The following is a 72,089-nucleotide window of genomic DNA, read 5'->3' as shown; positions in this document are numbered from 1 at the left end:
CCCCCCTGAATTGCTATGCCAGCAAAATGGAAAAGTATTCTTTGGAGAATAACATAGCTTTCAATATTTTGCTTATTGTTTTTAATGCTCCTGAACATCCTCTTTGTATTGGTAATCTTCATCCAACCATCAAAATGATGTTTGGAGGGAGAAATCACTTTGATCCAACCAAAGAATTAATAAGCTATAGCAGCTTTTAAAGATCACTACCTGAGGAAGATTTTCAACCAGACTATTGCTGTAACTAAGGAAGACACTGAGAAGACACTAATGCAGTTGTGGAAGGACTTCTATAATGGAGAACCTTGCTTGGGTTTAGGATGATGTCACCAAAGATTGTATTAATGGCATGTGGAAGAAGACACACAAGAAGTTTGTTCATGACTTCAAAGGATTTGTCAAGGATGATGAGGTTGCAAAAAGAAATAAGGCTGTGGTTGAGATGGCAAACAAATTTAACCCGGGTGTGTATGAGGATGAATTGAGGATCTCCTAGAAACGGTTCTTGAGAAACCGACTAATGAGGAGTTGTTGGAACTGGAACAGGAATGGATAGCTGAAGAAGAGACAAAAGAAAAGAAAACTGCAAGAGAAGAAAAATAAAAAGAGCAGTCCCCCCAAATTCATAGTGAATGGTTTAGCAGAAGCTTTCTTAGACCTCAGCAAGCTCCTTGAAAAGTTTAAAAACATGGACTTCAACAGCAAAAGGTTGTTATTAATAGAGAAAAATGGTGCATTATGTGCCAAGAAGCAAATATATGATGAAACAAAGAAACAAACCAAGCAAACCACCATGGACGTGTTTTTGAAAAGTGTGACACCTCCTTAAGAAGAGCCTTAGGCAGGTTCTTCAGGAAGAAGAACCTTACAGAAGGCATTGTTATCATAGGAGATAACAGTGCCATACATGGTTTTGCCGCTACAAACCTTCAGTAGGACAAGATGTGGAGATGGAAGGCAGTACTGTTAATAACCCTGATCCTGTGTAGGTCCAGGCTAATGTGTATGTTTGTGTCTTAGTTTTCAACAAAAAATTTTACAAAGAATAAAATAACAAAAATCAAAAAAGCATATAGAATAACAACATAAAGGCCGGGCGCGGTGGCTCACGCCTGTAATCCCAGCGCTTTGGGAGGCCGAGGCGGGCGGATCACAAGGTCAGGAGATCGAGACCACGGTGAAACCCCGTCTCTACTAAAAATACAAAAAATTAGCCGGGCGCGGTTGTGGGCGCCTGTAGTCCCAGCTACTCGGGAGGCTGAGGCAGGAGAATGGCGTGAACCCGGGAGGCGGAGCTTGCAGTGAGCCGAGATCGCGCCACTGCACTCCAGCCTGGGCGACAGAGCGAGACTCCGTCTAAAAAAAAAAAAAAAAAAAAAGAATAACAACATAAAATATTTTCTACAACTACACAATGTATTTGTGTTTTAAGCTACGTGTTATTACCAAATAGTCAAAAAATTAAATAAAGAGTTTTTAATGTAAAAACATGACAGTAAGCTAAAGTTAACTCATTATAGGTGAAAGAAAATATTTTTAAATAAATTTAGTGTACCCTAAGTATACAATGTTTATAAAGTCTATGGTAGTGTCAATAACGTACAGTATGTCCTAGGCCTTCACATTCATTTCACCACTCACTGCCTTACTCAGAAGCAGCTCTGCAAGATAAGCTCTGCATGGTAAGTGCCCTATACAAGTGTACCATTTTAACTTTTATATTGTATTTTTATTGTACCTTTTCTATGTTTGTATCTGTTTAGATACACAAATACCTTTGTGTTACAATTGCTTACAATATTCAGTACAGTAACATGCTGTGTAGATTTGTAGCCTGGGAGCAGTGGGCTCTATCTATTGCTGTGTAGTATGCTATACCACCTAGGTTTATGTAAGCACATTTGGTAATGTTTCCACAATGATGAAATTCCCTAACAATGTATCCTTGCTGTTAAGCAATTCATGACTGTATTGGCTCATGTGATTGTGGAAGCTTGAGAATCCCCATGATATGCCATCTGCAAGCTGGAGACCCAGGAAAGCTAATGGTATAATTCAGTCTAAGTCTGAAGGTCTGAGAGTCACAGGAATCAGTGGGATAACTCCCAGTCTAAGGCTGAACTCCTGATAATCAAGAACGGCCCATGGGTGAGGGCAAGAGAAGATAAATGTTCCAGCTTAAGAAGAGACAATGAATTTGCTACAGGACAGGCAAGTCCGCAAATTGCAGCTAAGCCCAGAAGGATTCTTGCTTTAACCCAGGAAAGAATTCAAGGGCAAGCCAGTGGTATTAAAAAGCAACTTTTATTGAAGCAGCAGTGTACTGAAGCAGCAGTGTACAGCAGCAGCAGCACAAGTACTGCTCCCTGTGGAGCAGGCATACCCCGTAGGCAGTGTGCCCAGAGTAGCAGCTCAGAGGCAGTTCTGCAGTCATATTTATATCCAATTTTAATTATATGCAAATTTGGGGGCAGTTTATACAGAAATTTCTGGGAAAAGGGTGGTAACTTCCAGATTGTTGTCATTGTCATGGAAAGGGGTGGTAACTTCTGGGTGTTGCCACGGCAATGGTAAACTGACATGGCATACTGGTAGGCATGTGTTTAGGAAAGCTGCTTCCACTCCTGACCTGTTTCAGCTAGTCTTCAATTTGGTCCCGTGTTCAAGCCCCACCTTTGGAGTTGAGTCCCATCTCCTACTTCAAATTCACGCTTCCTCCAAATTTTGTTTCCTGTTTGAGTCTTCAACAGATTGGATGATGCCTACCTATATTGGTGAGGGAAGATATTCTGTACTCAGTCTCCTGATTGAAACATTAATCTTTTCCAGAAATATCCTCACAGACACACCCAGAAATAATGATTTACCAGTTCTTTCAGTATCACTTAACCTGGTAAAGTTGACAAAAAAAAAAAAAATAGCCATCACACTCATTTTCACTGCATTGCAGAGGGGTCAAATCTCGAGTTTAGGGAGATCTTTTAGGGATTAATAAATCAGAAAATAATGGACATGGGATGAACCAGGTGGCTACAATGGGTTATGATGGAGATGGAAAACAGTGAAATATCTGAAATTTAAGAAAAACAATTGAAAGAACTTATGATTGATTGGGTATAAGACTAAAGAAGAAAAATGAATGAAGATTTGTTTAATTCCAGTGTGCAAAGAATGCCACAAATATATTGACTGTGTTTAAGCAAAGTTAAGTATATTAATTATCTATACCAAGAGGAATTACATACAGAGGAGCATCTTGGTAAGAAAAAAATTACAATGTGTTAATTAGGTGATTGGAAGAGAGTTCAAGGATTTAGTGCTGACAGAAAGTGAGGGCAATTTGATGACTGGATCTCCAAATAATTTATATCTAAGAGATGGGTGTAAGTACTTACAGCTAGATTTCTCATTGATAATGAAAAAGAAGTAATTCATTTCAGCCAGAAGAAGAAATGGTTTGATCATTTTATGATGGTATAGAATCCTTCTTTTCTATAATATTTGGGCATGATTACAAAATGGTCTTTCATTTATCTTGTTCCACCACAGTCACAAAATGACCTTGTCTAATTTTCTTGACCATTTTTCAGTAGGGAACACTATAACCTAGTTAATAACTGCTCCCGGGGACATTTATTTTAATTAATATTTTCTCTTTTGCAATCAGCCCCATTTTATGGAAGGGCAGAGTATATCAATCTGGTGCTTCAGGTTTGCGTTATTGACGAATTCTGTTGATCAGAAAATGGAAAATGTTAACTGTGATTAGATTAGAGTTGTTCCCTCCTGTTCCTTTTGACATAGGATAAATTGTTGGATCAACATGTGATAATGGGTGTAAGGTAGGATTTAAGATTCTTATAAAAACCCATCACCCAGTGGTATTTAGGAAATTACCTGAAACAAAATGATTGTCAGTCACTGTAATAAGGTTTCAGTATCGAGGACCTAACACAGGCCACAAAGTTGTTGTTTCCAAAATCTATCTAGGTCTCTTCTAGAAAGCCACATGGCCTTTTCCTTTAGCCTAGGATAAAGTATGAAAGTACTTGACATGACTAAGAAACTGATACAATTCATTACATTTTGAACATAAAATGAAAGAGGCTAGTAGACCAGGCCAGAATGTTTTGCCTGTGGGTCTTACATCGTAGACTAGAAAATTTTGATCTTTTGTCTATATGCAGCAGGAAATTTTAGATAATTTTTTTCTTGGAATATGACTTCGGTTTTACATTTTAGAAAAAGAAAACACTCTTGTCCTAATGTGAAAAGTGAAAAAGAGATAAAAGTTGAAAAACAAGAGCTGGAGATAATCTGTGTTTAAAAAGTGTATCACTAAAGATAAATTATTGCAAATAAAGTCAAAAAGAAAACAATGTCAGTAGCAGTGGCTCACTCCTGTAATCCCAGAACTTTGGGAGACTGAGGTGGGTGGATCACTTGAGGTCAGGAGTTCAAGACTAGCCTGGCCAGCTTGGTGAAATCCTGTCTCTACTAAAAATACAAAAATTAGCTGGGTGTGGTGATGTGCACCTCTAATCCCAATTACTCGAAAGGCTGAGGCAGGAGAACAGCTTGAACCGAGGAGGCGGAGGTTGCAGTGAGCCAAGATTGCGCCACCGTACTCCAGTCTAGATGACACAGCTAGAATCCGTCTCAAAAAAATAAAAAATAGAATAAAAAAATTTAAAAAAAGGAAAAAAGAAATTGCATTAAGATTTAAAGGAGGACATTAGGAAAATAGATTCATATAATTTGATTCGCAGATGTTTGACATCACTAGTTAGGAAAAGAATATTGCCATGATATTGTGAATACTAAGTAAAAACATATTTGAGAGAGAACAATTTGATGAATATTATATAAATAATAATTGTGATGTCTAATTTTTTGTATCAATGTGACTGGGCTAAGGGATGCCAGACAGCTGGAAAAACATTTCTGGGTGTGTCTGAGTGTGGTTTTGGAATAAACTAGTATTTGAATCAGTACACTGAGTAAAGAAGATCTGCTGTCACCAATGTTGGTGGGCATCACCCAACCCATTAAGAATTTGTAGAGAACAAAAGGAGAAAGTGCTAGTGCTTTCTCTCTTTTCTTGAGCTGGGACATCCATCTTCTGCTCTTAGACATCAGAGCACCTGGTCCTTCAGCCTTCAGTCTCTGGGACAGCAGTGCCTGCTCCCACTTTCTGGCTCTCAGGCCTTTGGCCTTAAACTGGGAGTGGCATCATTGGCTTCCCTGGTTCTCAGGCTTTTGGACTCAGACTGAATTATACCATCAAGTTTCCTGAGTCTCCAGCTTGCAGAGAGCATGTTATGGGACTTCTCAGCCCCCATAATTGCATGACTCAATTCTCATAATAAATCTTCTCTTATCTACATTAAATTCTCATTTAATATCATTAATAAATTCTTGGAAAATATGAGCTTAAGCAAAAATATGTGTAACAAAGCCAATGTTTTTCTTCTCGTTGATGTTATAATGAAACAACCAACATTGAAGGAAGCAGGAAACAACCTTATTTGAAGACCTGCTGTACATTATTTTGCTTAAAGTTGAAGTTTCCAAGAACCTATCAACAAAGTTAAGTGAGGGCTTATTGTATAACTATATTTATCCTATTGGTTTGGCTTCTCTGGAAAATGGCTTCAGTAAGTTTGAGGTTCCTATTGAAGCCACAAGTGGTGATAATCTAGTTAGGAATAGAAGGAGACATATTTTTGACTAAATTCCATGTCTTTACAATCCAAACTAAATGTATATTGTGTTTTCATAAGAGCAAAAATGCTCACACATCTTATAGAAATTCTATTCACTATAAAAAAATACTCAGTATAATTATAGATGTCGTTCAAATTTACAAGTTGAAAATATTAGTGAATAATGTTAATATTTTTTATATTGCAAAGTATTTTTCTCAAATTTCTCTGCTTAGATAGAGGTAGTGGAATTCACATCAAAGAAGTTTTTGGAACCTGTAGTTTAAGACAGAAAAGCATCTTATATTACTTATTGTCAACTGGACAATTTCAAAAGTTTTAATATTGACTTCTCCATTAGATTAAATAAATAAATGGAAATTTAAAAGTAATTAACCATATAAGTGATCACCTCTTTATCATTCCTGGTAATTTTCTTTCAGGAAGAATCAGATAGGAGCAATCAGGGTACTGTAAGTCCTGATTACTCAGAGACGTTAATCGCATATCATGTGAACCCCAATCATGTCCTAATTTGTCCTTCAAAAGAAGGAACAGGTAAGGATTATGCCAGCTGATAATACCTGGTGATATTTTAGAAATATAATTTCCAGACTCTATATGATCACTTTCTATATTAAAGTAGGACTTAGAAATATTAATATCAATAGTAATAGTTTGTTTTATTTTATGTAAATAAAATAGCCCCTGATCTCCTTTCAGGAACCAATATATAAATTTACAAATATTAATACAAAGTGCATTCTAGGACAGGTTTATAAATGTCATTTTCCTTGTAGTTAATATTTCTTTGTTAGCACTATTTAACCTTTAGCAAATTTGGTTTTTGTAGTGTACTCTGAAAAATCACCACTTTTTGTCACTCTCTAGATATTTGATGTTGAAATGCACATAACATAAACAGAACACTACTGTCACTAGTTAGGGTATTTTACTATTCATTCACTATTGGAAAGATAAAACATAAAATGCAACAAAAATAAACATATAAAAATCTCACTTGAAGATGGCAGTTTTAATGGTATTGTCATTTTTAATTACCACTGGAATATAATATTTTATGCTATTTTATTAACATATTAAACTTGTTAGTATTTAAGAGCAAATTCAATGTTTCACTTTTCCCTTAAAGTCATTATCTAGTTTATTCCTCAAAATGACACTTAAGCAATCAGAAAAAAAAAAAACTGCTGACAAAACTATTCCTTAGAAAATATAAGAACAATTTTCTCTCTATTAATTTGGTCCAAAAACAATTAGTAATTCCCAGAATCTAGAATTGCATGAATTTATAAAAAATGAAAGTATATTTTAATATAAAATTAGTACCAACTTTAGAAAAATAATGTGCTCATTTAAATTTTATTCCACTCACAAATCAGTAAAATATATTAACTTAAATAATGACACAAATAGAAAAATACCTATTAGTCAAGTGATTAGGAGCAGAAACAATGAAGTAAGACTGTCTGAGTTGAGCTGTAAGTTCTAACACTTCCAAGCTCTGTAATATTGGGCAAGATTTTAAAAGCTCTTTGTGCCTCAGGTTTTGCATCTATAAAAGAAAAATACTTAATATAAGAATATTGAGAGAATTGAATAACAATACATCTTAAGGACTTGAACAGTGTATCATGTGTAATAAGTACAATATAAATGTTAGGTGACAGTGATGAAGTTGATGATTATTTTCTTTAATAATTTGTTTTAATGTGCATTGTGGTCAGTTTCTATGACAGTGTCCTTATATATAACAATAATATATTCATTTTTTCTCAATAATTGCAAACTATTGTAAGAAAAAATGTTTTAAAAAAAGTTGAAATAATACTTTTTTCATTCTGTCACGAGTTAACATATGAAGTATAATCATATAGTCACATGAATTAAAAGCATTTAGACAAATACTTAACTAGAATAAGATTCAGTATTCTGTGAAAAATAAAGAATATGTACTTATATGACAGTGACATCTAATAATAGATTATCTGCTTCTTAATGTGGAAGGAAATATAAGTCCTCTACATTTAACTTCATAGCAAAATTGAAAGAAAATATAATTATGACAACAACTGTCAATCTTCTTTAATGCATGTTTTTAAAATTGACCAACTAAAACATGAAAGGAGAGAAAAAGAAGAAAATTGATAATTATTTAGTGTCGATCATGTGGTAGGCGCTGTTCTAGTTGCTATGAGCATTTAAAGTTATTTAATACACTGACATACTGATAGTATTCTATGACATTTAAATTAATATCTTCATTATTCTTATATGTCACACAATTTTAACAGTTTTTTTGAGGTATTATTGACATACAAAGAACTGCTCAAATTTAATGTGTCCAGTTTCATGAACCTGCACATACATGAACATCCATGGTACCATCACCACAAACAAGATAATAGACATGTCCAATATCTCCTAAAGTTACCTTGTGTCCATTTTTTTGTAGAGAGCATATGGACACAACACAAGATATCCTTTTTAAACAAGTTTTGAAGTTTTGAAGTGCACAATACCATATTAAATATAGGTACTATATTGTACAGAAGATCTATTATTCATCCATCATAACTGGCAATTTCCCATATCTCCTATTTCCCAGCCCATGGCAATCAATATTCTCTGCTTCTATGAGTTTGACCATTATGACTATCTCATATAAGTGGAACTATGAAGTATTTGTCCGTTTATGATGAGTTTCTTTTACTAGCATAATGTCCTCCAACTTCATCCATGTTACAAATAGCAGGATCCTTCTCTTTTTCTAAGGCAAAAAGATCTGTTGTATCTATTTGTCACATTTTTATCTATTCATCTATTTTGATCTGATTTCTGACAAGAGTGGAAAGAATACACAACGTGGAAAGGAAATTGTCTTCAACAAATGCTATTGAGATCACTGGGTATCCCCAAGTAAAAGATTGAAGTTGGACTCCTTCCTTATACTATTTACAAAAATTAACTAATTAAATAACCTAAATGTAAGAGCTAATACTATAAAGTTTTAGAAGAAAATGATTACAACTTTATTACCTTGAGTTTGGCAATTGATTCTTAGATATGACACCAAAAATGCAAGTATCAAAATCTAAAACAAGCAGATAAATTAAACCCCATTAAACTGAAATACTTTTCTGCTTCAAAGGCATTATCAAGAAAATTAAAATACAACCTATAAAATGGGAGTGGATATTTGAAAATCACATGTAAGATAAAGGTGTTATATGCAGAATATATAAATAATTCTCACCACTCAGCAACAAAAAGTGAAATAATCCAATTTAAGTATGAGCAAAAGATATACAAATGCCCACAAAGTACATGAAAAGTTGCTCAACATCGTTAGTCACCGTAGTGACTAATGCAAATCGAAACCACAATAAGATACCATCTTATATCCATTAGAATGGCTATAACTACACACAAAGCAAAAATAAACAAAAAACAGAAAATAACAAATGCTAGTGAAGATATAGAGAAAGAGACACTCTTAAACCTTGCTAAAAGGAATGTAAATTTATTCAGCCACGTGGGAAAAAGTTTGTCAGTACCTCAAAAAATTGAATTTGGAAGTATTATATCACCCAGGATTCTACTCCTAGGTATTTACCAAAAAAAGTAAAAACAGATACTGAAGCAAAAACTTGTACATGGATGTTAACAGCAGCACTATTCACAATAGCCGAAAGATGGAAACAACCCAGGTTCATCAACCGACAAATGGGCAAACAAAATGTGGTATATCCATATGATACAATAATAATCAGCCATAAAATAATGAAGGTCTGAGGCTTGCTATAATATAGATAAACCTCAAAAACATGCTTTGTAAAATAAACCAAACATAAAATGTCATTTTTATGGTTATATGATTATTACCATTATGTGATTCCATTTATAGAAAGTATTTAAAATAAATGCATACAGAGAGAATGCAGTTTGTTTCCAGGGGCTGAAGGGACCGTGGGGGAGTGGAGGAGGGGAACGAATATTTGTATTATGAATTTGGGGGATTTGTGATAAAAACATTTTGGAACTAGACAGATATGGTGATTGTACAATATTGTAAATATACTAACCACCACCAAATTGTTTATATTAACATGATTAATTTTATGTTATGTGAATTGTACCTCAATAAAAAACAAATATACAACTTCTAAGGAAGGTGGGGTAGAGTTCAAAAGTCATCTTACAGAGTAACAAGCGTATAAAAGAGATAGAAGATGCAAATAAAAATGTTAAGTGAGGTAATTAGATTTGGACAGAACCGATGTTTATGCCTCAGAGAGAGGAGAAAAATAGATAAGATGGATGTTTCATCAACTGTAAGATAAATAATATTTAAGACATTTATTTTATCTTTCACTTCTTTTTTCAATAGTGTTCAGACATGAAACCCATTTAGGGGAGGGATACATTTAAGGCTTTCAGAAGTTTAAAATATTTTGATTAATTAGTATAGGGTCTCAATCTATTGCTCTAATATAAATAGTAAGATTTACAGAAAGAATACAAAGTTGTGAATAATAACCAAAGAAATAAAAATCTCTGGAATCGAAGGAAATTGATCTACAGGGTGATATTTTATGCCAACTTTAATGTCTATCATGAGACACGTTTTTGCACAATTATAGAATTCAAGGGTCCAAGAATCATGATGATATTGGATTTATCAAGAGCATCAACTGGAAAAAATAAATCAATGAAAAACGTATTCAATATTTTGGTTAAATTAATTTCATAGAATTTAATATCAACATCAACTACCAATAAAAACTGATGGTAGAATAAAATTGTTTTCAGATATACAAAAATTTCAAAAAATTGCTTGCTGTAAACATGTAAGTTGTCTACCAACATTAGATTCTCTTGTTTTTACTGGGAACCTAGATGGACTATACTTTTTACCTCCTTGCAGTTGCATAGATGCCATACAAATTCTGAACCTAGTTTTCTGAGCTGTGAGTGGAAATAACATGGACCACTTTGTGGACTAAGAATGGAAGAGTTGATGGGGAATTTCTGCACTTTCCACTTTACCTCCAAAGTGGCAAGGGAGGCCACAGTCACAAAAATAAATTAGCCCAATTCACTAAGTCACTGCTGCCCTGATGAGTCACCTAATCCATACCAGAATTAATATGAGTGAAAAGTAAACCTGTGTTGTGTTTTCTGCTGAAAATGTTTGCAGCCTAACTGAACTAACAGTGAATAATGAATGATATACTCTAATAAAACAGTGGGGTTACCTAAGAAAAGAAAATACAGGTGATAGAGGAAATGAGAAATCCAATAGAAAGGAAAGCAGCAAGTAAATCCAATAGAGAAGATAGAAAAAAAAAATCAATGGCAATAGTGTTTGCTCTCAGAATGAAAACTTTGCTGCTAGTCTTGTTGACAACTAGTGTTGATTTGAATAAGCTTTTAGAAGATTCTAGACAAGATAGCCTTAAGGAACAATGGAAATAAAAGGCTTTTAGTTGTTATTATGTTCATTCTTCTGTCCCTATTAAGTAATGTCATTACTGAAATAAATGGAAATAGCATTAAAAACTGTACAGATTATTCTATGCTGAGGGCAGAAACTAGCACTTGATTAAAAACTTTAATAGATTGGCTCAATTTTGAGATCTTTTCATCTCCCTAATTACCAGTTTTTCATAAAATTACAAAACGATCTTATTTTCACTTTAATCATGAATTTCATTCTTTTTTGTTCTAATGTATATATTTTATATGTAGTTTAACTCTATAAATTTTCTTATGAACAGCATTTGTATATGTTGTATTGCTTTTCCCATTCACTTAAAAATATTTTCTAATTTTTATTTATATATGGGTTATTTATAAGTGTATTTTCTTAAATTCCAAACAGTGGGGCTTTTCTAGTTATATTTATATTATTATTTTTTGTAATTGTGCTATACCTGATTTAAATACTTTGAAAGTTGTGCAGAATTGTTTTGTGTTCTAGTATTCCATCGATGAAGTAAAATTACCATGTGTTTTAAATGAATATGTACTTCTTAGTCCCCTGTTTATATATGCAATTTAAGTCAAGTTTGTTAATATTTTTCAGGTATTCTAAATAGTTACTGTGGAAGGAAAATATCTTGGGCCCCCAAAATCACTGAGCTAAAGAGAAAATTCAGGATGGGAACTGCTCAGGGAAAATCTGTTTCCCATCCTATTAAGTCATCCCTCTGCTCACTGACATAGTTGCATATTCTGATTGCCTCATTTAGAATGGTTTACCAGACACTCAAAAGAATGCAACTGTTTGTCTGTCACCTACCTATGTCCTGGAAGCCCCTTCTGTGCTTCAAGTTGTCCCTGACTTTCTGAATGGAACCAATGTACTTCTTCCATATATTGATTGATGTCTCGTGTCTCCCTAAAATGTATAAAACCAACCTGTGCCCCGACCACCTTGGGCACATGTCCTCAGGACTTCCTGAGGCTGTATCACAGGTGCATCCTCAACCCTGGCAAAATAAACTGTCTAAATTAACTGAGACCTGTCTCAAATTTTCAAGGTTCACATTACTGAATTTTTTGTCTGGCTGTTTGATGAGTTACTCCCACAATAATTGTAAAGTTGTCTATTCTCTATTCTATATTTTCATTGTTTTTAAATATATTGTTATATCTACTTTACGAGTTGACCTTTTGACTTTATCTGTTCCTCTTTATCTCTAGTAACACTCCTTGAATTTAGATACAATTGATCATATATTAGTATGACTTCCTTTGGCTTTTAAAAAAATTATGTATTATATAGAGAATGTTTCCTATTCTTTCTTCTTCAACCCTCTGTGTCCTTGTATTGAATGGATGTCCTTTGTATGCAGAATAGAAATGTGTTTTCTTTTTATTCATCATAAAATTGCCCTAGACCAAATTGCCCTAGAAATTGCCATATCCCTGGGCAACATGATGAAAATCTCTCCTACATGAGTAGCTTTACTGGTAAAGGATGGAGAAAAATAACTATTCCCTTCCTGCCCAAAAGAGAGAGCGAATGAAAAGGACAAGAAAGGAACTCATTTTTGTTTTTGTTTTTGTTTTTGTTTTGATATGGGATGGAAAGGATCATGAGTTATTAGCCTAATGTTAGGAATCTAAATGAGTCTTTACAAAGGGCAAGTGGATCCAATGGTTCTGGCTTTTTGACCTAGAGCCACCTCCAAGGTGTAGATTGCATACATTTTGAATTGAAAATATCTAGGATGCCAGTGATCTAATTAAATTATCATCTAGGGATTAAGCTAGGGACCTATTCTGGGCTATAACTGTTTGGTCTTCTTGAATGACAATAATTAAGTACACAAATAGCTAAATGCTATAAATCTAACTCTGAAGGTATGTGAAAAGTAGTCTAGAAGAAATGAAAGCAAACATCTAATATTTATATTGTGAATATTCCTTGTCTTGGGAGCCCAGGACTTTATACAGGAACACTGAGAAATCAAGAGTAGTTTTATTTTCTCACACTCATTTTTAAATCAGTATACTGTTTATTTATACGTAAAAAATGTAATGCTGTAGTGGGGTTTGTACCTACTATTTTTCTATTTGTTTTCCACTTGATACAACAGTTGTATGTTCTTGTTTTCTTTTCTCTTTTAGTCTTCTTTTTATTAATTAGTGTTTTTCAGTATTCTGTTTTGTCATTCTACTAGCTAGAGAGATACACATTTCATTACTGCTAGAAATTACAAGCACAGTTGAATCATTAGGGGTTAATATAACTGATTACTTTGCTTCCCAGGATAATAATACATTAGAACTCATTAAATCAATTTCTCTCTCCTATTTTTTGTTTTGTTTTCATGCATTTATGGTTCTACATTTTAAAAACCCATATGTATCAATGATATTGTTTATACAATAGATATTTATTAACATTTACTCACAAAATCACCCCTTTTGTCATTCTTCACTTCTTATTGCATATTGTTACTTTTGTCTGAGATTGTGTTTTCTCTGTCAGAAGAACTTTTGTAAAATAATTATTTTCGTAAAATCTTCTGGAAACAATTTTTGTTTGTTTGTATTTGTATGGAAATGCTTTTACTTTTAAATGATATTTTTGATGGAAGTATAATTTCTAGGTTTGCTAGTTATTTTCTTCATCACTTTAAAGGTATCATTTATTTTCTTCTCTTTTATGGAATTATTTGAGAAATAAACTGTCAATTTTATTATTTCATCTTTCAAAATGACATACAGTTGGTCTTCTGTATCTGTATCTGTGGGTTCTATATCTATGAATTCAATCAACTGCAAATGGAAAAACTACAAAAAATCTGCATCTGTACTGAACACCTACAGACTTTATTTTTTATTATTCCTTAAATGAATTAGTATAAAAACTATTTACATAGCATTGGCATTGTATTAGGTGTTATAAGCAATATAGAGGTGATTTAAAGTATACAGGAGGATGTGCAAAGGTGATATGCAAATACTACTTCATTTTATATTAGGAATTTGAGCATCCATAGATGTTGGTATATTTGGGAGGTCCTGGAACCAATCCCCCATGAATACCAGAGAGCAACTGTATCTCTTTTATTTGGTTACTTTTAAAATTCACTATATACCTTTTGATTTTCAGAAGCTTTTTGTACATTTTGACTAGTTTGTCTTTCTGTATGTTTATCTTCCTTGATTTTCATAAGATTTTATTTTGATGTTTGTCTTTATATTTAGAAGATTCTCATCCTTTCCTTCTTTAGAAGGTTGCTTCTCTATTCCATTCTCTTCCTCTTCTGGGACCCTAATAATATATATATTTAGATTTAAATCAAGTCCCATGTGTTTAATATCCTCTGTATTTTCCTTTCTAAAAATCTTTGTTTCTTGGGTGAATCATTTTCTACTGTTCTATTTAGTTAATGAGTCTTCTGCTATGTCCAATCTGTTATTGAATACATTCATTCTAAATTTTCCATTCTTTAAAAAAATGTCAGAATCTCCATTCAATTCTTGTAGTCTTTAGTTCCCTGGTAAAATTCTATATATTGCTTACTATTGTCTTCGTTGTTTTAATCTCAGTTTTAAAAATTTTATTACCAGTTAGTTCAAAATATGTGTCACCTCTGAGTTTGTTTCTATAAGCTAGTTTCCTTTTTTTGTTTTTGCTGTTTTTGTTAATATGAATGATAGTTTTAACAATATTTTAACATTTCTTCCAAGATTTGGACCTTCAAGCCTTAGATGTCTTAGCAATTCTCTGATTTCTTTAAATTGACTTAAAAATGTATGTATTACTATTGCATTTTGTCTGACCATTGGTCTATTGTATTGGTCTGCTCCGACTGCTATAGCGAAATACCCTTGACTGAGTGGCTTAAAAAAAAAGACATTTATTTCTCACAGTTCTTGAGTCTGGGAAGTCCAACACCAAGATGCATGTCAATTTAGCTCCTGATGAGGACCTACTTCCTATGAAGAGTTAGACAGCCACATTTTCACTGTCTTGCCATATGGTGAAGAGAGAGAGTTTCTTTTTATAAAGCTGCTAATCTTATCAAGAGAACCCTATTCCCATGATTTTACCTAACCCTGATTACCCCACTGCCCCCAAAGGCCCCATCTCCCAATACAGTCACAATGGGGGCTTAGGACTACAATATATTACAGTTAATCCATAAATTTTCAGTCTAAATGATTGTGTCAAGTGCCATGGTCTTAACTTTCCTACTGCTTCCCAAGGTCTCTTCATTTGAGGTAAATGTCTGAAAAAAGTGTAAAGATTGTTGTTGTTCCTTTATCTCTTCCACAACCCACGTCTTCTGACATATTAGAATGGCCCTAACACTTAATCGAGGTGTTACTTTGCAACTTTTGTCTGTAGGTATTGCAAATTGTTTGACTCAGTTGAAGCAAATATTAAATGTGATTATTTCCCCTTATTTTGAAAAATATGTTCTGGACTTGACACTTTTTGTGCTTATTTTGGCATTTCATGCCCAACCACCTTAAAATAAATAAATATTGGAAGCTGGTATTCTGCCCCTGTGTTTGTTCTTTATCACACAAAAACACCTCTGTAATACTTAAAGTACCTCATAATCTTAACTGCACTGAAACTCCAAACTTTAAGTCTTTATCAAGTTAGTGTCTTATTTCCTTTCTGCTTAACTGGCCAGGGATATTGAGAAGGTACATGTATACATACTTACAGGTAGTTCTGCTCTACAAGGTCACCTAAATACCCAAGTTAGTTCTACCTTCTGCTGGGTTATGTATCTGTTACATCATTTTCATAGTCAGTTTAGAATCTATGTCAATAGTGTATTCTATAATATTGCAGCTTTGGGAAGGTGTAAAGAGAGAGGGATTACCCTTTCAATTACTTAATGGTTAACACTTAGTCATTATATACATTGCTTGTGCTCCACTGGTAATAAATTAATTATATAACCAAATGGATTTGCAAGGGGGCTGGGAGATACAATCTTTAAGTCATGGGCTTGGCTAAAACTTGGAGAGTTCTATTGCTAAATATTAGAGGAAAACCTTTTATATTAGAAGGTAATTTTCAGTCTTTAACCCTGGGTTTGTCAGCTACTCACTATTTTCCTATGTTACTTTGGTGGTATAAAGACTTAAAGCACTGCCAGAATTTCTGCTTGATCTCTGTAACCTCGAAGTTTCTCTATTATAGCTTTTCCATCTCAAAGCAGTTTGGGATTTTTATTCTTATATTTTCAGTCATTTTAGATTCTTACTTGGTAGTAATAGAACAGGCTTAGAATCGTGGTTTTGTAGTAAATTATAAGATTTCTTTCTTATGTAAGTCCAAGACAAGCCTGATTAAACCAGTACTTAGACACCTATGTGAGGTCCTATTGCTGGGTCATAAAACAGAAAAAAATGGAAGAGGCTTAAACTATATGAATTATTGAAAGAGTGACATGGGAAGTTAGATTCTGCTGAGACCAGATTCAAATGCACAGATTTATTTGGCTACTACTCTGTGAACACTGGGTAGTGAATAAAATGATAGGTTAAAAGACACATGTGTATTTACTCATGAGTTTATTAGAGGAGAAAATATTAATTAAATTACCAATACTGGATTTTGCTATGGCTTGAATGTTTGTCCCCTCTGAAACTCATGTTAAAACTTAATCCCTATGTTAATAGTATTAAAAGAGGAGGAAATCCAACTATGGTATTTGAGAGCTTGGATCTTTGGGAGGTAACTAGGATTAGATGAGGTCATAGGGTAGGGCACTGGTGGCTTTATAAGAGGAGAGAGACCTGAGCCAGTCTGCTCAGCCCCCTTGTCTTGTGATGCCTTGTGCCACCTCAGGAATCTGTGGAGAATTTCACTAGCCCTTACCAGATGCAGCCCCTCAACCTTGGACTTAGTATGTGAATTTAGTATGCAAAATCATCTTAATTGCTTGTGACTTTGGTTCAACATCTTAAGTTTCAACTGGTTTTCATCTTACACATGATATTTCTGTATTTATAGTGATTTCCCCAGTAATTCTTGTGAGAATTCATTCTACCCATTTCCTGATGCCTTGGGCTCTCCCAAAACACTTATCAATTATTTAATTAAGATACATTTTCATAAGAAAGAGCAGAAAATTAAGGGTTCATGGAAATGTCATTTAAATGCCAAAATATGACCTCCTATGTTTTCCTAAATTTTATCAAAATAATCATTTATAACTCTAAATATAGTAAAATGCATAATAATTTGAATAAAAAATAGGATAAAATATAATAATAATAAAATACATTTTTTTAGGGTCAACTAAACACATTTATTGTTTTGAATGGAAATAATAAAGGTATTCTGAACCAATTCCACTTTATGGAACATTTTCATAGGCCATTTCTTGCTCAAAATTGTCAAGAATCAGACTTTGCCTCCTCAGTGTTGTTCATTTTATTTCTGCTTCTCTGATGACAAAGGGGTTTTTATGGCAACACTTTCAGATGCTGCTTTTGCACATGGTCAAAGATGGCCTGCTTTTGTATTTATATTTACTTATTTTATCATATTGAAGCCTCGAAAATCCTAATCAAAGCGAGGGCAAATCCATGCTTACTTTTTTTATTTTTTTATTTTTATTTTATTTTTTCCTGAGATGGAATCTTGCTCTGTCTCCCAGGCTGGAGTGCAGTGGCGCAGTCTTGGCTCACTACAACCTCCACTTCCCAGGTTCAAGTGATTCTCCTGCCTCAACCTCTCGAGTAGCTGAGATTATAGGCACCTGCCACCATGCCCAGCTAATTATTTTGTATTCTTACTAGAGATGGGGTTTCACCATGTTGGCCAGGCTGGTCTCGAACTCTCAACCTCGTGATCTGCCCGCCTCGACCTCCAAAAGTGCTGAGAGTACAGGCGTGAGCCACCGCACCGGTCCATGCTTAATTTTTTTAATGGAACATTCTTGATTTTAGATCTGCCTCAGTAGCACTCTGGCTTAGATTCAGTAAATCTCATCACCTTTCTGTCCTCTGTTCATGTTTTTCATTGATCATATTCTTAACATCAGTATAACTCTAAGCAAAGATCTAATGTGGGCTACTTACCTATTTATGAAATCATTAGTCTTTTCATTTCTCACTTTGCTGTAGCATTTTCGAGTCTGGCTGATACTCATTGATTAAACCAAAGACATTCCCACCTCAGAACCTTCCCACTTTTTCTGTTCCCTCTGTCTAGAATGCATTTTTTTGTTGCTGTTTTTTGTTCGTTTGTTTTTTCCACCTCTGTCACTTTAGGTGTGTGCTCAAATATTTTCCTATTGAAGATGCTTTTCCTAACTACCTTAACTAAAAAGATTTGTTTCTTCATTGCCACCTGAGCATGATATCTCTGTCTCCTGTATATTTTTCAGCAAAGTATTCATTACAGCTGATAGTACATTATATATTTGTTGTTCATTTTTTGTCTTTTCCCCTTAAGAGAGTGTAAGCTTCAAGAGAATAGGTACATTATCTGCCCCCCCACACACACTATTTAATTTCTAGTGGGTATGACAGTTCTTGTTACATAGTAAATGCTTAATAAAAATGTATTGAGTGAATGAATGAATGACCTTGATTGTTCCATGACATAAGAAATTGCTGAAAAGTTTAAAGGATGCCATCCTAACATGACTCAGGAAAACATTAAAACTGAAATAAAATAAAAACATGAATAAGACACAATGAAATGGTAAATGGGTAGAAATATGAAAACAATTGAATCCTCTTAGGAGAGATATAGTCTCTAAAACTAAATAGTATTCTACTTAAATATATCACAAAATCAATTTATTGAAATGTGCAGCCGATGAAAATACTTCAGCCTTAGCACTTGAAAATTTCCATATGTTTCCTCAAACTAAGGCTTGCGTATGTAAAACTGTTTTAAATAGAATGTGCACATTACTAAAAACAAACTGGAAATGATAAGGAAAGTATTAATAAAAGAATGAAAGAGGAGGAAAGAAATAGAGAGATGATTTTATTATTCTAAGTACACTACTCAACAAGTGGTCTTTGTGAAGCTATTTTTTTTTTCTTTGAACTGTACTTGATCACTGCAACAGATCCAAAGTCCAAGGTCTGTAATCTAGCCGTGTGGGTTACCTCTCAGTCTAACACAGACTGGAGAAATTGCCTCATTGTGCCACAGCACCCGTGACCTTGAAATGTAAAACAACCTATTTAGAATCTTGTCAAGATAAATGATTACCCTTTTCTTTGACTAGATCTAAATAATTTATTGCTTCTTTTACAAAGTAGGGAAGACTTAAGAACACCAAGTGGTGTTAACATACACACAAAAGGTTTTCTTTAGTCCCTTGATTTCTACACAAATTAGTTTTGAGTAAGAATCAGATGTAACCAGCACCAGTTTTCAAAACACTTTAAATATTTCATAATTTTTTTTCAAATAACGGCAGGATACAAAGCAAAAAATCGTCACAAGTAAAGGAAGAATAATTCTGCAGCAAACTTCCAAAATGCCTCACAGGCTGAAAATAGGATTCTCGGTTCTCTTAAATACCACCAGCAAATGGAAACACTGCAAAATATCCACAAGTAGGGTCATCTTTTGTATATGGAGAAAAACTTTCCTCAGTGTTCTTAATGTGTTTTGTTTGTTCATTTAATGACAACATTCTCTGAGCCTGTAGATCCCTAGATGACTTTGAAAGTGCTCAACTTTCAATATTATACAAAGCAGCTCACCTCTCCCCTTTTACAAGCAATTGGTATACACATTTTGTGCTGCAGCTGTTGTGTGTAAACAGCATTTGGCTTGTCATCCTGAGACTTGCATTCAAATGGCAACTGTCCACATTACTGCTAGCTGTATGACCTTGGTCAAACCATATTATGACTGTATCTCTGAGTTTCATTTTCTTCCTAGAGAAAATGGGCTAAGATTTCATAGAGTTAATGGGAAACCTGAAGGTGATAAAGTATTTGGAAGCATAAAATACATTTTCTGTCTCACTGAAGATACTCAATAATAGTTAGTTGAATTATTTAGCTGCCTTTTGTCAACATTAAAATGCTAGTTTACATTCTAAAATTCTTCATCTTTTTAAATTAAAGATTTCAGTGTAGTAATGAAATCTCTCTTCAACACAAACATCTCTTATTTCCTCAAAAGTGTTTCTCCTAACTTTATTCAAGGTCAACTCAGCATATAAACAATTTTAATATATCAAAATAAAAAGAAGTCTAGACTTACATAAGCTAAGACACCACATAAAAGACTATTACAAAGGGAGAATGCCGTAACCATAATATCCCAAAGTGTTTCCAAGTAAAGGAGAAAAGGACTTGCCTCTTTTATAGAGATAAGTAATAACAAGACAGGAAAGAACCACACATGGAGGAGTGGGGTAGCAGGTGGCATGACAAAGGAACTGAAGAGAAAATTTTTTTTCTAGTCAGCTGATTCTCAGCAGAGGCCGTTAATAGGACATTGTTCTAACTTTCAGTGCTCAAGCTCAAGGATGGGACAAAGTTCAGGGGTCTAGGAAAAGGAGAGAATCCTCATTAAGGTTCTGTCAAGTTATGTTAGCAGGTATTTGGTGAGCATTCGGCCAAACATAAAAGAAACAAGCATAACAATAATATTCTTTTTTGTAATACTGAATATCTAGAATATCATTGAACATGCAGTGTTTTCCTTGTGAAATAATAATGCATACAATGAAGCATAAACAAATGAACAATTATGAATAACCTAATTTCAATATATGCTAATAACAAACGCAGTCATGTAGATGTTGTAGTAAAAGTTAGATCTTTCAAAAGGTATAAGGATTCTGGAAACTGGCAATCTAAGTATGTCCTACCTGCCCTTCCTCCCCCAAATTCTCTTTCAGCCATCCTCCACTCTTGTCTCCAGTAGTCAGGTCAAATCTGGGGAATGTAACCAAGAGAGCTGCTGCAGGATACTTTCACCTCTGATCCTGATGAGAGACTGGGAACAGGGTAGAAGATTAACAGGACTAGGATAAGAAAGTACTAAATCCTCCTAGGACCAGAGATGTCTTGCACACTTTAAGAAAGGTCAGCTGTGGCTTCTTTAGATGTACTCATTCTCCCTGATTCCCAAAAGCTTGGGTATTTGCCAAAAAATGTGATGGGTTATCTCACTTCCTGCAGCTAGAAAGGTGGGAGGAGAGTATGGAGTAAAAATGTCTCTTGGTGATTGAGTAGGCACTGAGGAATTCCCCACAGCTATAATGCTATCCCAGGAGCAGAGTCCACTGAGCCTCAAATCACTCTGTGAACTTCTGCACCTTAAGAACAGTAGCCACTAAAATTAAACCCCAATGAGCAGATACAGAAAAGGCACTCACTAGTGACCTAGAGAACATTGAACACACCTATCAGAAAAGGTCTCTAATTAAACAGATATATTGGGAGCTGCTATTTTGGAAAAATAGCAAGAGTCCTTAAGGAGATTAATATACACAACTAGCCTAACAAAAACACCAAATCAACACGTTGTTTTAGAAAACTTCAAAAATTTTATAACTTTTCAAAATTTTAGAAGATGATCTAAAGAAAAGAAGAGTTATTACTGAGACATGAATAAATGTTGTGGAGGCAAATGGAATGAAATTCCCCAAATTGCTCATTGACAATGCAACTACATACTGTTATACAAAAACAAACTTTGTGAACAAAACCTCAAACAGAAATAACTTTAGCCATTAAAAGAGATTAAAAAAAAAAAAGGCATTGAGTTTGTCATCCTGCCACACTAGAAAACAGAACACAGTAGAATGACATGTAGAGATTACCCAGAGAATAAAACATCAATGTGAGGATTATTAACCGATATACATCATTATTCACTGGTTATAATGGAAGACATTTGCTTAAAGGGTTTCAGTAAATCTATTGCCCATTTACAACAACCAAAAAGGCTACTCTAAGAAAAGGTTTAACCAAACAACAAAAGACAAAGGCCTTTAAGATGAGCAATTGAATTGAAAGGAGAAATATTGAGCAGTGAACCTTGCAGATACAAATGTGTATATGTAACCGAGCAGATTCTGCGGAAGTTGAAGGCTAAGTATTCTTGAAATAAAAGGGATTCTTAAACAAAGAGATATTTTAAAGGATTAAGCCATTTCATCAAAAGTGAAGTAAGAGTAAGTGGATAATTAAAGTATTTCAAAGTTTACCCCCAGAGTCAGGGTAAGAGATAGCAGAAGTAAAAATATCGTGAAGATCTCACAGATGGAATATATAAGATGCTATGGATCAAATTGCATACCCCAAAGCACATAACTTAAAGTCATTATATGACTTTATTTGGAGATAGAAACTTTGAGGTAGCAATTAGGATTAAATGAGGTGATAAGGGTGGGGGTCCTAATCCAATAGGCCTGATGTCCTAAAAAGAAAAAGAGACACCAGGAGTGCACTTATACAGGGAAAAGGCTACAGGAGGACATGAAAAAGCAGCCCTCTTGAAGCCAAGGAGAAAGGCCTCAAGAGGAATCAACCGTGTTGACACCTCGATCATGGACTTCCAGCCTCCAGAAGTGCGAGAAAATGAATTTATATTGTTTAAGCCACCCAGTCTATGTAATTTTGTGTTAATATCTCTAGCAAACTAGTACAGGGAGATAGGTCTGTCCGGAATTGGTGGGTTCTTGTTCTCGCTGACTTCAAAAATGAAGCTTCAGACCTTCGCAGTGAGTGTTACAGTTCCTAAAGATGGTGTGCCCAGAGTTTGTTCCTTCAGATGTTCAGATGTGTCCAGAGTTTCTTCCTTCTGGTGTGTTCCTGGTATCACTGACTTCAGGAGTGAAGCTGCAGACCTTCACAGTGAATGTTATAGCTCATAAAGGTGGCACAGACCCAAAGAGTGCAGCAACAAGATTTATTATATAGAGCAAAAGAACAAAGCTTCCACAACTTGGAAGGGAACCTGAACGGGTTGCCACTGCTGTCTTCCCTTATCTGACCCCACCCACATCCTGCTGATTGGTCCATTTTACAGAGAGCTGATTGGTTCGTTTTGACAGGGTGCTGATTGGTGCATTTACAAACCTTTAGCTAGACACAGAGTGTTGATTGGTGTGTTTACAATCCTTTAGCTAGACAGAAAAGTTCTCCAAGTCCCCACCAGATTAGCTAGATACAGAGTTCTGATTGGTGCATCCACAAACCACGAGCTAGACACACAGTGCTGATTGGTGCATATACAATCCTCCAGCTAGACATGAAAGTTCTCCAAGTCCCCACCTAACTCAGGAGCCCAGCTGGCTTTGCCTTGTGGATCACGTGCTGGGTACCAGCCAGAGCTGCCCAGTCACCCCAGCGCCCACACTCCTCAGTCATTGGGTGGTTGATGGGACCGGGCACAGTGGAGTAGGGGACCGTGCCTGTAGGGGAGGCTCTGGCCATGTAGGAGCCCACAGGCTGGGGGAGGCAGCTTGGGCACTGCGGGCTAGAGGTTCCCAGCCCTGCGCCATGGGGAGGTGGCTGAGGTTGGGTGAGAATTCGAGCATGGCGTCTGGGCTGGCAGTGCTGGGGGACCTGGCACACTCTCCGCAGCTCCTGGCCCAGGTGCTAAACCCCTCACTGCCTGGGAGGCCAGCCTCGCTGGCCGGCCTGCTGTTCTGAGTGCCGGTGGACCAAATCTGCACCCACCTGGAACTTGCACTGGCCCATAAGCGTGCGTGCAGCACCACTTCCCGTCCGCACTTCTCCCTCCATACCTCCCGGCAGGCAGAGGGAGCTGGCTCGGGCCTCGGCCAACCCAGAGAGGGGCTCCCACAGTGCAGCCGCGGGCTGAAGGACTCCTCAAGCGTGGCCAGAGTGGATCCCTGAGGCCGAGGAGGCACCGAGAGTGAGTGAGGGCTGCCAGCACGTTGTCACCTCTCATAGGGATTGAAAAAAATATGAAGGAAGAGAAATGTATTAGATTATCAGCACTAGGAGAGGGAAAGACATTGGAAATAAAATTAAAATACATGAAACAGAAGTTCGTTTTAACAAAAGAGAAAAAGTTAATTAGCCCCTTAATTAACATAGGAAAATAAAGATGAGAAAAAGGAACAATTAACTAAAATTTAAAAAATGTGTGAAGAATTAAGAAGGGATTATAATAAGGTATATAAGTTAATCTATGTGAATAGACAATGTGCCAAATAAAAATGGGTACCAAATTTGGCTGTATATATACACACATAGTGTATGTAGACACTATGTATATATATTTTATCGTTTTCTGTCATACATGGACCGCTCTTATAAATTTGCTGTTTGTCTTCTTTTTTTGTGTGTTCTTAGAGAGACCTTACCAACTTATATAGTTTCAAGAGCTGTTACAAACGTTTCTATTGGTCTATTTGGCTATATATATATACAGCTTCTCAGAGCTTCTGTAATCTCCACATCTTCATCATCCACAATTATGCTCAAGAGTAAAGAGGTATAATAATGAATCAAGAATGTTATGCTTATATTGTCAATAATGTTCCTAATTTATTTTTCACATATATAAATGCCCTCTTTTTTCATTAATTGTTATGATTAGAGTCTTTATTACCTTTTTCATGCTTCAATTATAGGTAAGATACTTTTAAATCCTAAAAACTATAACAATTGAAATTGTATGCAGGAATAAAATTATTCCTTTTATTCAAGATAAAGGGGATTGTTTGTGTGCACTTGTCTTGTGAAAGCTATAGATCTACATGGAGTTCTTTTAAAAAATTATACTAGGCTGGTCGCAGTGGCTCAGGCCTGTAATCCCAGCACTGTGGGAGGACAAGGTGAGCAGACCACCTGAGGTCAGGTGTTCAAGACCAGCCTGACCAATATGGTGAAACCCTGTCTCTACTAAAAATACAAAAATTAGCTGGGCATTGTGGCATATGCCTGTAGTCCCAGCTACTCGGGAGGGTAAGGCTGGAGAATCCCTTTAACCCCAAGAGGTGGAGGTTGCAGTGAGCAAAGATGATGCCACTGCACTCCAGCCTGGGTGATAAATTGAGACTCAGTCTCAAATAATAATTATTAATAATAATAATGTGCTTAACCTAAGATATTATCCAAGCTCTGTTTTATTTTAACCTGAGTTTAAAACATACAAACAAACAAAAACCCTTTCCATTGTGAACAGTACTTATCTCTAGGATGAATCTATATAACAGTTTGTCAGCATTACATATGATATTGAAACTGTTTATGCTGAAGTCAGCAATAACTATACCTGCCACATTGCCAGAGGCAACATCCTGTTTTCCTTCTTGCCCTTCATCTCTCTAGCAGTTGACACTGTTTACTCAGTCTTCTTCCCTGAAAGTTTTTCTTTTTCTTTGCTTCTGTGAAACTCACCAATAAGCTCATTTTTATCCTTTTCTGTCATACATGGACCACTCTTATAAATTTGCTGTTTGTCTCTCTCTCTCTATATATATATATAGCTTATGTAGCTTCAAGAGCTATCATCAAAGTTTCTATTAGGGAGAAAGAGCTTGTGCTTAGGAGAATGTGATGGTATAATGTCCTACCTGAAGAGACACACACAAACACACTAAACTAGATTGTTGTATTTCTTTTCTTTTTCTCTTTCTTTCTTTTTCTCTTTCTTTCTTTCTTTCTTTCTTTCTTTCTTTCTTTCTTTCTTTCTTTCTTTCTTTCTTTCTTTCTTTCTTTCTTTCATTCATTCTTTTTCAGGAGTAGGGTCCTGCTCTGTCACCCAGGCTAGAGTGCAGTGGCAGGATATCAGCTCCTCACACCAGCCTTGAGTTCCTGGGCTCAAGCCATCCTCCCACTTCAGCTTCTTGAGCAGCTGGGACTACAGGCATGCACAATTTTGTCTGGCTAATATTTTTAAATTAATCTTGTAAAGATGAGGTCTCCCTATGTTGCCCAGGCCGCTCTCTAACTCCTGGGCTAAAGTGATCCTTCCACCTTGGCCTGCTCATGAGATTTCAAATTGGCAGGACAAATAGGAAAAAAGGGATGCTCGGGAAAAATTAAGGAAAGAAGAGAGGGAAAAAAGACAGAGTGGGGTATAGTAAGGACACAGTGAGCAGTGGTTGAAGAATCTTTAAGACCAAAAATGTGTAATACTTGATTAACATTGCTCATTTTGTTTTGAGTTAACTCTTCTCTTTAGTTAGTTATAATGTTACACATTCAGGATTAGGATGGCAGTTTTATTTTATTGTGTGTAGTTATATAAAGAAAAAAGCTGGGTTTTGTATTTTTGTTACTGAAAAAAATAATGTTGTCAAGGTGCTGAACAAAGAAACAGTCATGGCGTTGGAGCCAGAGATGACCATCTTGGAGTAGACTTTTTCCCTGGACATTGGCAGAAATCTGCAGAAAGAATTAGACTGTTCTTCCACAGCCTTCCCTGAATACCTTTACTTTCATAGTAATCACAGTCTCCAGAAGTTCTTCATCTATATGTTGCCCCTCTAGACTCCAAACTACTTTAGCACAGAAACCATGCCCTTTGATGCTAAAATAACACCCTGCTTATAGAAGCAGCTTAAAAATCAGCAACTACAGTACAGTAAAGTAGGTTTTAATGTTGGCTGACATAGGCCTTCTAGGTTTAAAGGAGGAGAGGCACAAGTAGGGCCAACAGTATTAACCTAGTTAAGAACTGGACCCAGGAGGTAAGCTACACTACAAATAATCACGTTCAAAAAATTGTGAAAAGCCCAGTTTCCTGGCAGGCAGTGTGATAAAGAGGCAAGAACACATATTTTGGAGTTATTCAGATTTATGTTTAAGCACTGGGTCTACCATTTACTGACTGTGCAATAGGTTACCACATACTTTTCTGAATTAAAATTTCTAGTTTAGCTAATCATATTTCATAAAGTTATGTAGAGAATTAAATTATTTAGCATATGCAAAATGAGTCACTGTTCAAGTAAAGTAAATTTAATGCCTGGAACATTTTTACAGAAGTGAAACAATATTATAACAGCTGTAGACAAGCTTTGCTTACTTTACAGTTTCACCTGGAGCCAGTTGTGTGATGATGCAGTCGATTTTTTATTTATGTCTGAAAAGTGTATTGCTGAAGAACGGAAAACAAGTTTTACTTTCATTTGAAGAGCCCAACTTTTGTTGCCAAGGGCATAAAGCCAAATCATGTGGGCAAGCGGGAACCATACATTTGTGCTTACTGGGCTGTGCTTGGTGGGAGTTGTAGATTCTAGGTGAGTACAACCTTGGATTCAGCAGAAATGCTCGAAAGTACTACTCCCCCAAGACTTCATGAAATGAACTATTCATGAGAGAAAATAGAATGGGGAAAACAACTAAATTCATTTTCTTTAAAACATTTACTTTATATTACCTTATCCTCTAACTTACAGGAGATGATGAAAAGAAGTCTAAAATGTGCTTGAACTAAAGTGTTTGATTGTTGTTGGTAAGAGAAGAAATATATCTATAATTCATTTTGTAAAGCGTATTTCCCGTTACTTGCTACAGAGATAGCTGCCACCTCTAATTGTGTTTGTGTAGTTCCTTAATTTGCATGAAAGAAGATAACATAAATGAAAACTCAGGAGAAAAACTAATTCAGATTACTAGTCCAGGCAAGCTAATTTGTTATTCATTAAATGCTAATGAACCCAGCACCCTTGTTTTATTTGTCTCTTTCTATTTGAGATTTGAAAGGTCTTGTAACACAGTTAAAGTCTACAATAAACGGATATGTGAAATTAATGCACTGTTTTTCCTCTTCTTTCTGTTTGGTAGATATACAATTATTCCTGGACTAGGCAAACTAAATAAATCACTATGGAAAAGTATATTTCCTTTCTGTTTAAAAAGCTAAATTTAATCAAAATGAAGCTCTTCTCATTGTATATTGTCTTCAGTTTCCATATGACCTAGACATTCCATATGTCTATGCTATAGTCCAGCCTATTTTTTAAAAATCCAAAAATGAGATTGAGTTTAGGTAAATTGAAACATGTTATATTTATTTGTTTTTCTTACCATTCAAATGTTATTTTTAACAGGCTTTTTCTAAACATATTTTCTATGACTGTTTACTATAAAATGCAGCAGATAGAAGGTGATAGCATATGTATTCAGGGTAGGTTGGTTTTTTTCATTGTTTATTTGCTTTCTTAACCTAGTTATTATTAGGTTAGATTATTTATTAGTGAACTTGGCCATCATATAGAACTACTGAATTTACTTACCTTATATGTCATTTATTTACTACAAATTCTATGTGCTGTTATAGCTGTTACATTGCAATATAACCATGGTGAATACAGGATCAGAATTATATTTCAGTCATCACTGCTCATCTACAATCAGTATCACTTATGTTCATACTTCTTGTTAGCAATGTTTTTCTCATTTTTATAAAATCTGACTCATAAAGAGGTTTAAGAAAAGGAAAGAAGTTAAACTTTCTTTTCTTTGTAAACTTCATAGAATAGAATCAGATATCCACTAATATTCCATAAAGTAGGTTATTAAAATCACTTACAATGCTTGGTGGAAGGAGATAGTTTTAGTTTTTACCAGGGACCATTCACTCTGGTAGTTGATCAAACTCTCATTCTAAGATGTGACGTAGTTTGATCATGGAGGTACACCTATTTAACTCCTTTGCTGAAACAAATGACGTTCCGGAGGCCAGTCTATTATTTTTTTAGCCTGTTTTCTTTCTGGCATCCAGATGAGAGTGTTATTTAGTAATAATGAAAGACCAAAAAGAGAAAGAAGTTTCATTTCTTGCAATTTATGGTATTTTTTAACAAAACATCTTGCACAGACAATTCTAATAGCTACTGAAAAATGCTAACCAGTTTTATTTGTTTTACAGGCCACTTACAAAGGCCTCAACCTAAAACAACACAGAAATAGCTGCCACATCCAATAGGCAGCTAGACTTTTTAAAGAAAATCATAATTTTGGAGCATAGAGTCATGAGGATCGTTTAAGAGAAGGAGCATGAGCCTTACAGAAAGAAAGAAGGTTTTAACCCTGACTCAGTTACATACAAACCTTGTAATATTTTTAATCTATTTGTACCTCAGTTTCTTCAATTGTCAATTTGGAATAATTATACTTTATATCATTATTGTGTATTGGTTGAGAGCTCCGATGATTTCAACCTGCCCATCGTAGGCAGTGTGATTCACATTAGCTTTAACTTGAAAGTTTAACATATCACTCTCTGATCAAATCATTGTCTGTCTAAACAACCGAGGGCAGAGCTTTATCTACTATATTTGCTGCAGTATTTTAGCACCAGAAAACAGAGCTTAATATGCAATATCATTCAATAAATATTTGTTAAATCAACAAATAGCTTACTAGCTAATCCTTAGTTATCATATTGTTGATTTTGCATAAATTTCAAAAGAGATTGGGAATTATAAATTATTGTGTTTCCAAAACCTCCTCTAATGGTATTTCTGTCTTAGGATATAATAAATATTGAGAATACCTTAAAAATGTAATATAAAAATGTATTTTTCCCATTCTACTTCCATTTTTTAGAAATAATTTAATATTAATAATTAAGCTTGGTGAAATTATTATAGTGTGAAGCAATTTTGAAAATGATTAGTAACCGATAGACTTTAGAAATATTTTCTCAAAGCTATAGGTATACTACCACTAACTAAATAAACCTACTCTTCTTTACTGCACTTTGATTACTGCTGTTACTTCATAGAAAATGTGCATTGCAAGATGAGCTCTATTTTAAAACATATAAATGCCAATGCACCATCTACAACTCAGAAAAAAAGTAACAACACTCTTGATATCTTTGGCCTTATGGTCAAATGACATCTTGAAATCCTTAAAAAACTACTACCAGGAAAGAAAAATTGAGAAATAAAACAATTGGTTCTGTTATGGATGTATTATGGACCCTGTGACCTACTGAAAGATTTTGACAAGTTCAATCTTCCAATGATGGAGAAATTTGTGATGGACTCTGATTTCATTGGGTTATTGGACAGTGCAGCATTGTCTTTGTTTATCAAATTAGAGCGAATACTTTCATTTCTCCATAAAGGTTTATGGAAAGGCTAAAAGGTCATTTGTTGTATGATTATGGTTACTGCAATGACACAACTGCCACAGGCCACAGGTCACACATGTCACAGGTTTTTCTAAAGTTGAAATTGGAATCCAACTTAAGAAATTGTGAGTCCCTGAAAATGAGCACTAGATGCTTTCTTTTTTTCTTTATTACTTTCTCTTTTCTTTCTTTTTCTCTGCCAGTTGACAATTCCTTCTCTACCCATCCTTCATCCTTGTACTAAAGAGAGCTCCCCTCAGATAATTTCACCCTCATTCCTCTCAGATCAAAACCTGGGAAGTGACAAAAACCTTCAAATAAATATTTACATATAAGAAGAGAGAACTTGTTCCTGCTTACTGTCTGCAACCTTGTGGCAACATTATGAACTTGATAGGAACAAAGGGCTAGGCAGTTCTCCAGATTTCTGCTGGCCCATAGGGCACAGAAAGGCAGCAACAACAGTGTCTCTATGTGGGCTGACAGACTTGGAGACAGCAGAACACAAAATGCATTGTCTAAATAACCTGAAGTCATGGAGAGCTGCGATGATGTTTAATGCATGAATGCAGAGGGACCATGACATGATGCTCAATCACCAGATACCATAAGTTATATCATAGCTAGGGACATCTAGGACAGATCCTGGAGTCCAAGGCCTCATAGGATGACCTACAGGATGACTCAATTGGAGATCGTTTTTTTTCTTTTAGTTTAGTCTGTAATTATCTCCAGATTCTTGCCATACCCTCATAACTGCCTTCTTTCATCTCTATTTCTCAAATTCTTCTTCTAAATCAATATGTAGTCTCCAAACTTAATTAATTACATACCTTCGTGTTCAATCTTCACCTCACTGGTAAAAATATATTGAGCTCTCTGACACTCTATATTTTTATATAGTGTATACATATTTTATTATGCTACTATATTATAGATCAGTAAAATAATGCACATTTTGTGAAGAGAGTGACATAAACAAATTCAATCTTTCTGTCTCTTATTATCATAACTTATATACTTTTCATCTCTTACAGAATAAATGATAAGATTCTAGCATATCCTGACTTGCCCTTCTATGGTTTGATTCTCCAAACTCATCTCATACTAATCCATCTTTCTCTCCTTATTTATGTTCAAGAAATACATAACTTGTTGAATTTTCTTCAAGGATAACTATGAGTACAAATACTAGTCGATATATGTTTTATACTGTATTAAATTAATTGTGTACTCCTTGTACCCTGACTAGACTGTAAGCTTCTTTTGGAATGGGTCCTGGTCATCTCTCTCTCTTTCTTCCTCAAAAGTTAGTTTGTCAAATATAGTGAGCACCCAATATACACTTTTATTTTCTACTTTTGGCAAAAAAAAAAAAAAAAAAAAAAAAAAAAAATCTGAGCACATGCATATTCAAAGTCCATGAATGAGCATAAATTTATGGTAATGCCTACGTGCTCATTTTATTAATACTTACATATGTCATCTTTTATTATTACAATAAATGGGGCTCTGCTGATACCTGAATAGGAGGAAAATAAATATACAGACTCACAAAAGAAATACTCTTTATTTGATCAAGAACCAATGAACAACTAAGCACTCATTAAATAACAAAATTATGCAACAATTTAAAATGTTTTTAGAAAAAGCCTAAATCTATGAAAAAAATAGCAAACATATCATACATGCACTCTGATTACACCTCTATAAAAAGATATATGCAAAAATAAAAATTACGAGATTTAATAATTAAGAATTAATATTTAGAACATTTATTTTTAAATATATATTTTGACATATCTTTCTCATTGTATCATAAATTATAAAATAAAAATATTTAATGAAGTATTTGTAATGGACAATTTTATTGCACAGCTTCCTTTGAGAGATTCTCTAAAACTGGAACCATAATAAATGTTATAAAAACTATATGAACCCATAAATCTCCTTAACAAAAAATAAGTTTATAAGAAACAAACATATGGACACATTACTCATATAATGTTTGCGATCCTAAGGGAAGTTAAGAAATTTGTGAACCCGAAAAATTAGACTACTGCAAATAATTTCTCTTGACGTTCATTCCTACTTGTAATTAATATATTTTAATTCTATTACTGTAAGTCACCCATGCTTCTTTGTTCTTTTTTAATTCTAAGTAGCTTGGCCAACACAGAAAGAAGACACAAGCAAAGTTTGGGGCTAGAAAAGCACTATTCACTTACATTGTTACTTTGTGGGCCTATAATACTAAAGGGAATAGAACAATGCACGATCCTGGCATCAAAGGAATAAGAGAAAATTGTTATTTATCTTTGTCTAATTAGAAATAAAGGATCAAAATCCAGATAACATAATTTATAAAGAAAGTATAACCTTACTCACTTCAACTTCCAGGATCAGGTTAGCAGCAGTTACAGTTCAAAGAATTCTGAAGATTGGAATTACAAAGGTGAGCCTTTTAGTGTACAAAGATCCTTTGGCAAAGACCCTTTTATCACATTACATATTTAATTTAAAAAAGAACATTGACCCTGTCTACACTTATACTATATTTTTAATCTAAATAAATAGCTTTCATTTATTGTTTTTTTAATGATCTAAATTGTTCTCTATTGTCTTATGGGCATTAGAAGTACTTTTCCATACAACACTTTTTACTTTTTCTAAAGGAGTTATTTTTTCTCCTGCTTTTGGTCATTAATTAGGAAGGAAAATTTTAATGACCAAACAATGATAACAGATTTTTCTTCTTCCATTGTTATTTGTGAGATGGGTAAAACTCTTATTTTTGCAGAGCTCAGGAGAAAGGAGAATGAGTTCTGGGTTCTTATTTGATTGACTAGCCCTGTGTGAATACAACTTAAATGTCAAGGGCTGTTTAACACCACTAGTGCATCATACAACATGATTTTGTACTATAATATGTAATCATTGTGACTTCTACAAAAAGAAGGGTATTTTTTTCCTTAAAATTTTGCTTATATTATTGTCACCTAGGGACATTTTTTGATTGTTTGTTTTTGAGACAGACTCTTGCTCTGTTGCCCAGGCTGGAGTGCAATGGCACAATCTAGGCTCACTGTACCCTCCACCTCCTGGGTTCAAGCAATTCTCCTGCCCTAGCCTCCCAAGTAGCTGGGATTACAGGTGTGTGCCACCACACCTGGCTAATTTTTTGTATTTTTAGTAGAGATTGGGGTTTCTCCATGTTGGTCAGACTAGTCTTGAACTCCCGATCTCAGGTGATCCGCCCGCCTCGACCTCCCAAAGTACTGGAATTACAGTCGTGACTCACTGCGCTTAGCCTCTGGGGACATTTTAGAACTAAAATAGGAAATAGTTTCACTTAAAATGAACAAAACATTCCAGCACATCAAGAATATAGAATCCGCTTGGCAACCACTGCCAAATGGTGCAATTTACTAACATTGTAGGATCATACAGAACTATAAGTCCTCTTTGACAAAAGAAAAAAAAATTGAAGAATAGTATGCTTTTTGGTAAATGGATGTTTGGTATACTAGGGAATTATATATGTTTGTGTATATATATTATATGAAATATATATATAGAGAGAAAGAGCAATTGCTCTATATTCAAAAAGAAGATAAAAACATATGAAAATTAATATGTTCCAATGATATAGAAAATAAAATTGGTAATAAAACTTTTTCTACCTTGGAAGTTAAATAGACTATAGACAAAAGTCATTTGCTTCATACAGTTAGTCAGGTTTGTCCTGCTTTATTTTGTTTGTTTTTACAGCTTTTAAATAACGATAAAACGTTCTAAAGTCTCTCACAACTGTTCTTCCCAACCGTATATATGTGTTGAGGCCCCATAGTGGTTACTGTGGTGGTCTTATTGCAATCATCCACAACTTAGAGCCTAAGAAGAATTCTTGTAATTTCACTCGTTGTTCTCAGGTTTACTTATCCAGATTCTCACAAAGTGTGGTGGCATGACTTTTATGGGTATTTGTTGTTGGTTTCTGGTTTCTGTGATTCATAAGATCCTGTGCCATTAACACTTTATGATTTCATATTAATCTTGATGCCGTGGCAATATATAGGCTAGTCTTGATGTACTCTAGAGTTGCCTGAATATATATAATAAGTTGAGTTGTCTTGTTACCAAGTTTCAATGAGGATGTTGCTGGTAGGATTTTCTGTGCTATGCTGATTGTCTCTGTCTCCATCCCTCTTTTCAGGGATTTGAGGTATATATATACTGTATTCTTGCTATCAGAAATGGTCCATAATGTTTTTTCTTGGCTTCTATGTTACTGATTTTTAGTTTTCTATTGGATAGACATTTTAAATTCTAGTGATCTAAAGCTACACATTTTTTCTCTTCTACTAAAGCTTGCTCTTAAATTTTCCTTATATATACTTAATTTTAAATTATAAAGATAATCAGGAGATATAGCCTCATCCCAAACAATATTAGAGCTGATAAACATTTTACAATATCAGAACATTGATAAACATTTTACATGTTGCTGCTATACAATGTTTTCATTGTGTTAATTTTTATGTTTTTATATTTATTATTGCTTTATACACTCCACACTCTAGGAATTTCTTTAGTCTCCTCCCTCTATATCTAATTCTCTACTTTTTAAAGTACATGTACATTTTTTAATTGGAAAGTTACCAGTGATAAACATATTTTGACAGAAAAAAATTTTATTTTTGTCTTTTTTTCCCCCTAGAGCTTTAAAGATATCCAGTTGGATTCTAGTTGCTCGTGGAAACTTTGTCATATACCTAATTTTTATTTCATACCTATGATTGTTTGTAAGATCTTTATTTTTAGTACTCTAAAATTTCACTAAGACATTGATACAGCCAGGGTCCCCAGGGAAACTCCAACCAGCCTGTGCACTAAGAGTGCAAACTGGGGTGATGCCGTGGAAGTTTGTTCCATTTGCAGTGGGGTGAAGCCTGGTCCCTCCTCTTCCTCGGTGGTATCTGGGATTCAAACTTTGAGGCAGGAAGCTCACCAGCAGTGACTCTGGCTTTATGAAGGATCCCTACTTCCCTTTTTTTCCCTTTCACCCAATAAAAACCTGCCTTACCTTTCAAATTGTCTGTGAGTCTAATTTTTTGTGGCCCTGTGATAAGGACCCCATCTTTAGCTGAACTAAGAAAATGTCCTGCAATATTTCAGAAAATGTTGCAACATAGGGTCGAGAAGCAGTGACTGAGCTGCAAACCAAGCAATATTTTTCCATCTTGCTTCTAAGTCTTTTCATCCTTGGACTTCTGAGGGTAGGGGAAACCATGCCTTCACCCCATCACTCCTGAGGGTCAGGAAGGTCGATGTTGGTCTCCATGGCTCGCTGATTCCCATCACCTGGGAGGATTTGCAGAATAATTGCTCAAAACTAGAATATTGATCCAGATTTCTACATTACCCATCCCTTTTGTTCTTTCTGAGCTGCAGCCGGAGACTGCTGGTTGGTTCACAGGAACCAGCAGGATTAGCCTAAATTGTAGGAGAAAACTTAAAAACAAGTAATCCATGTAGAATTTAATGACAAATGTATGATAAGGTTTGAAATATAATTTCTCTCTCTCCAGTCCTTATGTTTATTAAAATAACAAATCATAATAGGACCAAGTTGTTTGCAAAATAGACTTTAATTTTATACTTGGCTTGATTATTTGCATAAAGTGCAGCAAGAAATAGAGTAACTATTTCTATATAGGCCTTTTGGATTGGCTTTCATGGAATTCTGTTCTACAAGGCGAGCCCAGCCATGGGTTTGTAACCTCAAATACCTATGAGTTAGGTGATTCTCTCCTCTTAAGGTCCCAAGATAAACTTGGAGCTTGTTGAAAAGTGACATTCTTTACTGACCACAGATCAGAGCCCTGTATAGGGACTGTGTAGACAAAGGTATGAGGTCAGTCTCATTTTTCCTTTCTCTTCCTCTGTTCTCTCTTCACAGATAGGTAATTGTGTCTCTGTACTACAGGACACTCCCCTCGGATGCCTCCTCCAAACTGGAAAGAGCTAATTTCCCAAACGTTGAACTGGTTGGCTTAAGATTAGGGTCAGCGAAGGAAATCCAGAAGCCCAACATGCTGCCAAAAGGGTAAAGTTTTGTTTTGTTTTGTTTTGTTTTGTTTTTACCAGTCAGGCTTTTGGCCTCCCTCTCTCTCTGCAAACTGGTAAAAGGCCTCCAGATTTTTGAGCTGTCCTTACATGTTCCCTTGTTTCATTTTGATAACATGTTTTCTAATAACCTCGTTTGTCTTTTCTTGCCTTCAGGCCATCAAATGCCAAATGGTCATGCAACCAAAGCCTCTGATGATAGCCCCTTCTACTGTGTACCCTTAGAAAGATCTCTGAGGAAGCTCTGAATGTTATTTTCCCCAAAACAGCGCCCCCTGTCAGCAGGAAGCAGTTAAGATTTGCCTTTGTACTTATCCTTATTCTAAGGGCATTTAGATGTACTTCTTTAGAGAAGGGCAATGAGATAACCAGGTGAAAGGGGATCCCCAGAGAAACTCCAACTAGCCTGCGCACTGGGAGGAATGTGCACTGGGGTGGAGCCACAGAAATTTGCACCGTTTGCAGCGGGGAGGAGCCTGGACCCTCCTCTTTCTAGGTGCTACCTGGGATTCAAACTGTGAAGTGGGAAGCACACCAGCAGGGACCTGGCTTTTTGGACGGTCTCTGTTCCCCTTTCTTTCCCTTTTTACCCAATAAAAACCTGCCTTACTCACCCTTCACATTGTCTGCAAGCCTAATCTTTCGTGTCCCTCTGATAATAACCCCGTCTTTAGCTGAACTGAGGAAAAGTCCCACAACAGTACGTTCAGATGTTGACTTTTATTCATTCATTCTGCTTGTAGCTTGTTATGCTTTTTTACATTGCAAAGTCTTCAATTCTGGTAAATGCTATGTCATTATATCTGAAAGTTTTGTTCTTTTTTTTACTATAACTGTAAATACTTCGTTAAATAAATTTAATATACATAACTATATATTTTTTGAACTAAGACATATCAAATATATATATTTGGATTTGTCTTATTTCATTTTGTGTTGCTATAAAGGAACACCTGAGGCTGGGCAATTCATTTAAAAAAAAGGTTTATTTGGCAAATAATTTCAAATGGATGGGAAGTGCAAGTTTGTACATTTGCATCTGGTGAGAGCCTCAGGCTTCTTCCATTTGTGGCAGAAGGAAAAGGGTATTCAGTGTGTACAGAGATAACATAGTGAGAGAGGAAGCGAGACAGAGAGAGAAGATATGCTAGTTTCTTTTTAACAACCTGCTGTCATGGGAACTGACAGTGAGAACACACTGACCCTTTCCCCTATTTCAGGGAGGGCTTTATTCTATTAATGTGGGATGTCCCCTCAGGATCTAAACACCTTCCATTAAAACCCACTTTCAACACTAAGGAAGCCAAATTTCTACATGAGATTTGATGGAGACAAACAAACTATATTCCACCTATAGCAGAATTTTATCATTCTAACCACTATTTCTGTTAACCTGTATTTTTATATCTTCCATCACTTTATCTCACGGTTTTATTCTGGAAAGTAATTTGAGATGTATTTTAATTCAGTATTTATTTTTGAATCTTTTCCTTAATCTATTTTTGTCTTTTTACTTAAATTTTTCATGTCCCATTTGAGATTCTCCCCTCTGTTATCCACTCAACTTAACTGAGTATTACTACTATAATAAGACAAGACTTCTTTTTTGTCATAGTGACTTCTATTTCCTATGAGTAGGTCTTTCTTTGTCTTCCCAACATTGTCTGAAACTTGACAAAATTACGAAATCATGGGCACTAATTTATATTTTAAAAAATGCCTTACAGTATAGAAGTTGGGCATATTGTTCTTAACTAATATGAAGTTCTTCATGGCAGTTTCTTCCTAGAAGTGCAATGGCAGCTTGAGCGTATAAAGTTTAAAAAGGTGTTTCAGAACATGCTTGTTCACTTTCACAGATACCTTTGCTTATTTTTCATTGATTGCAAGTCTTTATTTAATATGTATGTACTTAAAATATTCATATTGTTATTCCTAGCAGATTGCTCAATGATTAATATAAGAATAACAATACTTGAAAGTAAAATTATACTCTTAGTTGTTTCTGATGTCTCTTGCTCATGTGGCCTTGTTATCTTAGATGTTTGCAATATTGTCTTATGAAGTCCTTCTATTAAATTTTATCTGGGAGAAACCTGTGATGGTGTGGGTTGAGAGTTGGAGTGTATCTCCGTAGTAGATTGTGGTTTAATTTCATGAGACATCTTAGGAGTTCAAAAGCCAATGACCATTTTTATGTTAATTTCATGGCCTATATGTGCTTAAAGCATGTCGAGGCCAAACTTGAAGAAGTAAAGGCTGAGCAGAAATTTTGAGTTTTCTGAGAAGACTGCTTTTTCTTGTTCTCACCTAGAGCCTATGCAGGTACAGTGCAGCTTACGGTTTCCATGCACTTACTGTCTACCTACTTTTCAAGGTTTATAGACACTTGGGGTTCCTGGTTTATATTCAGTGATCTTATTTTCTACCTTATGTCCTAGATGGGCACAAGAACTAATCTCCTGGGTCTTGGGGGTATGTAATCCCCTTCTAATGTGTATTCTTATCCCCTGACACCTGGGGCATGACAGGATAAACTTATCAGCTTTTCTGAGTAGGTCTCAGTTTTCACATTATTTCTGGAACTAGAAACTTACTTTTCTTTAAGGTCAAAGCAGATTTGAATTTAAAATAGATTTGTTAGGTATTATGTAGGATTTCTAAATATTTATGGCAGGTAAATATTTAGATTTCTTTAATCCACCGTCTTACAATAACCACAAAATATTCTATAACTCAATCTCTTTAAGCAGTTCAGAAAAGTTTTCTACTCAATTCACATTAAAAGACAATTCACAGTTTAAATCTACAGAAGAAAAGGAAACAATAGTTGTAATAAATCATGATTTTAAAACTCTACCTACAGACTTTGAAAAATATTTTATTTTTTAATCACTTCACGTAAATATAAATGCCTAGCTCAGTCCTTGGCAACTGCAGACAATAAGCACTTACTGAACAAAAGAAAAAGAATACCATAGGTATATTCCCCATGACCCTAGAGGTTAAAATAATTATGCTGATTATGTGGCTGTTACAACTGTAAATGCTTGATGAAAATATTCTGTTCCACTTATTATTTATTAAACAATGTCTTCTTCCTCCCATACATATGGGCATCATGCTGTAATTCTTAAAATTTATACGCACAAGCTGCCATTGCACATCCAGGAAGAAACTTCCATGAAGAACTTCCTATTAGTTAAGTACAATATAGCCAACTTCTATCCTGTAAGGCATTCCCTTTAAATATAAATTAGTGCCCATGATTTCATCATTGTGTCAAGTTGCAGATAATGTTCAGAAGATACAGAAAGACCTACTTATAGGAAATAGAAGTCACTATGACAAAAAAAAAAGTGTTGTCATATTATAATCATACTGCTTAGTTAAATAGAGTGGATAATGCAGGGGAAAATCTCTATTTGAAACCAATGTTACTTCCTGTCATAAAACATTCTGGTTCTGAAATGTGTCATTTTGATTTTTTTCTTAAAAGTAATTCACTTGCCTGAATGAAATCCAGTGATATGTTTATGGATATTGCTTTATTTGTGCTTCTAAATCTATTATAAAAAATAAAGTTAGAAAATAACTCTTCATATGTGGAAAAGTTGAACATAAGTTTTAATGTGACTGAAACGTATTTTCTCTTTAAAAAACTTAGAAAAACTACTTAAGAAATGTTAAAAAGGTAATGGAGCACATTAACTCACATCATTCACTCTATAATTTCGGGGATTCAAAATGGGTCATTAACTATAATTTGACAATGCCATTCTGAGTGGGAAAAACAGAAATGTTATTAGAAAGCTTGATACTGTATTCTATTTGAAAATGTATAGTTATCATGCTAATACAAGCATTTAAAAGGGTTTTTCCTTTGACTGTGAAATGTAATTATATATGGCATCCTTCATAAAAAAAAGTTCAGTGAGATCTACTAGGCAATTGGTACTTTTAGTTCAGTACAATTCATCTGTAATATCAATTTTCTATTATTTGAAATTATATTATTAATTGAAAGCTCCAGATATTCAGTTGCAATTTCCTTAGGAGAAGAAAATACTGGTGTTTTTAAAGACTTCTACCAAGTGTTTAATTCAAAATAAAGTTTTTCTTTTTAGCTATAGTAAAGTCTGTTGTATCACAACTCATTAAAACCCCATTTTTGGGCATAAATAATGATAAAAAGTGATAACATGTAAAAACCAATTTATTATTATTTAAATATGTAGTTCAGTCCAATAAAACTACTTTTAACGTGACAGCTCTGCATCCATCATTCTGGAGGGTATGTGGTGGTATTTCATTGTTTTAATTTGCATTTCTGTATCATGAGATTGAACACCCTTTCATATATTTATTAGTTATTTGAATATTTTCTTTTGTGACATACCTATTCAAAGTTTCACTCTGTTTTTTATACATTTTTTAAAAAGTGTATATACTGTTTTTTTTAAATTTTTTTTTAATTTTTTTTTTTTTTTTTTTTTTTTTTGAGACGGAGTCTCGCTCTGTCGCCCAGGCTGGAGTGCAGTGGCGCAATCTCTGCTCACTGCAAGCTCTGCCTCCTGGGTTAATGCCATTCTCCTGCCTCAGCCTCCCTAGCAGCTGGGACTACAGGTGCCCGCCACCGCGCCCGGCTAATTTTTTTGCATTTTCAGTAGAGACGGGGTTTCACCGTGTCCGCCAGGATGCTCTCGATCTCCTCCTGACCTCATGATCCGCCCACCTCGGCCTCCCAAAGTGCTGGGATTACAGGCGTGAGGCACCGCGTCCGGCCTGTAGATACATATTTTTAAAAAACATATTTGTATATACATTTTTTTCAGAATATGTTATTTATGCCTTGCATGATGTATGAATGTCTTTTCAAAGTTTGTAGGTAGCCCCTTCATTCTCCATGCTAATTCTTGATTACTTAAAATTTTATTTATTTTTTAAAAATAACTTTCTTTGTGGTCTATTTGGAAAGCAGTCTTTGTCTACCCTACTTAGGAAAATATTCTTCTCTGTAACCATCTAGAAGTAGTATTAGTATGTTGTAGGTGCTCTGAAATATACTAATGGGATATATGGGAAGCAATAAGGATCTCACTATTGTATCATTCATCAAGTTCAGAAGCCCCCAGGTTAACTTTCTTCTTCCTACAGTCCATCATAGTCTTCCTATACTTGTTTGTTGATTATGTCCAGGGTGTTTTAGTTATGCATGGGAGACACATGGAAGGAACAATTTGTCTTGCTAGAACTAGAAATCCTTCAGTATTCCTTAAAATGTTTTTGTTTTGTTTTTCTGATTTATTTGTACCTATGTCACTGAAATATTGAGAGTTATATTTCTTATAAGAGTCGTGTTTTGCTAGTATTCCTTTCTTAATGATATTTATCTCAATATGTGAGTATTTTCTTACATTGAACGTAGTTGCTAAGTAGTAGAATCAGTATACCTGCTTTCTTAGGTTCTGCTGTGATGCATATCAATTTTAGAATTAATTTGCTTGCGATGAATGCAATATGCTAAATGTTGGCATTCACATTTGGTTGGAATTCAAATGATTTATTTTATTTTAATATAAAGAGATGCAATTAAATGAACATCTATAGTGTGGTGTGAACATTTTGTAAAATAAATCTATATATTTTCCGTAAGAGAGCTACCAATTATTTCTTTTATTTCTACAAAATGTAATCCTGGAAGTCTGTACTTAACTATGGGAGATATCTCATAGATAGGGGAACCTCACCTACTAACAAGCTGAATTATTGAGAGCAGAACAATACTGAGAACAGATGTTTCGGTATTCATTTTTAAAAACCTTACCATTTCATTTCCATCTGGTCAAAAAAAGGCCACTGAGGACTTGGCTATTGTTTCTCTCCAGGGAAAGTAGCCACTAAGTATAGAGAATTAGTTAATAAAATGCCATATCACTCAATAATAGAAAATCAGGTTAATTTTATTAAGAGATAAAAAGCCATTTAATTATGTAATATATCAATGGTAAATGTCATACAGAATATATTTTATGAAGTGAACACTTTTTATTAATAAAATTCCTGCATGTTAATTCTCAATGCTGGATAATGTTGCTTGACTGCAGTGCCATCTGTTTTCAGATCAATGTACTATAATTGACTGATGGGAATTTTAAAACAGAAAATCCAGCTGTTCTACATTTGTCCTCTTTGACCAAAAGATAAATTATCATATTACACAGCTCCATAACTACTTTCATTTCCACTAGAGTGTGACCTTGTAGATAGTGGTGTCTTCAGTAATCAGATGACACAAAATTGTGTTTATGGAAACTTCATGTTAATAATAGGGTATCACACTACAAAGAAAACAGTGGCACAAATTTAAATCTAAAAGCAGTCCAATTTTAGATCAGTCAAGACTGCTAGAGTCATTAACAACATTTAATACCTGAAATTAATTTGACAGCAAGGGAGGTTTCACCTGCCTTGATGGCAGCATATGCAGTTTACTAAGTATGCCTATAGGACATGTCTCATGTTCGGTTTTTACCAATATTTATATTAAGCATATGGTATGTTTAAAACTACATGGGAAGTGATTCTTTTTGTCTTCATGAGTACAGTGTATGATTCTTTGAAATAATTTAGATACAAGTAACAAAAGATTTATTTTACTTGATTCATTTACCTATCTGTATACTCAGAATAATATTGTATTTGCATTTTTGATATCTCCCTAGATGTGTTACTATTGACTAATTTGAAATTTCAGCTATACATTTTTAGATTATTTAGATGATAAAATTAGGCACAGTTCAGGATAATACCTCCATGGCAGTATTTTTCCAACAAAGTATACATGCTACTATTAGCAACAAGTACTGCATAATAATATGTTTATATATATAATGACAAAGTGTAAAAAGCAAGTCCATACCATATGAAGTCATACTTTATCCCTGTTCTTTAATTTTTATTTTAATGCACAGAGACTATCAAAGATATTAAAACAATTTCAAAGTTTTTTAAGACAATGCTAATGTTAACATTTTGTATATAAGTGGTTATTTTTGTTATAAGTAATAATGAATATGTACAGAAATATTAGACCACTATAATTTTATATTTGTCATACTTTAATAGGCTTTTTAGTTACACAATTATATTAATACCTTGTAATTATAAAATATCAATACACAAATATAACACATCTTTGCATCTGAAACTGGAAACAACTATATAAAAATGTGATGCATGTTCTGGTTGATGTAAATATTTATAAACATATAGCACAAAAATATTTTTGAAAGGCCTGCTTTTTCCACTCAACAATATAAGATGGCATTTAGTAATTCTAAATGCTTTTGTACAATGTAATTTACTTCTTTATTCAACAAACATTTATTAAGCACTTCTAAAAAACTAGCTTAGGTATAGGGGGTGCGCTTGTATATAAAACAGTAGACTATGTGTCTCCATTCATGGACCTTATGTTATAATGAGAAGAAACACAGGATACAAATAAATATATAAAGTATCATGTCACGATAAGTGTTGGGAAGAAAAATAAATCTGCAGAAGATGGATACATTTAAGTGGAATGTGTGAGTACATATAGTGTGGTCGCAGAGGAACAATTATATTAGGCACAGTTGAGCAGAGACTTAAGTGAAGTAAGAGGAGGTGAATAAAGCACACAATGGGCAAAAGCATTCCAGGAATAGGCAGTTTTAGTGCTAAGGATCTCAGAGTGCCTTAACTGTTTGCATAGCAAGTGTTACTGAAACACCAGGGTAAAGTCTAGGTCCTGTTGCTTACCACAGAGAAAGCCAATCACTAAAACAAATATTTCCAAGGAATAAGGCTTTATTTGGGTCCCTCAGCTGAGAAAGTGGGAAGTCAGTCTCAATTCCATCTCCTCAACCTACTAAATGTAGGGGTTTATATAGCAAGGAAGAAATGTAACTATATGTGAAAACACAGGAATTTTGGAGCGGTAAGGAAGTGGAGGTGGTCAATAGGAAGCAGGAGGTTGAATAGGCAATCATGATGGGTGAAGAGTATGGCATCTCATTGTCCAAATGTGGTGATCTGCTAAGTTTCAGTTCCTTGATACTATCTGGGATGACTGATGGTTGGTTTCCTGAGAAAGAAACTGAGATAAAACAAATTTGAGTTTCTCAAGTTTCAAGACTGGGAGGGTCAATTGTTTTGTGTCATCAAAAGAAGCCATAAACATCAGTTCTATGAGACAATTATGCTGGTTTTACAAGACCAGGATAGCAAGACAAAGTGATCCAGTGGAATAAGGGAGATGATGCGTTCATCAAAATATCACTGGGCTAAATCATGTAGCAACTGATATATCAAAAGGACTTTTGATTTTATTATAAGTGACACTTTAAGCATTGGAGGCATTGGAACAGAGGAATGTAATAATCAGAATTTTTTAAACAAAAGTACTCTGGGTTGAGAGTAGTAGATTAAGAATAAACCTATAAAGAGGTAAGAAGATAGTTAAGAAAACTAATCATGAGGATATTGCAATAGTTTTGGCAAGTTATGAGGTCCAATTAGGGATCATAGTGATTTGGAACAGAGTGATAGTGGTGAAGAAACTAAAAATTTTCATATTCTAGGGTTTTTTTTTTCAATGGTAGAGAAATAAATTTGATGATGAGTTGTAGTGAATAAAGGACAGGGAAGAATGAAAGGTAACTTCCAGGTTGGAGGGCTTGAGAAATTCATATATCTGTTATTCAGCTGCAATTTAATTCCAACTGCATAAGTAGATAAAGTAACTATGTTTATGGAGATGAAAGACATAAGTCTTGAACTAAAGAAGCTTGTAATCTACTCAAGAGATCAAAATACAGCAAAATACCCTGTGTGTGTTTATTCAATTGGATAAAACTGACACAAAAATGTTTTTAATCTCTGATAGAAGCATGTACAAAGAGATGAAATTAAACAAATAGTGGAGAAATCTACCCTAAATTGCAATGAGAAGGTGGGGTGTATTTGTTTCGTATTGTCGCTGCAGCAAATTACAACAAACTTAATGACTTAAACAGCACAAACATATTAGCTCTAGAAGTTTTGTTTCTTATTGTATATTTTATATCTGTATTTTACTTCTTTAACATATGGAATTCAGTTATCATAAATCTTTTAATGTACTGATATGCTAATTCTAATATATGTGCCATTCTAAGCCAATTTCAACTGAATGATATTTCTATTAGTTATGAGTTGTATTTTCTACTTCTTTGCATCCTTGATAATTTTAACTGGATGCCAAACACTGAATTTTACCTTGAGGATTGCTGGATATTTTTGTTTATAACTATTCTTGAGTTTTGTTTGGGGATGGAATCACTTACTTGACCAGAGTTTGGTTTTGTTAGGTGTGCCTGGAACGGTATTCCTTGTAAAGCTAATTCTCTTCCACATTGGCAGCAGTACCCTTCTTTGCACTTGATCACATTCTCTGAGAATCATGTTGTTGTCCTGTTAGCCTGAAGTTAACAGACACTGATCCCAGCTCTGTGGGGCAGATGGGCATGGTTAACTTTAAAACTTTTCAATAGCTTTCCCTGACTTCTTTTAGATTTTGAATACTCATAAACTAATTATACTCAGCTAAATACTTAAGGGAGCCCTTTCCAAATCTCCAGAGCCCTTTTTCCATGTCGTTCTGTCTTTGCCAGTACTCTCTTTTACAGTTCTGCTCACATAGTTTTTATTTTTGCCTCCTCCACTTAGAGAGTCTGCATTGCTCTTCCCTAGTTTTCTCTCATGCTTCACTGTCACAGACCATTCTCAAGGAACTGGCTGGGGCAATAACAGGGTTTTCCCTCTCTTAAAATAATTCAAGGGTGGAGTCAACATGGTCAACTAGAAGCATCAGTGTTCGCAGGCTCCCATCAAAAAAACGAAAACAAAAACAAAACCAAAACCAAAAACATAATAAGCATGTGAATCCTTAACCAGCGACCAAGATATCCAGGTTCTCTCATCAGAACTGACTAGGAGGCTGGTGTGACCCGCTGAGAGAAGGAAGAACAGTGTGGTGCAGTAGCCCACCTGAGAGCACACAGGGCAGGGAAGCCCCCTCCCCCAGAAAAGGGAGGTGGTGAGTGAGGATGCCACCCAGCACGGGAAACCGTACTTTTTCCACAGAACCGTGCAACCCACCTGGGGTTGGGGTGCTACGCCCTGGTGGTGGCGTGGGTTCACGAGTGGGATCTTCTGATCCATGGGTTGCATAGTTCCGTGGAAAAAGCAGTTTCCCCAGCTTAGTAGCACCCTCACTTACTGCCTCCCTTGGCTGGGGGTAGGGGGGTACCCCTTCATCTTGTGACTCTCAGGTGGGCTGCCACATCACACTGCTCTTCCTTCTCTCCATGGGTCATAGCAGCCTTCCGGTCAATTTTGATGAGAGAACCTGGATACCTTGGTTGCTGGTGAAGATTTACATGCTTATTATGGTTTTCTCATTGGGAGCCTCTGAATGCCATGACTTCTAGTTGGCCATCTTTGACATAATATTCTTTTCTTGTTTGTTGTTTTCACTCATTTGTTCCTGTTGCCTACTATTTTGCTCTTCTTTGCGTTAACATTCACTATAATGTCTTGGTGTTTTTTAGCAATATCATTAGAAATATTGTTCGGAAATGTACAGAAGCTATTACTTACCCAAATAGATTTCTATTCTATACTTTCTCCTTCATCTTCAAGGATATTATTGTATTTCAAGAACTTGCCATTTATCACCTGGATTATTACAATAGTCTCTCAATCCACTCTTTCTTTAACGTACAACAGAAAGCTTTTTTAGCTTTTAGCAACAAAAAAAATGACTTTTGCAAAGTTCCCAAAATTATTACTCTAACTCTCTGACATAATCATGTCACCTTTTCCATTTAAAACTTTAGTAGTTTCTCCCCAGCAAGATAGTGTATATAACCCTAAAAAAATATAGCTCTAACAAGCTCTTCAATGTTCATATGTTAGTAATATTCATCGTCCATTCATAATGAAGATTTAAGTTTTAGAGAAGTTTCATTTTACCATATACCTGCCCAAATTCTTATCTTCTGCCCACTGCTTGGTTATTTTTTCCTATGCATCGTTAAAAACAAAAACAGATGAAAAATGTAATTTCATTTGTCAAATATTATGCAGAATAATTTAGTTCTTCTATGCAATTATATGAGACATTTTCTTACTCTATTACATCCTTTTATAAATTTCAAAATCTAGTACAATATCTAGTTTGTCTACCTCTAATATTGTTTGCCCCTCAAAAGCAGAGAAAATATTATGTTTATTATTGGTCGGATAAAGCCTCGTATACTATCTAAAACTGGAAGCTTTCAATACATGTAACTTGCTTATATTTTTAAAATTAAATAGTCATTTACTTATCAAAAGATCTCTAGGTGAGATATTTTATACTAGCAGAATTATTTAGAAGCCAAGATAGCCTAGATTTCCTCCAATCTGAGGCACCATCACCTTACAATAAAGTTTTTGGAAGAAAGAAACAAAAAGACAAAATTTATAAAACTCCAAATAATTACATATATTTATAGCTTTGTAACCGACACATCTATTTTTATCATTGATTTTTCCCAAGGTGTACAATAATCAAACTCAAAGTAAAGGACAAAGAGATGATATTGAAAGCAGCAAGATAAAAGAATCAACTAACATATAAAAGAATCCCAGTTCACCTGGAAACAAGTTCTCAATGGAAACCTACAGGCCATGAGGGAGTTTGTGATGGCTGGGTCAAATGGTATTTTTGGTTCTAGATCCTTGAGGAATTGCCACACTGTCTTCCACAATGGTTGAACTAATTTACACTCCCACCAACAGTGTAGAAGCGTTCCTATTTTTTCGCATCCTTGCCAACATCTGTTGTTCTATTTTCTAAAAGAATTTGTATAGATTAGTATTGGTTTTTTATTTAATATTACATAGAATTTGCATGTGAATTCCTCAAGGCTTAAAGTTTTCTTTGTGAGATATTTTTTGTTCACAAATTCAGTTCTTCTAAATATAAGTCTATTAAGACTTTCTGTTTCCTTTTGAGGTATATTTGATAACATTTCTCTTTCAAGGCATTTTTCCACTTTATCTAACTTTTCAAATCCTTGGGAGTAAAATTCTAATACATATACCTGTATTTGTATATACACATTCCTTTTTTAAAATTTCTATTATCTGTGGAATAAGTATTTATGTAGTATTTTTCTCTTCTTACCTATACAATATGTAGTGGTGACCCCTTTCTCATTTCTGATATAGATAATTTGTGTTCTCCCTCTTTCTCTCTGAGTCTACATATAGGTTTATCAATTCTACTGACTTTAACAAAACATCTTTTTAAGTGTTTTATTCATATTGTCTTCTTTTTTCATTTAATTTATTTTCACTCCTATCTATTCTTTCTTTCTACATATTTTGATAATATTTTTACCTTTTTTTAGCTTCTAATGATTGAAGCCTGTATTCTTGATTTTAAATATTTCTTTCTTTCTTAATATACATCTTTAAAGCTATACATTTTCTTCTAAGTATAGATTTATATTTCCCCCCAAAATTGGTAAGTTGTGTTTTCATTATTATTGAAATTTAAGTATTTTAAAATATCCTTTGTAACTTCTTTAACACATTAGCTGTTTAGAATTAAGTTGTTTCATTTCTGGATATTCACTGCTTTTGGAGATGCTTTATTGATGTTATTTTAATCTATTTACACTCTGATCACACAGTATATGTTTGAGATTTTAATCTACTGAAATATTTTTTCTTTATGTCAATTTTACAAGAAAATTTAGAATATGTGTTATTCAATAAGTATGAAAAGGAATTGAGTTAAAGGAATTGAGTTATATTTATTCAGTGAAACAATTTCCACCAAGCCTACTCAGAAAAATTGAGTGGTGTCAGTTTAATGGTTTACTATGCTCTGTATTTTATGTAGTAAGGAAGGTCACTTTCTGCCAGGCCAAGAAACTTAACAGTTTTGTGGGACCTCAGAGAGAGGGAGATATGCAGCCTTATTTATAAGTAGTATAAGTGAAATCTAGTGGAGACAGTCTTGTTGGGTTAGACTTCTTAATCTCAAAAGAAAAAGAAAAAGAGCAAAGAATGATAGTAATAATATAAAAAAGATCTCTGGTATGAGACAAGTTATCTAAAATACATCCCTATATCACTTTTAAAATTCCTAAGAGAAGTTAATTCTTTGGCCTTAGTAGTTGCTAAACTCTATAAAGACAGAAAGGCATGCATATGTTAAAACCTCTGGTTGCAAATTCAACAGCCCTTCATGCTAAAAACGCTCAATAAATTCGGTATTGATGGAACGTACCTCAAAATAATAAGAGCTATTTATGACAAACCCACAGCCAATATCATACTGAATGGGCAAAAACTGAAAAAATTCCCTTTGAAAATTGGCACAAGACAGGGATGCCCTCTCTCACCACTCCTATTCAACATAGTGTTGGAAGTTCTGGCGAGGGCAATCAGGCAAGAGAAAGAAATCAAGGGTATTCAGTTAGGAAAAGAAGAAGTCAAATTGTCCCTCTTTGCAGATGACATGATTGTATATTTAGAAAACCCCATCATCTCAGCCCAAAATCTCCTTAAGCTGATAAGCAACTTCAGCAAAGTCTCAGGATACAAAATTAATGTGCAAAAATCACAAGCATTCTTATACACCAGTAACAGACAAACAGAGAGCCAAATCATGAATGAACTTCCATTCACAATTGCTTCAAAGAGAATCAAATACCTAGGAATCCAACTGACAGGGATGTAAAGGACCTCTTCAAGGAGAACTACAAACCACTGCTCAGTGAAATAAAAGAGGACACAAACAAATGGAAGAACATACCATGCTCATGGATAGGAAGAATCAATATTGTGAAAATGGCCATACTGCCCAAGGTTATTTATAGATTCAATGCCATTCCCATCAAGCTACCAATGAGTTTCTTCACAGAATTGGAAAAAAAACTGCTTTAAAATTCATATGGAACCAAAAAAGAGCCCGCATCTCCAAGACAATCCTAAGTCAAAAGAGCAAAGCTGGAGGCATCACGCTACCTGACTTCAAACTATATTACAAGGCTACAGTAACCAAAACAGCATGGTACTGGTACCAAAACAGAGATATAGACCAATGGAACAGAACAGAGTCCTCAGAAATAATACCACACATCTACAGCTATCTGATCTTTGACAAACCTGAGAGAAACAAGAAATGGGGAAAGGATTCCCTTTTTAATAAATGGTGCTGGGAAAATTGGCTAGCCATAAGTAGAAAGCTGAAACTGGATCCTTTCCTTACTCCTTATATGAAAATTAATTCAAGATGGATTAGAGACTTAAATGTTAGACCTAATACCATAAAAACCCTAGAGGAAAACCGAGGTAGTACCATTCAGGACATAGGCATGGGCAAAGACTTCATGTCTAAAACACCAAAAGCAACAGCAGCAAAAGCCAAAATTGACAAATGAAATCTAATTAAACTAAAAAGCTTCTGCACAGCAAAATAAACTACCATCAGAGTGAACAGGCAACCTACAGAATGGGAGAAAATTTTTGCAATCTACACATCTGACAAAGGGCTAATATCCAGAACCTACAAAGAACTCAAACAAATTTACAAGAAAAAAACAAACAACCCCATCAAAAAGTGGGCAAAGGATATGAACAGACATTTCTCCAAAGATGACATTCATACAGCCAACAGACACATGAAAAAATGCTCATCATCACCTGCCATCAGAGAAATGCAAATCAAAACCACAATGAGATACCATCTCACACCAGTTAGAATGGCAATCATTAAAAAGTCAGGAAACAACAGGTGCTGGAGAGGATGTGGAGAAATAGGAACACTTTTACACTGTTGGTGGGATTGTAAACTAGTTCAACCATGATGGAAAACAGTATGGCGATTCCTCAAGGATCTAGAACTAGAAGTACCATATGACCCAGCCATCCCATTACTGGGTATATCCCCAAAGGATTATAAATCATGCTGCTATAAAGACACATGCACACGTATGTTTATTGAGGCACTATTCACAATAGCAAAGACTTGGAATCAACCCAAATGTCCATCAGTGACAGACTGGATTAAGAAAATGTGGCACTTTGGGAGGCCGAGGCGGGCGGATCACAAGGTCAGGAGATCGATACCACAGTGAAACCCCGTCTCTACTAAAAATACAAAAAATTAGCCGGGCGCGGTGGCGGGCGCCTGTAGTCCCAGCTACTCAGGAGGCTGAGGCAGGAGAATGGCGGGAACCCGGGAGGCGGAGCTTGCAGTGAGCCGAGATCGCGCCACTGCACTCCAGCCTGGGCAACAGCGTGAGACTCCGTCTCAAAAAAAAAAAAAAAAAAAAAAAAAAAGAAAATGTGGCACATATACACCATGGAATACTATGCAGCCATAAAAAAGGATGAGTTTGTGTCCTTTGTAGGGACATGGATGCAGCTGGAAACCATCATTCTTAGCAAACTATCACAAGAACAGAAAACCAAACACCGCATGTTCTCACTCACAGGTGGGAACTGAACAATGAGATCACTTGGACTCGGGAAGGGGGACATCACACACCGGGGCCTATTATGGGGAGGGGGGAGGGGGGAGGGATTGCATTGGGAGTTATACCTGATGTAAATGATGAGTTGATGGGTGCAGCACACCAACATGGCACAAGTATACATATGTAACAAACCTGCACGTTATGCACATGTACCCTAGAACTTAAAGTATAATAATAATAATTTAAAAAAAGGAAAAAAAAAAAAACCTCTTGTTGCATCTCTTAAAAAAATAATAAAATATAGTTTTATTCTATTTGTTTATTCTATAACAGGAAATGCCTGTTGTAAACAGTTGTAGCATTCATTCATCACTGTCACTCTTTTTTGTGCCCAAGAATAATCTTTGGAGATTATTTATGATCACAAGAACCACTGTTAGGAAAAAATGCTCAAAAATTGATAATAGAGAAAAAAATTACTGTGTGTTCCTTCAGAGTCTGGTAGGTATATCTAGCAGGCCTATCTATGATTATTTGATTCTTTATAAGTGTGGATATCTTTGATTTACTCTTTAGTACCGATTAGTGCATTTTACAATGCTGTAGGGATAGATGTTATCTTGTAGAGAACTGGTATTTATGCAAATGGATTTTACTCGAAGAAAGCAAACTAATTTTTTCTTGTAGAGATATTAATAGTTTCTGGGCTTTGTCCAGTATAGTAGATTACAAGCTCAAATCTATGGTTTTCTTTTGAATTGTAAATTGGAAACCTTACTCAGATATTCTTTCCTTTAACTACTATGTATGCTTCCCTCAATTTATTTTCCTTTGAAGCAAATTTACCATCCTGCTTGTTTCCTTATTAGTTAGTTAATACATTTTTTGGCAAAGTTTATTCTAAAAAAACAAAAAGTATGCTATTTGATAATCCTAAAACAAACTCAGAATAAAACAATAATGAATAGATTTTAGGCAAATGAAAAAAAGTTTAATTTTACTAGCTAATAAAGTATCAGAATAAGTTTTACTTCTTGAACATTGTGCTTAAAAGCAAACTTTTTTAAAAGAAAATACTTAATGTTAATAATTGCTATTTTGGATATCTTGTTTTAGATACTTATTTTCAATTGTTTTCTGTAGTTTCCAAATTTTCTATTATAAAAATCTGTTCTTTACATAATCAGAAAATGTTTTAAGTAAAATATAGGTGGAAAATGGCCTTTGGAACATAATGGAAGTTCTATTTATCTTTGAGAGTTTTTTCCTGTGATATTATATATTTATTTAAAAACAGTATAAAAGAATTTATCCGTTTCTTCTAGGTTTTCAAATTTGTTGGCATATAATTCATACATTTAAAAAATAATTCTTTAAGGCCGGGGGCAGTGGCTCACATCTGTAATCCCAACACTTTGGGAGGCTAAGCAGGCGGATCACCTGAGGTCAAGAGTTTGAGACCAGCCTGGCCATTATGGAGAAACTCTGTCTCTACTAAACACGTGCGTGTGCACACACACACACACACACACACACACACACACTCTAACCAGGCATGGTGGCAGGAGCCTATAATCCCAGCTACTCAGGCTGAAGCAGGAGAATTGTTTGAACCCGGGAAGTGGAGGTTACAGTGAGCAGAGATCGCACCATTGCATTCCAGCCTGGGCAACAAAAGTGAAACTCCGCCTCGAATAATAATAATAATAATAATAATAATTCTTTAAAAAATAAAGAAGCAATGTAGAGAAGTAAGCTAAGTCTACTTCTTTTATAGGATTTACAAGGAAATCCTCCTATAAATACTAGTGACCAGACTTTTATTGAAGTTTTATTGTCATGATGGACAACTGGGAAACTTAAGAGTGAAGACGATTGATGAAAAGTTAAAGGAAGACACTCTCTGTGAAGATTTTATAGTTTCCAGTTTGATATTATGGAATACTTTAAGTAAATACTGTCTTAAATGGATTATCACAGTCAGCTACTTTATTATAGCCATGTGTTTGCATCGATGCCATTTTATAGACAAAGAGACTGCAGGTTCCAACCTGTGCTAAGAACATATAGCAAGTGAGTGGCCGATTAGTTTCCACACGTTTTACAAAAAAATTTACCTATTCTTATATAATGTTAATTGTCATTTGCCTTTGAATAAAATGGAAATACGTTTACAGTTACATCTGATTTCAAATGGAAGCTATATATTGCATGATTTTAGTTGCCTATCAAGTCTCTAGTGAAATCTAGGTTACTTATGAAATTTCTGTAAACAGTGGCTACCATCCCCACCTGGCTTTGGCAACCTGTTAGTTACATAAGGTAGGGCAGGGTGTGAAACCAGCTGTTTTGCTGCTGCTGTCAGGAGAGGCTTACCTAATTTGGAGAAGTATGACTTGAAGTGTTGATCTTAGTGGCAAGCAAACAGAAGGGCTACTGACCCTGCCAGCTAGGGTTGTTCCATTGGCTCAAACAATAGACCAAAGGACTAGCTGAGGAATTTAAGAGGCAGTTCTACGAGTGAGATAGGTGTAGAGAAACGGATAAGCCAAGCCCATATCCTGGGTTGATCAGAAACTGTGCATATGCACAGAAGAGACTTGAGGAGACGCAAGCAGCCCACTCATTTTGGGTCAACAGAGGCTGTGTGTACGAAGATGTGACGGAGCTCTATGAGAAACAAAAGCTCATGGAAAATTGAAAATGACCTATAAATATTTTCTCCAAATTATTTAGAGTGAAATATTTTTATGATGTGTATGGCTATTCCAATATTGGGTTGAGAATATTTTGCCTCCCCAACAGGTGACATGTGGAATGATTGACTATGAAACAGCCAATCCTTACTAAGAAGTTACCTGTTTTTCCTTGACTTGAAATAAAAGTGATATGTGTGACTAATTAATTATATATAACAAAAATGTATTCATTCTATATTAAAATAATTGTAATCCATACAAAAACGTTAGTTTCACTTACTTAGCTTTAACTTTTTGTGTTACATTTTAAACATTTATGGAAGAATAACATTTTCCTTGGTAGATAGCCCCAAAACTGCTGCTCACAATGTCTTCATTAACTCTGACAAGAGAGGAAATGCCTGTTGTAAATAGTTGTACCATTCAATCATTACTGTTTTGAGTATCTATTTTAAAGGTCATCTCTGATTTAAATTGAGGCTACAGATCACTGACTTTAAAGAACAAGTGGGACTGGAAGAACCCAGGAAGTGCCAAGAATCAGTAATAGAGAAAGTAGCCAATTACCACACTGGTTAGATCACAAGCAATTTGAAAATGAAAATAATGTATTTTGACATTTACAGTTGTGCTATTTTTCTAGAGCCCAGGAGAGTGCTTTCCCAATAATTCAGAATTAAAGTATAATTAGTGTAGTAGGAGCTATGCTATGTATGAGTAATAAAAATAGCTGTAAAGAAAAGGGAAATAGGCAAATAAGTCATCAAACTTGATAACAATGTAGAATTAGAACTAATACAGATATACATATGAAAATGGATAAATTATGGAAAAAATCTTATTCCAATTCTGAATTCAGTTTTGTCTTTCATTCAGTTTTGAATTTGTTTCATTCAGTTTTGTCCTTGATATACATCTGTACTTGACATTCATCTCTTTTTTTCCACTGAAAGGTTTTTCACTTTTACTCTTCCTGCACAATTTTTAACCTACCTTATAAGACTCAGCTCAAGGTAAAAAATGCAAAATTCAGAATAAAGCTGACTAAAGTAATAAAATGAACTTTTTACTATAACTTTCTAGTTCAAATAAAGTTTGATTTTTGACATAAAACAATGTATGAAGAGAAATCCAATATTAAAAAAATAAAAACAATGTATTAAAAACATCAGTATTAGAAAATTTATAGTTAATTGTTTAAAATTTTGAAGAACCATCCTCAGTGAGTAGATACATATGTAGATAATTTTTGATTTCTACAAAGATGAGAAAGTGAGTTGCTATATTTCATCATTTAAAATCCCTTGTAGAAAAGGAATGGTAGAATAACAACAATAAACTTAAACTGAAATTCAAAATCTGAATTAATGATATCAGGGTCACAAGTTTGCAAAACTTTTGCAATAACTCATCTTGCATTGTCATTTAATATTTATTATTTCCTCACTTTTATACTTTTTTTTTCAAAGCACAATGAAGGCAATGCAATTTAACTTTAGGAAAACTGTCAGTCTTATGAAATGATTACTTAAAAATGATTCAAATGTTGCTGAGATCTAAATGCAGAAATTTTACCACCTCATTATGTCTATTTGCATATGTAGGATAGGTGGATCTAAACCAATATCATGGGGTTATTTGATTTTCATTTCTGTTATGTAAATATTTTACCAGGATTTTTAAAAATAAGCTTCATTATTTTTGTATTTCAATATGAAATTACTGTGATAGCATATTAAAAATGATAAAATAGGAAAATAAAATTAAATACAACAGAAATGTAGTAGACAGTGAAAAATACTGTGACAAAAAACTAAATGCTTTTTTCCATAAACATACATTGCATAAGAGGAAAAATGACATATATTTTTCTTAATCTGGGTCAAATCATAGACTGCTACCATCAGCATATCACTTTCAATATTTGTCTGAATCATCATGGTGATTTCTCAACTAATTGTTTGTGAATGGTATGCCCTCCTGTGGCACACAGTTGAGGAACACTAGATGAATATTAACTATGATGTTTAAAAAGTTGTAAGAGCAGAAGCAAGGTTTGTCAGTTTGTCAGCACACTAGTATAACAACCTTTCCTTCGTCAAGATGGATCAAATAATGAAATTTAGCAAGAAGTGCTGTACAAATCCCCAAACTGTCAACCATTTGTGCTGTGAGCTAATGAAAAAACATGTATGCTGATCTTGATATGCTTGGAAGAAGAAATGCCAAAAAAAATCACTGTTGCAATTACTCTCCTGTTAATGACAAACGGATCTTTGGTTTATAGATAACAAAATGTAGGCCAGAAAACTAAGGTAATTAGATGAATGTACTGGGGAAGGATTTAAGACTATACTTTGGATATGACTGTGTATTTTTAACTAAAAAGTTATGTTTATTGATAGGACAAGTATAAACAATATTTGAAGAGATTTATAAGGACTTTAAACTTCAACTAATATTATTGCTGTAATGTTTTGTCAGGTAGATTTTATCAAAGGAAATATGTAGACACTAGTCTTTAATTATGAGTCAAAAGCATTTCACCACATAGCAGAATATGCCAAATGGCATTATGTTAATTTGTCAGGGAGGCCTCAAAAGTAATATATTGCACATATATAATGCAAACAGTAACCGTAATATAAATTTGTCATTAAATTTCCACAATATTTCTCCCATATTACAATGAAATAGGATCATGTCTTCTATGGAATCTACTTTGTATTATTATACTTTAAGTCTCCCATAATTTGTGTTATGTCACTAAACATTGAAAATCAAAATGTAGCTTTTGTGCGATTATTATCAACAATCTTACTTTACAAAGAATTTGCTGACATAGGATTTAATTATTTATGAGTGCAGTGTTGTTAGAACAATGCCTGTTTAAAAAAGGTTTTATGTAAAACTTTAAATTCCTTTTTTTGTCTTTTCAGATCCCATCAATTGTTTTTACTGCATTTATGAAGAGCTTTAGTGGTCTAAGTGATTTTGACTATTCTATTAAATCGCTATACTTCTTAAAGATTGCAGTCCCTAATTCTTCTTCCACATCGGTTTTGTTGACCCTCATGGATGTCACCTCTCTTAGGTTCTATCCCATTTTCTCATTGGTTTACTTCCCTATTTTTCAAACGTGTATTTTAAAACAATTTCCTAATAAAGGTTATGCAGGTAATACATTTTTCAATCCCAGAAACTTTATTTCACCATCACACTTGAATGCTAATTTACCTCAGAATTCTAAGGTTAAAATAATTTTATTTTTTAAATTTAAGTGTTATTCAGAGAACCCTCTCCATATAAATGCACGTTTCCTCTAGTTGTGATTAATTTTCTCATATTTTCTATTTAAAATTTTATTTAACTCCATTTTCTTTATTCTCTTTTTTTGAATAGATCTTCTGTCTTTTAAATTTTCTTTCATAGTATATGTGCTTTTTGTGAATTCTGTGATATTTTTAAAAATTTTACACTCTGGACATTTATTTTTTGAACTTAAGCAACAATTAGTAATACTCAAATGTATTGTGTTCTATTTCTAGCTTATTATTATAGAATTCTGGCTTTTTATGTTTTCAGTATCTTCTTTAAAATGCCAGATTACAAAAAAAAAAATAAAATAAAATGTCAAATAAATTTCTTTTAAATTTCACTCTGTTGTCAAAGTATCTCTCTCATTGATATCAAGCTTTCTTATCTTTTACTATATATACATATTATATATATTTTTACTATATATATTATATATTCTTACTATATATACTATATATTTTTACTATATATACATATTATATTTTGTTTATATATATATATATATTTTTTTTTAGATGGAATTTCGCTCTTGTTGCCCAGGTTGGAGTGCAATGGCGCGATTTTGGTTAACTGCAACCTCCGCCTCCCGGGTTCAAGCCATTCTCCTGCCTTAGTCTCCTGAGTAGCTGGGATTACAGGCATGGGCCACCACACCAGGCTAATTTTGTATTTGTAGTAGAGATGGTGTTTCTCCATGTTGGTCAGACTGGTCTCTAACTCCTGACCTCAGGTGATCCGCCCACCTTGGCCTCCCAAAGTGCTGGGGTTACAGGTGTGAGCTCACGCCTGGCTGTTTTTTACTGTAATTTTTATCTTTTATTTTGTATATTCTCTCAAACATATAATGATTATTTTTATATAAATATAATGAGATAATAAACAGTTTGTAGTTCTATGAATGTGTGGGGAAGGTTGATCAAAGTACTTGTCTTCTTTATAAGCTGCTGAAGGAATCAACTTTTATACTGTGAGATTTGGGGACATTCATATACACATTTATTTCCACTATATCATTAATGTTATTATTTTTAGTCAGATTTCACAGAGCATCATTCAAGTTATTCTGATGATAATCCTCAAACACTGAGTCTAAAACAAGGGTCAATGTGCTATTACTGAGGCCAAATCTGGCCAGGCTAACACCTGTTTTTGTTTATAATTGCTTTCACACTGCTATGACAGAGTTGGGTACTTGTGACACAAGACTATGTGACCCACAAAACCTAAAATGTTTACTATCTTGCCTTTTATTTATGTCAATCCCTGGCCTAAGAATAAAAATGCCCCAGTGCTTTGCTATCTCTGCATAGTATATAAAGGATAAATGTAATGTGAAACAGTGTTTCACTGATTAGAGACTGAGCTACCCCTATTTTTCCACACCCATGTTTTATCTAATTTTCTCTTCTTTGATTATCCTTGTTCTAAGCAAGCTGGGTTTTCAGGGCAGATTAATTTACTTATTACTTAAAATTGTCTTAGTGTTGTCTAGGTTGAGTTTATCCTTGTATTCTCCAAGTTTAGTGTTCATAAGCTATGACAGAAACCTCTGGAAACACAGCATGGATTAGGGCCCCTTCATATTGCCTCATGGACTTGGTAGACAAGAGGAACTCACAGAAAACTACTGACGCTCCTGCTACTTGTTGTTCCAAGAGAAATAAAGCCATTTGTCTCTGACCCAAGAGCCGAGTTTTCTGTAAGCATGCATAAAACAGTAACTAGATAACATAACTTTTAAAATGTGTTTTGCTTGGTCAGTTGTGGTGAAGAGGATGGGATGTTGACAAATGGCTTTCTGGAAGAGAAAAGGCAACTTATCTCACAGTGCAGATGAGGAGATAGAAGAAGACGCCCTACGATTTGGCAGTGAACGTTCTCACTCACATTGTGTGTAGGATAATATCCCCCACTTCCCTACCTTTTGATGAGACTGAACATCAAGACTAAACATTGAATCAAGTCACCAAATAAACAGTGCTTTAGTTGTTTCTCAGTCTCTTCTAGGTAGGAGAAAGAAGGTCTATTTTCATGACAGTGGATCAGCAAGCTACACATTCTTACTTGAAAGGTATTATGGCTGTGGTTGCTGAATCAAGGGGTACTCAAAGGTGTAACACATGATATAAGAAACAGTCCTCATTACATGATATAAGGTTTGGGGTGTTCCAAAAACATTGTAAATCATTTGATTGAAGGCTGTGCTGCTGGAAACCAAAAGCAAAAGCAAACCCTTGTTTAGTGGTGTGGAACTGATCTCTCCTTCCACACACCCACTTATTTTTGTTTTGTTTGTTTTCCGATTCCACATGAAATGTGAACTTTATGAGGTCAAGGATCGGTGCCTGTTATATTCACTGCTGTATTTTTAGGACCTGGAATGATATCTGAAACAAAGTAATTGTGTCTATTTGTTTTCTGAATGAATCAAAATAGTGTGCTGCATAAAAAACAACTGTTAACTTATAACAACATGGCATACAAGACCAATGTGAAAACTACTTATTCACTGCTTCTTTCCCTCTTCCTACCATGCTACACATACCAAACATTATGCCTATTTCAAAACATTAATTATTTTATGTGCATTGCCAAGAAACAAATTTGTTAATACCAGGACAAAAGGAAAGAGGACTAACACTTTGAGTAATGAATAGGAGTGAATGATAAAGGAGGTCCTGAGATTATTATATAACAGATGTAAGGGTAAGTGTGAGTAAGCATTTGGGGTTTGTGTTTAAGATCTATATGAAGAAGAAACTCAAGTATAGATATCCTATGTATTTATATGATTGGAAGTAAGTCTGTTACTCAAAGTAAATCGTACCAAAATCTCTCAAAATATGGACTATTTGAACCAGTGTTAGAAAGGGGTTGTGTACAAGAAAATGGAACCCCACTCTTTCATTGTGCATAGAAGTGAGAAGTTCATGGTCATTGTGTTGTGCCAGGATGTTATGTTGAAAAGGCATAAACACTGGTTCAGGACCAGTAAAATTAACTGAATCCACGCAGAGGAAAATACACTATTGCTTGTGGGAATATACTCAAAATGTAGGGTACATAGACCTCCTAAGGTAAATTAAACTCCCCTCAACTGAAGATGAACTCACAGTAAAAAAAAATAATGTGAGAAAATAAGTTATCCAACAAAAAATATGTAATGTGAGTATACCCTGAAAGAGAAATTAAAGTAAATTTTCATACCCCAAAATAACAAAATACTAAAGAAAGAGCAAGACAATATGAAAAAAAGGCCACTTGTATTTAGAAAATAAATTATGGGAATAAAATATATATAGAAGTTATTGTTCAACTTGTGGTTCAGTAATACTGCCAAAGAAATAATTAATATATTGGAATTTAAGTGTGGGGATTTAGCCTATAATGAAGAAATAAGAGAGAGAAATAAGGGAAGCAAGAAAGGAAGGCAAGAAGAAAGGAAGGAGGGAAGGAAGGAAGGAAGGAAGGAAGGAAGGAAGGAAGGAAGGAAAGAAGGAAGGAAAGAAGAAAGGAAGGAAGAAAGGAGGGAAGGAGGGAAGGAGGGAAGGAAAGGAAGGAAGGAAGGAGGGAAGGAAAGGAAGGGAAGGGAAGGGAGAAGGGAAGGGAAGGGAAGGAAAGAGGGAGGTAAGGGAGGGAACGAGGGAGGGAGGGAGGGAAGGAAGGAAGGAAGGAAAGAAGGAAGGAAGGAAGGAAGGAAGGAAGGAAGGAAGGAAGGGAAGATAAGTATTGTTTAAAAGTCATGAATGGCAAAACAGGAAGACCCAGCATTTGTTTGGGAAAAAAAAGAAGCCCAGGCATTGTGGTGGCTCACACCTGTAATCCCAGCAATTTGAGAGGCTGAGGCAGGAGGATTGCTTGAGCCCAGGAGCTTGAGACCAACCTGAGTAACATAGCAAGACCCTGTCTCTATCAAAAAAAACAAAAACCATACAAACAAAAAAATTAATAAGAAGAAAATCAGAGATTTAGGGAAGGGGGCAAGGGCACAGCTCAATATTCATGGAATTAATATTGTTAAAAATAACAAAAATGAGAATATGACTTCTCAGAAACAAGCTATACAGCATCAAGCAGCATAGATAGAACTATTTCTTTCTTTCTTTCTTTCTTTTTTTTAATACATTAAGTTCTAGGGTACATGTGCACGACGTGCAGGTTTGTTACATATGTATACTTGTGCCATGTTGGTGTGCTGCACCCATCAACTCATCAGCACCCATCAGCTCGTCATTTACATCAGGTATAATTGGGAGATAGAACTATTTCTGTACTTATTCACATTTTAGTGCATCTACAAAATGTAAAAGCAAATAGAAAATACAAGCAGTTGTCAGGAAAAAACACATATTGCTTACAAAGATATGACACTTAAAATTACAGCATGCTTTACATCAGTCATAAAATGTAATAGAAGAAATTTGTCAACATTTCGGACCTAGATAAATTCAAATTGAAAATTTAAGATAAATATATTTTGGACATATATGTAAATTTAACCTAAAAGATATATGAAATATTAAACTTCAAAAAAATGTCAACACTAACCAGGAGGTCATTACAAATATGAGTAAGACTATCATTAAATTTAATTGCATATTGAATATAAACAATGTTAGTAATCATTATGACTAATGAGGGATCGTTTTGAGAAAAAAGACTGGACTTCATTTGTAGAACACCATAAGAGAAGTTGCAGAAGATAGAGCGGGGCAGGAAGAAAATGGAATTTTTAAGTTCAATTGAACTTAATCTGCTGAAATGGATAGTGATATCTAAGTCTACAAGTAAAATTTGAAATATGATTGCTAAATCCATAAAAAATAATCTTCACTGCAGGAAAGGAAATAAAGAAAACAGAATAATCCCAGAGAAATAAGAAAATAAATTTTAAATTGCCCCCCAAAAGAGTGTCATATATAGAATACAACACATAAAACAGAATAAAGCCCAACATATGCTGCTTACATGAAGCATATTTACTGCTAGATGACACGCCAAGATTGAAAATAAACAAAGAGAAAAGATACATCAGGAAAACGTAACTAAAATATAGGTTGTTTGCTCTTGTTTCTGTTAACTGAGTTTGAATACAGATGCTCCTTGACTTACAATGGAGGTATGTACTGATAAACTCTTTGTAAGTTGAAAGTATCATACATCAAAAATATATTTAATATACCTAATCTACCAAACATCATAACTTAACCTATTGTACTTTAAACATGCTCAGAACACTTACGTTAGCCTACAGTTGGGCAAAATAATGTAACATGAATCCTATTTTTAAATGAAGCATTGAATGTCTCATACAATTTATTGAATACTGTACTCAAAGTAAAAAACAGAATGGTTGCATAGGTACTTGAAAAAACAGTTTCTACTAAAAGCATGTCACTTTTGCAATGTCATAAAGTAAAAAAAATTTAAGCTGAACCATTGTAAGTAGGGGCCTTACTTTTCATCAGTCACTAGAGCAAAAATGGTAATGTTATTCACTGCATAATAAAAAAGGTAACCTTATTAGAATATATATAACAATACTGAATTCGTAACCCCGAATTACCTAATAATATATAATTTAAAACTCTCTTAGTCTGCTTGCGCTGCTTAAACAAAATACCATACTAGAGAGCTTATACACAACAGAAATTTATTTCTCACAGTTCTGGAAGCTGACAAGTTCAAGATCAAGGTACCAATAGATTTGGTGTCTGGTGAGGTCTTCTTGTTTTGTAGAACGGCCTTCTTTCTCCGTCTTCAAAGCAGCTCTCTGGGGCATCGTTTATATGGGCATAAACACCATTCACAAGGACTTGGTCCTTATAACCTAATAACCTCCCAAAAGCCCTACTTCATAATACCATCACATCGGTGATTAGATTTTGACATAAAAATTTGAGGGAATAGACAAAAAAATTCAGATTATAGCAGTAACTACTCTTAAATAAAATCTATATTCAATTCATAAAGCTACTGTGACATACTAGCTAAAATATGAAAAGTCTTCATGGAAAACTAAAATTATAAAATAATCTAAAAAATGTGAAAATCCCAAATAAAGCATTAACAAGTAGAATAGTAAACATCACAAAAAGTATAGCTTGATTAAGAATTTAAATTAAGGCTTAAGATAGTAACTTCATGAATGTAATTCTTTAACAATCATATAAGGAAAAAATATTTTACAAATACATGTCACAGGAAATACATCTGATTAAATTCACATCTTAGTACAATAATTGAGCAGTAAAACATATTAAAATGGTATAACTGTGATGAAACTTGTGAATTTCATTTAATTTTTCAAATATATCTAATAATACCTGCTTTACTAATTATAGATAACAAACTGGTTTTAAAATAGCATCATTACTGGTTTTATTCAACCAAGTACCTAAAAATGTAATTACTTCTGTTATTTGGAATATTATATTAATGATTTAAAAAGGGTACAGTATATATCCTTGAATTTAACAAATGTTTGCTTTTTGTTTGTTTGTGTGCCTGGTTATGTAGAAACACAACATTATAGATATGTTTAGCCAAAGACTATGTTATAGCATTTGAATATACTCTGTTATTTATTTATTCTATTGACATAATGATGCACAAAGGGCATTTAACAAAAAGATAGAAAGTAAATTTCAAATGCTATCTTTTAGAAGAAATAACTTCAAGTAGTAAAGTTTTGCAGTTTACATAATACATTATAATGCTTAACCCAAGACAAAATGGATTTTTAATATTCTATGAGAAATTTTCAGCTCATAGTTATTCTTTTTCACAAATTAACATGGCTACTATAGTTAAATAGTATCAATGTGAAATGTGAATTCAAATGTTTAATATCAGGTTTAAAACTCAAATCTGAGTTTTACATTTTAACTGATCCTAAATAAAATTGTTTTCTGTAAGTGCTTAACCATGCTTTAGTAAGAGTTTTATTATTTTATTTAAAAATGTATATTTTATTTTTTAATTGACAGATAAAATTGTATATGTTTATTGTGTACCACATGATATTTTTAAATATGTATACATTGTGGAATGGTTAAATCAAGTTAATTAACACATGTATTAACTCACAGATTTTTGTGGTGAGAACACTTACCATACATTCTCTTAGCATTTTTCAAGAATACACATATTGTTATTAATATAGTAATTATGTCGTTCAGTAGGTCTGTTAAAGTTATTCCTCCTAACCAAAGTTTTGTAACTTTTGACCAGCATCTCCCCAGTCCTGTCCCCCATGACTGACTCTGCCCCTGAGGTCCCCATTTTACTCTGTTTCTACAAGTTCAGTATTTTTAGATTTCACATATATGTGAGATCATCTGAAGTAAGGTAAGTGAAGTAAGTTGTGAGATCAACTTACTTCACTTAGCATAATTCTCTTAAGGTTCATCCATGTTGTCAAAAATAGCAATGTCCTCGTTTTTCTAAGGCTGAGTACTATATATACAAAATAATTATTTTTCCATTATTGTAAATAATGGTACATTTCTTCCCTTTTCTCGAAAGATATTGTACTTTTCCAGTCAAGTAGATCTATAGTTTTGTCCTGTAAAATCTAAGAAGGTCATTAGACTTCCTTTCATCTGTCCTTCCTTCTGTGTCTCCTTAGCTCAAACTGGCAGTGTCTCTGCTGGCATATTCCCATTCCTATTTCTAGATTCTATTGAGATGATTGATTTAGTTCATGAGACACGCCTATGACCACTTTATGAATTTTTTTTTCCAATTGTACTCTTAGTATTCTCTTCAGAGAAATGAGAAAATATTAAGGAAATGAGAAATGTATTTGGACAGGCTGAGAATTTTTAATATCTGCAAGTTCTGTTTTTTCTTTTGCTTAGTCATTTCTTCTTCAATTCATCCCTCTCTTTTCTTGCATTTTCTTATAAACAATTAGGAGGAACTAAGTCACTCCTTCAACACTTTATTTAGAAATATCCTCAGCTAAATATCTATATTCATTGCTTGCAAGTTCTAGCTTACATGAACTCTAGAATACAAACACAATTTATCTAAGTTACTTGTCACTTTATAATAAGTATCACCTTCCTTCAAGTTTCTGATAACATGTTCTTTATTTCCATGTCATGTTTTGCATAATGGCCCTTAACATCCATAGATGTTAAATGGAATCAGATATTGTGTTCATATATTCTGTAAGCAGATGGAAGCCTTTTCTTTCTAGCTTTCCTCTTTACTTTCTGAGCCCTCACCAGCATTAACCCTAACATTTGTTTTTCCAGGATGTACCTCAAAACTCTTCCAGTTTCTACCCATTGGCCAATCCCCAAGCTGCTTCCACATTTTCAGGCATTTGTTATAGCAGCACCCCACTTCTACCAAAATCTTAATCAGTTCAAGCTATCAAAACAAAATACCCTAGAGTGGGTAGCTTAAGCAACAGAAATTTCTTTCTCACAGTTCTGAAGGATGGGACATCCAAAATCAAGTCCATAATCAAAAGTTTCGGTTGGTCTCTAATGAATAATTAATAACCAAGCTCTAATTATTATATTTCAAAACTATGGCTACAAATATTTTTCTATTTTAATGCTTGGTACCATTGTGCATCCAATTATCCAAGACAGAAAAACTGAGAAATTGTTGAATTATCTCTCTTCTTCTACCCTTATATGGGCAATAAACCAAGTGGTATTTATTGTTGTCACATACTCTTTTTCATCCATACTGACAGTACTGAATTTTTGAAATAACATCTGACTTCGTTTCTCTTCTTTTGCTCCTGGTGCCATCATTCTTCCACACAATTGTCAGAGTAATGTATATATTAAATGACTATCTGATCATATCCGCCACCTAGTTAAAAATACTTTAGTAACTTTCATTACATAACAGTATAAAATTCAAAGATCAAAATTCTTTAAATGACAAATGTGGTTTTTAGAATAACAGATATAATTCATGCTAACTTTCAGCTTTATTTCTCTCTTCCTTTTTAAATATTTGTGCTTACAAGTAGTATGACTGCATTCTTATATGCATTTTTATTTTTCTATAATTTCGTTTACTCCTTTTCCTTCTGGAACAATTTTATAAATTCATACTGCTTTATATGTCTTTTTGTGCATGTGTATATGAAGCTTTCATTAAGCATTTTCTTTCATCATCTACTTTTGCTTTAGGCCCAGTCAGTTTTTTATGTTCAAATGTACTTTTGTTTTTCCATTAGGATAGGTTTAGTCTTAAAAACTGCACTTGAATTGTTCATTACTATACCAAAACAGAATGCTGCTGTTCATTTAAATACAAAAACAATTAAATAACTTTATGTCATACTTATATATCAAGTTAAAAATAGTTATGTTCAGATACTGCTGTTGGTGTTAAAAGTAACATAGAAATTATATTTTCTCTAAGAGTATAAAATATTCAATAATTTATCTTATATATTATTATATTCTTTTTAATTTTTAAAAATTTTATGAGTACATAGTAGGTGTATATATTTATGGAGTCTATGGGATATTTTGATAAGGGCATTACAATGCACAATAATCACATCAGGGTATTCATCATTGTGATGCTTGCAAGTTCTACCTTACATGAAATCTAGAATACAAACACAATTTATCTAAGTTACTTGTCACTTTATAATAAGTATCACCTTCTTTCAAGTTTCTGATAACTTTATTTCCATCTCATGTTTTGCATAATGGCCCTTAACATCCATAGATGTTAAATAGAATCAGATATTCTGTAAGCAGATGGAAGCCTTTTCTTTCTAGCTTTCCTCTTTACTTTCTGAGCCCTCAGAAAGTACAATAAATATTGTATTATTCATCACAATAATCACATTGGGATATTCATCACCTCAAGCATTTATCATTTCTTTTTGTTACAAACATTCTGATCATCCTATCTTAGTTATTTATAAATGTACAATAAACCATTTTTGACTGAAGTTGCCCTGTTGTGCTATCAAACACTAGATCTCAAGCTATTTAGTGAAGTGATGTCCTACGTTAACTTTAAAAGACTATATTTAAGAAATACTTTTGAATCTGTGACATAAACATCATTTATAGGATAAGTCTCTTAAAATGAGGTATTTTTAGATAGTAACTTAATTGCAAGTAGGTTTTCAAATAGTACAACTCTTATTTACATCTTCCGTGATTCATGTTACCAGGAGATAAAAATCTATTCAATTATTTTGTTGAAAGCAAAAGAAATTTCTCTCAAATAACCCAAGATGTTGATGACTGTAACAAATATAAATTTGAGGACCTATTATTTATTATTTGAAACTATTTTTGGTCATGTACCATATGCTGGGAACTCAATGAATTACCAATGATACAAAGATTAATAATACGTGTTGGCTAAAATCAAGTGAACAGACATATATAAGAAATAATCTGGCATCAGGGATCCTATGAAGGTGGCAAAACATATGAAATAAACAAAATAAGACTGTATGCAAAGCTGCCCTGTAGAGGTTACTGAGGAATTTGTACATAATGTTGCAGATGAGTCGACGATCAAATAAAGCAATAGTCCCCAATCTTTTTGGCACCAGAGACTGGTTTCATGGAAGACAATATTTACACGGATGGGGGTGGGGTGAGGGGAGAAAGTTTCATCTCAGATTATCAGGCATTAGATGGATTCCGATAAGGAGCACACATGATCCTTCCCTCACATGTGCAGTTCACAATAGGGTTCATGCTCCTATGAGAATCTAATGCCTGATGATCCGATAGTAGACAGAGCTCCAGTGGTAATGCTTACTCACTCATTGCTTATCTCTTGCTGTGCAGCCTGGTTCCTCACAGGCCGTGGACCAGTATCGGCCCCCAGCCAGGGAGGTGCAGACCCCTGATATAAAGTAAAGATGAAAGTTCTTTAAGTAGAAACACACACACCACCACCACCACCACCGCCACCACCACTACCATCACCATACTTAAATAAGACTTCTACTTTTGTCTGGGACAAAACAGATTATAATGGACTAATCCTCTTTCTGAAATAATTATAAATAAATAGAATATTAACACTGCTGAAATACCCTTGAAAGGCAGTAACAGAGCACCAATTTAGGCAGGAGTTGAGGGATTACAATACTTAAGAAAAGAGAAAGATAAAAAAGGCCACACTCATCTTGGATTTTTTTGCTTAGAACAATTTTTTACAGTTCCAAGTTTACTGAAAAAGAGTTCAAGAATTAGAAAGCAATATTTTTGCACTGAGGAGGCTGAGATTGGAGCTTGAGCTGAAAAGCTGTAGGACCTCAGAGAATTGTGCTACAAGATCTTCAAAATATACCTCCCCATTTTTTTTTTTTTTTTTTTTGGCTGATTCATAAACTGCCCATGCAGAGGGGAGATCCTTAAAAACATAGCAGAAGATAGTAGCTGAGAGGCTAAATACTATATGATGTGGTTAGGTTTTGTGTACAGATCCAAATCTCATCTTGAATTGTAATCCCAGGTTTTAGGGAGAGACCTGGTGGGAAGTGATTGGATTATAGGGGCAGTTTCACCTATGCTGTTCTCATGACAGAGAGTGAATTCTCACTAGTTCTGATGGTTTTATAAGCATCTGTCATTTCCTCTGCTTGTGCTCACACTCTCTCCAGCCACCTTGTGAAGAAAGTGCCTGCTTCCCCAACAGCCATGATTGTAAATTTCCTGAGGTCTCCCCAGCCATGTGGAACTGTGAATCAATTAAACCTCCTTGTTTATAAATTACCCAGTCTGGGGTAATATCTTTATAGCAGCGTGAGAATGGACTAATACACTGTATTTGTAAAAACCAAAAAAGAATTGAAAGTTCGATTTTTAATTTTGGAGGAATTCCTGAACATGCCAGAGAATTGTCAAAAAGAGGCCCTACCAAATCTTAAATATAAAAATATAATATCAGAAACAAAACTATAATTCTGTTAACCTGTACAAAAACATTATATTTAATATGGGATCCAGATAACTCTTCATGTATGATATGAAGTAAGGTGGAATTTCCAAAGGAAGAATGCCTTAGACATCAAGAGTTCTCGGGTCAGTACAATCTTCCTGCCTGGAGGTTGTAACAAAATTGGCCTCAGAGAGCATATACATTCTGAGTGAAGGAAGTGTTATGGAGAAAATATAAAGAGGTGGACCAACACAAAGAATGAGAAATGTTTGAGGTGTGAATACCCCAATTACTCTGATTTGATCATTACAATTACATGCTTTCATCAAATATCACAAGTGCCCTGAAAATATGTACAGCTGTTATATATCCATAAAAAGTAAATATAAAAAAACATGAAAAGAGAAGTGGAGATTTGTTTATACAAGCAAGAATATTCCAATAGTATTAAAGGGCACAAAGATCTTATGATGAAAAAGATATGTACAGTAGTCCCCCTTCACTCACTTTCCAGTTTCAGTTACTTGCAGTCAACTGATCTTAAAATATTAAGTGAAAAATTCCAAACATTCCCTGCTCCTGAAAGCCAACCACAGACATTATCATCGTTCAATGATCCAAAATCAACCAAAGCAGATGTGTGTCCTTCTGACGTATCATCAGAAGGTTGATAGCAGCCTAACATTATGTCACAATGCCTATGCCATTCACCTCACCTTATCTTATCATGTAGATATTTAATCATCTCTCATTATCACAGAAAGAAGGATGAGTACAGTCCAATAAGATATTTTGAGAGAGAGACCCCATTAACATAACTTTTATTACAGTATATTGTCATAATTATTCCATTTTATAATTATATTTATACTTATAATTTTATAATTATTGTGGTTAATCTCTTACTGTGCCTAATATATAAACTTTATCACAGGTATATGTATATAAGAAAAAACGTAGTGTATATAGACTTTGGTACTATTTGTAGTTTCAGGCATCCACTGGGGGTCTTGGAGCATAGGCTAACACCCAAGTGGTGTCCTTAGGTGTTATACTGCATGATAATTGGGGCAAAGGACATAGTTCTGCCATAGATGACTGCGTTTTGGGTAGAGAAAAAAGGCACAGATGAAATGAATTGTCATTTTGTCCATTCTTGCTTTGTGTAAAAATGTCTGAAGACTGTCAAGCAGTTCCAGGGCCAGGTTTCCAGTTTTTCATTATATAGAGGCTTCTATCAATTATTTGCTTCCTATTTTCTTCTGATATTTTCCATCACATATGGAATGTTATATCAGAAAAACAGCTCCAAATGGCTATAGACTTTCTTTCCCTGCAAATTAGATTGTGCATATATTATTTTTCTTTGTAATATGATTCAGTTTTGACTCCAATGACATTGCTTTTATTTTGGATGCCATATAGGCCCAAATCATTCAAATAAATATGTATATCTTGACTGTTAGTAAACAAATGATTGGCATGAGCCATCAATGTTCATCAAGTTGAAGCTTTAGCATGCCTTATATTAGAAAAAGCCAAATTTAATAAATGTCATGTAGCCTGCCAGATGTTCCAATGTAAGATATGATAAATTCTTGCTGGAATAATGTTTTATAAGCAACTCCAGTTGTATTCAATTAAGTAGTCTTCATATGTTCTTAATATCAATTTATGACAGTGACAAATTGATAATTTTCAAACTATAATTTTCTTCTATATTTGAATTTCACCTTCAATTAGTCAAAGGCAGTTTTAGTATTAAAATGAAGGTTTAATGTAATCAAATTAAGAAATATAGCAGTTTTCCCTTATTCAAGGTCGAATGTTCTAAGGATTCAGTTACCCATAGTGTAGTAAAATGAGATATTTTGAGAGAGGAAAAGAGAGAAAAAGAGATCACACTTACATAACCTTTATTACAGTGTGTAGTTATGATTGGTCTATTTTATTATTAGTTATTGCTATTAATCTCTAACTGTACCTAATTTGTAAATAAACATTATCATAGATATTGTGAAAGGAAAGTAAATCTTGGGGTCCCCAAATCACTAAGCTAATGGGAAAAATCAAGCTGGGAGCTCCTCAGGGCAAACCTGCCTCCCATTCTATTCAGTCACCCCTCTGCTCACTGAGATAAATGAATATCTGATTGCCTCCTTTGGAGAGGCTAATCAGAAACTGAAAGAAATGCAACCATTTG

General features: G+C 34.3%; 1 long non-coding RNA gene and 1 other non-coding gene across 3 annotated transcripts; one reads left to right on the top strand and one right to left on the bottom strand.

Annotated features, from left to right (window-relative positions):
• Window positions 1–6,153: 6,153 nt before the first annotated feature.
• Window positions 6,154–6,286, bottom strand: LOC123568146 (U8 small nucleolar RNA). The gene has a single exon (XR_006691367.2). It is a non-coding gene; the product is annotated as a U8 small nucleolar RNA (small nucleolar RNA).
• Window positions 6,287–36,238: 29,952 nt separating this feature from the next.
• LOC135966441 (uncharacterized) lies at window positions 36,239–57,850 on the top strand. Of its 2 annotated transcripts, none has more exons than XR_012420965.1 (2): window positions 36,239–36,385; window positions 36,562–37,025. It is a non-coding gene; the product is annotated as an uncharacterized lncRNA (long non-coding RNA). The 2 variants fall into 2 exon arrangements; XR_010579758.1 differs by lacking the exon at window positions 36,562–37,025 and adding an exon at window positions 57,607–57,850 and having other exon boundaries at window positions 36,273–36,385.
• Window positions 57,851–72,089: the final 14,239 nt, after the last annotated feature.

The sequence above is a fragment of the Macaca fascicularis genome, chromosome 12 (assembly GCF_037993035.2).
Source record: "Macaca fascicularis isolate 582-1 chromosome 12, T2T-MFA8v1.1".
Classification (NCBI taxonomy): Eukaryota; Metazoa; Chordata; class Mammalia; order Primates; family Cercopithecidae; genus Macaca; species Macaca fascicularis.
The sequence above is the reverse complement of the archived record's forward strand: the minus strand, read 5'-3'. Positions and strand labels throughout refer to the sequence as shown.